Consider the following 60948-nt stretch of genomic DNA (forward strand, 5'->3'; position numbering starts at 1 on the left):
CGAGGTAGACCGAACCAAACCGAACCCACGCAAGGGAGTTTCGTGTGCTTTCCAATATTTAGACGAAGAGGTAGCAGTTTTAATAACCGATGTCGGTTTTCACAAAGCTGAAAAATTAATACACCACGTAATAGCGTCTGCATACTCTAAACAACTGTAGTCTGCAAGTTTGTTCGGGCACGGCCGGTCTAGAGCGGTGGGTAAGGCCCCTTGATGTTTCAAAGGCAGTGCATTGTTCGTCTATGCACGTGTAACGTGCAGCCCTTGGGAGCTAGATTTTCGACGTCATGAATTTCCCAGAAGTGGCGCGTGGCACGAGCCTCGAGCAGGGCTCTGCTGCAGCTCACAGCTGCAGCTGAGCCAGCTGAGCTGGCTGAGCAGCAGAGTAGCGCAATCCTTCGAACCCCGTGTTTTGCCGACAACATGGCCGACAGAGCGGCTCGGCGCGAGTCACGTGGTACTCAGGGTTCCAGGAGGCGGCCCGCCCTATGGGAGAATACATGGAGATCGATACAACACGGCTGATTAAAAAATTAACGGCGAGTTCACACTTTTCAAAACTAGTCTGTCGTGAAGTTAGTAAAGCACTAAACACTTTGTCAAAGTTTTAATAATATCGGATGTGTGTGCAAATTTTTAGAAGGCAATTTCCAAGGCAATGGCGTTTGAAGCAGACGATTTTTGCTCGCAGCGGAGATGGGCTTTTCGGGTTGGCCGGAGCGGGTCACGTGAATGGTGTGACGTCGCCGTGTCGTCTGCTGCATGATGCCACTCAGGCAATTTAAAAAAAAAAAAGTTACGTCCTTGTATGGCACACAACTTATCGCATATTATTCTAAAATGTTTCACTATTATGTCGAAAATGATTTCCATTCCGCACATCCCCACAAAACTGCAAAAATGTTCCAAAAGCCGGGTGAATTCATGATTGAAAAGGTTTACTCCGACTTAACATAACAAATTAATAACAAAAATACTGAAGATGCCACCTGCATAGGTGGCGAAACGTCTGTACCTTTTGTTATTAATTTGTTATGTTAACCCACAAAACTGAAGAAACAACGATTTTCTCACGTTCTCCATGCATTTCTGACCGCAGTTGGAACCTCCGGGCGTTCGCCGCTAGTCGCCGAGAGACGGCGTTCTAGATTGCGCTACTCTGCTCCGAAGGCTCCGAAGTAGCAATCAATCGTTTTTGACATAATAATGGAATATTTTAGAATAATTTGCGCTAAGTTTTGTGCCCCGCAAGAACCTGACTTTTTTTAAAAAATTGCTTGAGCGGCATCATGCAGCAGACGACACGGCGACGTCACACCATTCACGTGACCCGCTCCGGCCAACCCGAAAAGCCCATCTCCGCTGCGAGCAAAAATCGTCTGCTTCAAACGCCATTGCCTTGGAAATTGCCTTCTAAAAATTTGCACACACATCCGATATTATTAAAACTTTGACAAAGTTTTTAGTGCTTTACTAACTTCACGACAGACTAGTTTTGAAAAGTGTGAACTCGCCGTTAATTTTTTAATCAGCCGTGTTGTATCGATCTCCATGTATTCTCCCATAGGGCGGGCCGCCTCCTGGAACCCTGAGTACCACGTGACTCGCGCCGAGCCGCTCTGTCGGCCATCTTGTCGACAAAACACGGGCAAAGGATTGCGCTACTCTGCTCTACTCCGAACATAGAGATCATACATACTAACTCTATGGTGCCTGGATCACGTCTTTGACTGGTGTGTTTACCGCGGCCAAAAAAGTGGTCCCTCGATTTCCGCCTGATGACGTCATAGAAGTGTCATGCTGTCGCCGGTCGCGACCCTGGTGGCGTCTCAACAGTTATGGTGTGTGTAGCAGATGCCTGTTCTGCTGCAGGTCGCTTTCCACTGTGACAGTTCACGGAAGCTAGTGCAACCGGAAGTTGGGACGCCTAACGGGACGCCGTGACGACAGCGACACTCGCGTTCGCTCGTGCTTTTTGCCAACATTTCTACGGCCAACCGCCAGGATCGCGACAGGCAACAGCATGACACTCGCGTCATTTGTTGCCACATCGGGACCACTTTTGATGTATGGGCGGGATAGGACGCTAAACACACCAGTCGAAGACGCGATCCAGGCACCATACTAACTCTAGAGGAAAAGGTCCGCCATTTTCCCATACATTCTGGCTGCCGCAAGCGGCGGATCATGCAAGCAGACCTTCGGGGTCCCAAACACGGTTACATCATCAGAGCAGTTTCGTGAACTTCAACAATCCACGAACTTACCGGTGGAAAGATATTCGCGTTCCTTTCGAAGCTTTCTTTTTGCATAGCGCGCAGATGTACGGCCTCGCGTTAACGCTAAACTAAACCATATACCCGGCTTCGCCGGTGAGGCGCGGCTGGGCACGGTTGAGGAATACGAAACTGCGCAATTATCAGATTTCCGAGATTTCGACAGAAGGGAAGTTAATGCAGCGCAATGACTTTATTGCTTTTTATAAGCGTTAGAATAGCTCAGAATTTAGTTTACAACGTTAAATTATCACTGTTTATATTGCTGAGAGTTTACACTTTTCGCGTTTACCATGGCAACGTTGCTTTCTTTCTCTCGTGTTCTGTACATAGGTACATAGAGTTATTACAATAAACGCTAGAGGCTCAGCTGGCGCTAGTGTCTATGGGACTTCCGGTTGCAAATTGAAGCAGACAGCATGCAGTCTAGATTTCCAGCCTCCCTGTGTATTCCTATGGGAAAACGCGCATGAATTTTGTCTCTTCGCCGAAAAATAACATGAACAACTTTTGTCATTTAGGTTCTACCGGATAGTATGTACCTTTATTGATATTGTGAAAGTGTAATTGCTTCAGTTACAGCATTTTTTCTTTACCACTGAACGATGTTGAACTTCGCTGTATTTCAGGCGCAAACCTCTATTCCATGGCAGGTATGTAGAAACGAGCGACAATTCTAAGCAAAATAACAATCGAAAGAAATCTAGAGTGTGTTCAAGGTTCGCCAGCATTCCGTTTGTGCTTATATATTGCTAGTATATGCCTGTCCTCTCACTATATGAAAATGACCCCGTCGTGCGCATCTTTACGAGTGGTTAAAAAAACGTTCGAAACGTAAAGAATAAAGTATGTGGGCTACGAAAGGTGCGTTTTCTCATTATTTCCTATGTTGGGCAGTTTTTATCGCGCGCCTGTTCTCTGGCTTCCCCCTATATGCAAATATTTGGAGCGTGCGGGTGATGATCGATTTGAACACAGAACAAGCATCTTCGCACATATTCGAGCAGGAAGCATAAAGCAGTACTTATTTATTATAAATCGGACTATATTACGTGACTTTCAATTTGTTGTGATCGTCTGCAAGCAGAGTTACTTATCCAGTGTTACTGCGTAGTTCTTGCCGTCGCTCTTCGTTTTCCACATGTCCTTCGTTCGTTTGGCACGTATATCCCCCATACTGGAAAGTGCTGACGCCGTGTTCGCGCTAACAGTTTCCGACAGTGCACATAAATACATGTACGAAGCGGTTTTAGCACCGTTTTTCATGCCACGATTTTTAAATAAAAACGCCGTAACTGACCAATTATTTTACCTGCGTGTCTGGGAAATGTTCCAATGTGCCTAGTAGGTACGATTTATTCGTGATATTTGCTCTTATAATCGAGCGCAGAGAGGAATGCACTCGCTTTTTTCCATAGAAATGCATTACCGGAAGTCAATTTCGGACTGCTTGCTGTCTGCTTCAATTTGCAACAGCACACTAGCGCCGGTTGAACCTCCAGCGTACATTATAATAACTCTATGGTTCTGTAGCTCTCTTTCGCGATCGTTCACTCGGGACCCCGGGTACAGTGCCTAGAAATATACTGGCACTCTACCCCCGGGTGTCGGCGCACGGGATTTGCCACTCCTCCTCACCCACCTTTACCCCCCTGACTCCGAAGGACAAGCCGAGCTACCGTAGCCGCAGCCTAGAGGTGTTGCGAACCTTTGTCGAACCAAATTTTTTGGTTGAACTTTCGGGGTTCGACTGGGTCGAACCGGTGCGACGAACCTCCGAACTTTTCACCAGTTTCACCAGATTCATTCGACCGGTTCGACTTTGTGGACAGTGTTGCTAGGCATTAATACAAGCATGTCTAGGTTTGGAGATTTTTTTTTATGCAAAGGGTTATTTTATTTTGTGAGCAGCTGCAATTAAAAGAAACTAATTCTAATCACTGAAAAAGTTAATAACTTAATCTTAGTACTGCACTAACTGAAACAGCCAATCAGCGCTACACTTAATTCATCTCTTAGCCATTACCATCCAACCCGAAGCCAACTGGCCAGCCTGTCGCGCATGCGCACAAGAGTCGAACCTCAATACAAGGTTCGTCGACCTTTTCACTAAAGGTTCGAAAACGTCGACCCTGGTCGAACTCGAACCGCGGCCGGTTCGCGACACCCCTAGCCGCAGCTGTGGCAGCGAATCAAGGTTGTGTGGTTCGTATCTCGACGTAAGGAAAAAATGCATGCTGAGCGACGGACTTCAGCGTGCGCGCGCAGTAAAACAGCAGCAGGCAGCGGATCGCTGGAACTGGACCCAAGATAATGTTGTTGAAAAAACCGATGATGATGATAGTGGCTCACGTGACTGCCACTGTCCAACTATGTGCTCTCTAGAGCATCGGAGCAGAGTACCGTAAAGCCCCTTGATAAAAGCGTTTTTTACGAGTACCGCCAACCATTGTTGTGGAAGCGCGCGAGACACGTGCCATGAGCGGGTGCTCCGCCGTCATTCGCTTCCAAGGCCCGCTCATTTCAGTGCTGCGCCGCCATTTGCTTCCAAGGGCCGCTCGAGACATGGGCCTCGTGCACTCGCGCATTTGACGCTACGCTACTTGCAACAAGCGCAAACACATCGAGGGGCTTTAGTAGAGTGCCTCAATGTTGCTTGCCGGCTGCCAACAACATTGAGGCACTCTAGGCTTTAGAGTACCGCAACGCCGTCTCTCGGCGACTAGCGGCGAACGCCCGTGGGTTCCAACTCCGGCAAGGAGGTTAGAAGTACTAGGAGGGGGCACGTTGCAATATTGGTGAAGCCTAGTCATAAAAAGTTTAAACGATTTTGTGCCCAGCGTGACCGCAGATCTCTCTGGCGATTGGTGCGTGTGACATGTCACGTGTGAGATGGATGGTTGATGGTAGCAGGACTCCTTGCAGGCTTGCGCGCGCTCCGTCCGGTAGGTTTTATCAGATCGAAGGCTACACTGTGGTGTATTCTAGTACCCCATAGCAAGACGAAGGCTAGGTACGGTAACGTGATGTGGTCACGTTGGCATGGTAAGTGAGGAGAGTAAGGAGGAAAATGAGAAAGAGGCGAGGCGTCAAGGGAGCATGGCTTGTGGAGGCTACGCGGCCGACGTCATGCCCTCTCCTACCCTTCTATTCTCCATGAACTCCGGCCACAAATGCATGGGGAACGTGAGAAAATCGCCGCTTCCTGACTGTTTTGGGGATCTACGGAACGACAATAGTTTTGGACATAATAAGGGAATAGTTTACTATAATTTGCGCTAAGTTGTGCGCCATGAAATAACTTAATTTTTTTTTAATTGCCTGAAAAGCATCATGCAGCAGACGACGCGGCGACGTCACACCGTTCACGTGACCCGCTCCGGCCAATCCATAAAGCCCATCTCCGCTGCGTACAAGGAGGTTAGAAGTACTAGGAGGGGGCACGTTGCAATATTGGTGAAGCCTAGTCATAAAAAGTTTAAATGATTTTGTGCCCAGCGTGACCGCAGATCTCTCTGGCGATTGGTGCGCGTGACATGTCACGTGTGAGATGGATGGTTGATTGTAGAAGGACTCCTTGCAGGCTTGCGCGCGCTCCGTCCGGTAGGTTTTATCAGATCGAAGTTTAGACTGTGGTGTATTCTAGTACCCCATAGCAAGACGAAGGCGAGCTACGGTCACGTGATGTGGTCACGTTGGCATGGTAAGTGAGGAGAGTAAGGAGGAAAATGAGAAAGAGGCGAGGCGTCAGAGGAGCATGGCTTGTGGAGGCTACGCGGCCGACGTCATGCCCTCTCCTACCCTTCTATTCTCCATGGCTGCGTAAAACAATCGTCTGCTTCAAACGCCATTGCTTTTAAAATTGCCTTCGCAAAATTTTCACAGGCATCCAATATTATTAAAACTTTGATAAAGTGGTTAGTGCTTTACCAACTTCACAACAGACTAGTTTCAAAAAGTGTGAACTTGGCATTTATTTTTTAATCAGCCGTGTTGAGTCGATCTCCATGTATTCTCCCATAGGACAGGCCGCCTCCTGGAACCCTGAGTACCACGTGACTCGCGCCGAGCCGCTCTGTCGGCCATGTTGTCGGCGAAACACGCGGATCAAAGGATTGCGCTACTCTGCTCCGTGGTGCTCTCCACTGATCAGTGGTGCTGCTGTCTAGGGGTGTCGCGAACCGGCCGAGGTTCGAGTTCGACCAGGTTCAACTTTTTCGACCTTTTAGTGGAAAGTTCGTCGACCTTGTATTGAGGTTCGACTCGTGTGCGCATGCGCGGCAGGCTAACCAGTTGGCTTCGGATTGGATGTTGGTGGCTAAGAAATGAATTAAGGGCAGCACTGATTGGTTATTTCAGTTAATGCAGTACAAAAAATTAAGTTATCAATTTATTTAGTGATTAGAATTAGTTGTATTTAATTGCCACTGTTCATAAAATTGAAATAACCTTTTGCATAAAAACAAAACTCCAAACCTAGGCATGCTTGTATTGAGGTCTGGCCACACTGTCCACAAGAAAGTCGAACCGGTCGAAAAAAGTTCGAAAGTTCGTCGAACCGGTCCGACACAGTCGAACCACGAAAGTTCGACCTAAAAATCTGGTTCGACAAAAGTGCGCGACACCCCTAGTGCTGTCTAGGGGTGTCGCGAACTTTTGTCAAACCGGATTTTCAGGTCGAACTTTCGGGGTTCGACTGAGTCGAACCGGTTCGACGAACCTTCGACCTTTTCATCAAATTCGACCGTTCCACTAGACCTGTGCGCCGCCGCGCCGCGGCCGCCTGTTTTGCTCTCGCCGCCCTGCGCCGCCGCCGGGTTCCCCAGATCCAGCACGCCGCCGCCGCCGCCGCACAATAAATCCGGCGCGCCGCCGGCGCCGCCATCATTTTTTTTTTTTTTTTAGGGAAGGGGGGGGGGGGGGGGGGGGGGGAGGGGCAATTGGTTTTTTTTTTTTTTTTTTTTGCTGCTTCTATATGAGTTTTACCTACTATATTATGCATAAAAAATGAATAGATTGTTTTGCCTTTCATTTTTACTCCTGTAAATATATCAATAGCTGTAGAAGACTTTGACGAGCGTGTTGGGACAGATGTAACAGTAAGAAAGCACAAAACAAACAGAGGGACAAAAACAGACATGTACAAGCTTGTACATGTCTGTTTTTGTCCCTCTGTTTGTTTTGTGCTTTCTTACTGTTACAGCTGTAGAAGTTTCATAAAAAACGGAGACACCGAACAAAAAAAAAACGGACAAAACAACAAGTCTCAAACACCGTCTGTAGTTTATTTGAACAACGAACGTTGTTACATTATACCTCAAAACCCTCACCACCAAAAAAGAGACACCTCCCCTTCACTAGGTCACCGAGAGCCGGACACTCAGACAGAACCCATATGATTCATGATTCAGACATATCTAAATATTTACACCACCCTGATGACCTGGACGACGACGTGGTACAGAAGGACGCTCGATTTCCTGGCTCCGCTAATCAAGCCTTTTATATAAGTGCCGGTTCTTCTACATTCTTCTGAAAACGATATATTGTGAGGTAAGGCCCTCCACGACAGCACTTGAAGGCGAATCATTCGCCCTGTCCCTTCGGGGACTCGTCTTTCATGGACGACCCGACCGCCATGCCGATCTGCAGCACTGGAAGCACTTCAAGGGCATCCAGCATCTGCGACGACTCATCTGAGAGCTCTATGAGAGACATCGAGGACGACACTGGATTCACTGAGGTAACATCCAAGAAAACAAAGAAACGGCGACTTGGTTCGCAAGCATCAGGGTCAAGTAGCGGCACCATAATCACTACGTCAGCCCAACAGCCTACTCACGGGCTTACTGTCATAATCAAACCGGCCGATGCTGGAAAAATTATAACCAAGGTGAATCCTCTTACTCTAACAGAGTCTCTTGACAGCATCGCGCCGGCTGGCGTGGTGAATATTAGACCTAACCACCGACTGAACGTACTCGGTCTCGACACAAGGAACGTCGAATCAACAAAAGCCCTGCTGAAAGTTACATCACTGTGCGGGATAAAGGTCACCATCTATGAGCCCCACCCAACAACCTCAACCGTTGGAGTAATCCGAGGTGTCTCCCAGGAGATCACTGATGTTCAGCTCCACACCGAGACAAGAGTACTAGCCCAGTCGCCGGTATCAATCACCCAGGTCAGAAGAATGGGGCAGTCAGAAGTAATCAAGCTTGTCTTCGCATCAGAAACTATACCCGAGTACGCCACTGTAGGACACATGAGATTCAAGATATTTCCTTACGTTGAAAAACCTCGACAATGCCTGAAATGTCGCCGCTTTGGGCACATAGCCAGCACGTGCTCAAAGCCACTCAGCTGTAGTCGCTGCGGCGGCGATCAAGATCTCCTCACATGCGAAGCAGACGCACCAACATGTGTAAACTGCAAAGGACAGCATGACTCAACATCCCGGCACTGCCCAGTATATAGAAAAGAAAAGGTTATATCGAACTACCGCAGCGCAAATAAGGTTGACTACCTGTCAGCGAAAGAAGCTGTGAAGTCGCCCAACAAGCGTTATGAAACTGAGCAGCGTCAGTCAGCCAACAAGACCACCATAGCTCAAGAGGCAACTGAGAAAAACGTCCCATCTATTACAAGCAATGCCGATTTTCCACCACTACCCAAGTGGCCCTCTAAAACGAGGGATGCACAAACTAACAAAAACGAGAGTACAGTGGTTCCACGACCATACCGCAAAGGCCACACTGAGGAGCATGAAACATCCCCCACCACAAGCCATATTAACAGGAAGGTACTTACAGCATCGCACTCCTCACCACCGAGAACTCAAAACCTAGGGAGCGCTGTCTACACAATCGCCACCCTGGTACGCAACCTCCTTGTTTCCATCGAGTCTCCATTGTGCCAAGCAGTCATAGCCATCATCGATATAGCGTTGCCTCTTGTCACCTCTTGGTGCAAGTAGGTAATCCTTTTACAAAACATTAATTCAATTTAACAACAGAAGAAGTACGCGCCAAAGCCACTATCTTCCAATGGAACGCTGCGGGCCTCCGCAGCCGCCTTTCAGATTTCCGCCAGTTTGCCTATAAGTATAGATTTCCAGTTATGGCCATTTCCGAGTCTCGAGTTCCAAACACATTGCGTCTTTCAGGGTACGAAATATTTCATTCCCCTCGAGGAATAGACCCAAGCAGAGTTATGCTAGCCATACGTAAAGATTTGACGTACATTAATCACAGTGTTCCGCCTAATCGAACCAATGAATATGTTGCTGCAACAGTCCGTTGCAACAAAACCACAATCACAGTCATTGCTTCCTACATAGAACCAAGGGCGCCTCTCGACAAAAACTTGCTTGCCACACTCATCAGCAGTACTCCTTCACCCCACATACTGACTGGAGACTTCAATGCACACCACCCTTTGTGGGGTAGCAAGAAAGCTAACTGTCGCGGAACAGATATTGTAGACATTGCTCAGCAACACAATCTAGTAGTTCTTAATGATGGAAGCCCTACCTTTTTTAGAGGAAATTCTGTAAGCAGTTGCTTAGACATAACATTGTCCTCATCATCATTAGCCCGAACTCCTGTCTGGTTTGCTGACATCGAGACACATGGGAGCGACCACATTCCCACATACACACTAATATACGGGTTTCACTCGGCGCTTCCACGAAATACAGTCAAAAGAACTAACTGGAAAACATTAAGCAACATAATGGAGACAGCATCTCAGTCTGCGACTACGAACGAAGAGTTCATAGCTGCCTTGAATCACGCTAATGATATGTCCACGAAAGAGTACACACTACCATATCAAAAAGTATCCATCGACGGAGATTATGAGAGGCTACGCGCTCTTCGTCGCCAGTCTGAACGACGCGCCAGAAAAACAAAAAGCGTTGATGATACGCGACAGGCACGACGCCTTCAAAAAAAGATCCAGCGCTATTTTGGAAAACTTTCGTGGAAACGATGGAAATCGTTTTGTGAAAGCCTTGACCCTCGGAAGCGCCTTACAAAGATTTGGTCAATTGCTCGTGGTCGGAAAACAGCTCCTCAGCAACTCTATCCTTTCCGGGCGCTAGCACTTAGTCTCCGTCAGCCAGAGCTCGCAATAGCGGAAGAGTACTGTCAGAAACTGACATATAACTCCACAGGCACTAGTTACAATGCCCAGGTTTTAGTCTACTCAAAGAACCGCACTCTTTTTGATGAATTATTTAGCTTAAGTGAGTTAAATGAAGCACTCAATTTATCCAATCGACCATCATCGCCCGGTCCAGATAATATACGGTATGCAGCTTTGGCTCATCTTGGTGAACAAGGAAAGTCTAGACTACTCAACTTGTATAACCAATCATGGGAATCTGGAATAGTACCTGAGAGCTGGAAGACTTCGAGAATTATACCTGTTTTGAAGCCGGGAAAGTCTCCACTTGACATAACATCTTTCCGCCCGATAGCGCTATCTTCGTGCATATGTAAAGTAATGGAAAGGATGATACTAGGACGCTTGGAATGGTTCTTAGAGGAACGGAACATTTATCCTGAAAGCATGTCTGGCTTCCGACGTGGAAGGAATTCCGTTGATGGTGTAATAGATCTTGTTTCATCCGTCGAGCAAGCCAAAAAAGAAAAACGAATTACATCAGCTGTCTTCTTTGACGTCAAAGGTGCACTTGACAATGTTATGCACGAGGCAATACACGCTGCTGTACGTGATATTGGTATAAAAGGACGACTTCTCGCGTGGATATTAAGTTACTTGAATGGCCGCCTTATCTATATGTCAACTACAGAAGGAAATACTACAATGCACAGTGTCACTCGCGGAGTCCCACAGGGTGGTGTCTTAAGTCCCGTCCTATTCAACATATGTCTTATCAAACTAGCACAAAAGATTCCAAAGTCTACAAAAACATCGTTCTACGCAGATGATATATGTATTTGGACATCCTCCATCTCACAACACTTTAATCGTATCCGTCTGCAGAAAGCAATTATCATCATATCTTCTTACCTAAAAGAACGAGGACTTACAGTTTCACCAGAAAAAACAGCGGCAATGGCCTTTACGAGGCGCGACACGGACAAGTACCGGCTATATATTGATGGCCTTGCTATCCCTTACGTCCGAAAACATACCTTCTTAGGAATAGTAACTGATCGATCCCTAAGTTGGTCTCCTCATGTGAAACGTCTGAAAGCAAAATTAGTCACCATAGTACACATACTCAAATTTATTAGTGGCACCAGGTGGGGTTCCTCCGTCCCCTCCCTTAAAAGACTTTACAACGCTTTATTCGTGGGACTCTTGCGTTATAGTCTGCCAGTGTTGTACAACATCTCACGTTCTAGCATGAAGCAGCTTGAATCTGTGCAAGCTCAGGCCCTTCGCGCATGCCTCGGACTTCCTTCATGCACATCTAACACAGGAAGCGTTGCAGAAGCCAGAGCGTTCTCCATCGCTATTCTTAGGACACAGGAAATATTATGTACACACCTGCGACAAAGCACGCGCCATAAGGCACATCATCTCGCCACTCTTGGTAGCACTAGAAAGGCTTCAAGCTTCGCGCAGGTTTTGAACATTCTCAGTAGTGAGCTTCCTGATGGATTCGAACCTTTAGAGACATTTTCATTCCCTCCGTGGTTACGCTCGGACCTTGAAATTTATATTGATGTTCCAGGAATTACCTCAAGAAAAGAATGCGCACTAACAACTCTTAAGCAGCATGCTCTTACCATAATCCAGGAACGCCATTCTAAACGACGACATATCTTTACTGACGGATCCACTGCGTCAGACAGCACAGGCATAGGAATATCTGTTCCGTCGATGAACTTCACACTTGAGGCACAGCTTAGTCATGCAACGTCCTCCACAGCTGCAGAGCTAGTTGCGATTCGCGAAGCCTTGAGGCTAATAATTGAACAAGTTCCAGCCAGCTGGACGATATTCACTGATTCTAGAGCGGCGCTGCAAAGCATGATAAACCCAAACGTAAAAAGCGCGAACATCCAAATAGTACGGAAAATACAGCACCTTCACAATGAGACAATCATGACTGGACACACAGTACTCTTCCAATGGATACCAAGCCATTGTGGAGTCGCCGGAAATGAATCAGCAGACATTGCTGCCAAAAACGGAAGAAAATCAGATTCCATCATACGTATTCCATACTCAAAGGCAGACGCTAGGCGATTGGCAAATCGTATCGGAAGCGCCATCCGTTCTTCCCTCTGGTCTTGCCCAAACTATCACTACAAGCGGCTCCATGAAATTGACCCTCAACTTCAGTTTCGTGTACCGCGAGGACTTGGACGGCGTGAGCAGTCCACACTTCACCGAATACGCCTGCGTGTTGCTTTCACCAAGAAGTATCTTCACATGATCGGCAGAGCATCATCCCCACTCTGCCAACCGTGCTCATCACTTGAGGACGAACATCATCTCCTGTGCGAATGCAGATTGTACGAGAAGGAACGTGCTACCATGGCTCAGGCATTGCATCTATCCGGACAACCATTATCCCTGCAGCGACTCCTTGGCCCTTGGCAAACTTATGGAGAAGCTGAGGTTGCAACAAATGCGCTGACCAAGTATCTAAAAGAAACCCGGCTGGACAGGACACTTTAGAGACAAAGAGGAAAGAACCGACCACGCCAATAATTTTTTTTTTTTTTTTTTTTTTTTTACACCTTCTGTTCCTTTTGTACTTGCGATTGACGCATACGCTCCTCCACTTTTGCGTTTAAGGTCAATTTTTTTTTTTTTTTTTTTTTTTTTTTATGTTTAGTTAATTTATGTGTGCGTGAATGTTTTCACGAGTACTCTTTCTTTCTGTTCTTCTTTTCTTCCTCTCGATTCTTTATTTCCCCTTCCCTTTCCCCAGTACGAAGTAGCAAACCGGCATCATACAGCTAGGTTAACATCTTCGTCTTTCAATAAACCATTTCTCTCTCTCTCCACCCTGATGACCTCGCTTGAGGGCTGACCAGCCACATGCGATAACAGCAACTCCAGCTCCAGCACAGCCCTTACAGTTCTGAGAAAACAGACACAAAAAAACGCTTCATATCACTGTCCAATGCCAAGGACGGTGTGCTTGCTCAATTACCAGAGGTCAAAATACGCATGGTCTCCCTCAGAACTCTCCTACCATTTCTGATTGTTGGGCGAGTGTGTATTGTGCGTGAGAAAACATGATTGCGCTTTAAGACATAGACAGAGGAAGAACACCACAGAGCGCTTACTTTTAACTGATTTAATCCAAGCGCCTCAGCGTAGATACACACTGCGTCACCACACCACATCGCAACCAATCCGTGGCCCCGCCGCGGACTGCAAATAAGCTATCTCTTTTTCTGCAAAGTCAATTGAAACCACGCATGACTGCAGGTGCAAACCATTATTTGTTTCCTCCACTGTTCTCGCTAGGCACACAGATAAGACTGTTAGAGAGATAATTGAGGCGGACGCCATCAATAGTTCCGGCACGTGTTGTGCACGTGTTTTATTCTGGCACCCCTGAGGACTACCCCGAAAAGGAGGTTAACCTTTCTAATTTTTGCTGAGCTTTAAAAACTAAATTTACACCGAACCTCTCTGCCATTGATATAAAGTTATGAGAGATTCCAAGGTAGTAAGGCACACACACAACATTCCTTACAACCGGTTTTTTCCACAGGAGCCGGATTAAACGTACGTTCTTTACACCTTGAGCACAACTGTAACAATCCCATCCTGGTGTAATTGTTCAAATGGTTGTGAACGAAAATTGAGTTTGGCAGAAGGTGTTGTCGGTTTTTATCTAGAAATGCCTGACAGGAGTGGAGCAACAGCCCATTGTCACTCAAAAACTCTGAGCAATTGATTGAAATATTGAATCCGCATCATGGGAGAAGGTGCGATGTGACAACTGCATAGACATCAAGGACTTACGTTACTCTATGGATAAGTCGGAGCTGTTAATAAGGGTCAGGAGGTGGTGTGACGATAATCTAGTGAAGCTGCAGTCTGCCAATGGGATTGATGTAGATAGTTTTATCAGCATTCTGGAGCTTCATTTAGAGTCCACTGCCGTAGACTTTGATGCTTCTCTTTTTATTCAAAAACAGGGTGTGTGTATCGGGTCGTGAATTGCTCCAGTGTTGTCCGAGATTTTTTTTAAACGAGACTTATGTACACGTTGACACGGTTGCGCGGTCCTTGTCGATTGGACCACAAAACCCTGCCATCGCAACAGTCAAATTAAGTACTTATAGACCTACTGTTGCACACGGAAAAGGGCCTGTACTGGATGTACGGCAAGGAATCAGCCAAGCCTCTGTTGGCAGCTGAGAGTTGCCACTTGAAAATAGTTAAGAGTGGTGTAATTGCGTCTGCGATGGATAACGCTTGTAAAGAATCCCGTATGTTTTGGGTTGGTGAGGTAGTTGAGTTGCAAAAGATGCGTCGTTTGGAAGCGGGCCATCACAATGATGTAATTGTCAGAGTTGTGCTCAAGGTGCTGAAGGTTTAATCCGGCTCCCGTGGAAAAACCGGCTGTGAAGAATGTCGTGTGTGTGATTTACTACCATGGAATCTCTCATAACTTTATATCAGTGGCGATCGGTGTAAATTTAGTTTTCAAAGCTCAGCACAAATTAGAAAGGTCAACCCCCTTTCTGGTGGTCTTCAGGGGCTCCAGAAAAAAACATAAGAACCCAGATGTAACTTTTCAGGCAGGAGTGGTGTAGGGACCCTCTCATTTCGTCGAAACTCGTTTCGTGGAATTAATTATCGCAGACAACATTTCATGGGCACACGTTTCACGGACACACGTTTTGGCGAATTGCACGCTGTAGGGACATCTCGTCACACGTGTATCATATATTAGTAAGGGTTCTGATGGAGTTGCCTGTTATCGCATATATGGCTGGTCAGCCATCAAGCGGGGTCGTCTGGGTGGCAGGTTAGTGTGACCATGAATCTTTTGGATCTGCCTGAATGTCCGGCTTTCAGTGACCTACACTCTAAAAAAAGGGTGTATTCTTACACCTTTTGTCCCATATAAGACACCCCAAAACTTCAGACGTCGATCTGACGGTACTAACTTTCACGAGAGGCTTGATAGCCGTGTGGCACAACTTATTAAAATAGCTAATGTACGTTTTACTGACTACAAAAAAAAAAAAAAAAAAAAAAAATAATATTAATCGGGGCTGCGAAACATCAGTGTTTTCTTTCTGTGGTCTTTGATACGTGCTTTGGCTATTTAATCAGTTATATCGCTCCGTTATCAAGCCCCTTGTAAAACGTGTCGCCGTCTGTGCGCTGTGCGTCAAACTAAAATTTTGGGGTGCGTTATAGGGGACAAAAGGGTGTATGGTGATACCCTTTTTTTTAAAGAGTTCTTTTTTGGTTGTGAGGGCCTTGACGTATATATAAGAGCGTTAATTCCTTATTCAAATAAACTGTTTATTTTTTTATTTATTTATCAAAGTACCCCCAGGGCCCGAAGGCATTACAGAGGGGGAGAGCACATACATGAAACAAAGATGTTCGTATACGCGACGCGAAGTCTTACGAGACTTGGTTGTCGGAGAAAAAAGCGATGATTTTGGCACTGGAACGTGTACGTCTTGATAACATATATATAGTAGAATCCAGCTACATATATCTTAACTCTCCACATAAAGGTGGAAATTAGTAATGGTTCGCAAGGAGTCGGACTCTTTTTACTAGAGTTCTTGATGTGAAAACGGGTATAAAACCTGTGTTTGAGACTTGTTGTCTTGTGCGTTATTTTTATCGTTTCGTGTCTCCCGTTACTATGGAAGTTCTTCACCAGCTCGCCTGTGTCTTTAAAGTGTTATAACGGAATGAACGGTTTTGTAGACCGCAAAACGATTTAAATGAAATTTTGTGAAACAATTTGATACAAAAGGGCTATATTCGCGTCCGTTTTTCAGGCTTCTTTAAAACGTATTTTATTTTGATCCACACGCCTGGCTTGTTCCTGTCACATCGTGTTTCTGGGGGTCCTTCTTTCTCGTTTCCACGCCGGGATCCAGCATCGGGGGTCGAAGTCGAGCCCCCATCCGGTCGAGTCGGGGAGGCCATGGGGGAGGCTCTCCTTACCGGTCTTTGCCGCCAAAGTATTTGCTTACACTCCCGAGCTCAAAATCCTTGCACCCTCGCACATTTTGTAGATGTTGTCATGATCCTTTGTTATGCGTCTAGCCATCGTGGAGGGCAGCGTCGGCGTGATGCGCTTGTAATCGGAAGATCTGCTGCGGAGCAAGGCGAGTTGGTTGAAATCGACGTCAATCGCTGCAGGTTGTTCGTGAAACAAAAAAAGAAAAAAAAAAAAGAAAAGAAAAGAAAAGAGCTATCGTGCGGCAGCTTGGCGGCAATCCGGTGTGCCTTGCGTGGTAAACCCGGAAATGGTGTAGGTTTGATTGTTCACGTTGGTGATGAATTAAGTGTCCATGGAAAAGCAGGCCAAGTTTCGAGGAAGGAACGCCGTTCGTGTACCATACCCTGTCCCTGACCCTGTATGGAGCAGTGTTGCGGAGTCGCCACTCCGGAGTTGGAATGATTCCGGAATCATTCCGCATTTTCACGACCCCGGAATGGAATGGGAATGGAATGGGCGGGAACGTTGAGGGGAATGGAATGGGAATGGAATTAGGTGCATTTTGCCCGGAATGGAATGGGAATGGAATAAGGTACGGTTCTTCTTCTTTTTTTTTTTTTTTTTTTTTTGTGTTTACGGTCAGCTAAACCGAGCCTGTCAGTGAGTCAGTTGCTCAGAAATAAAATGAGCGGGAAACTGCTAGCCCGCGAGAAGCCCGAACAGACCTATCGCCAAAAAAAAAAAAAAAAAATGCAATACAAAAAGCAAGCGACAAAGCAAAGAGCAAAGGAAGAAAGGGAAGGGGGGGGGGGGGGGGGGAAGTGGCGCCCTTCACGGACGCGCAGGTGTCGGGCTTCGATGGCGTTGCACGAGAGCGAAACAAAAAACCAAGCACCAAGAAAAAAAAAAAAAAAAAAAAAAGGGAGCGGCAAAGAAAGAAACTGCCATGCACAACTCCTCATCGTCCTTCTTGCCATGCTTTTTTTGTTGTTGTTGCGACGGTTTGTAGAATGCACACGCGCGCACAGACTGAGATCTGGGAGCGGAAGCAACTCATAACTCGCAGAGCTCTGATAACTCGTTGACTCAGGCGCCGTCGAAAGGTGATCAGGTATTGTTTTCTTATAGTTCGAGGCGCGTTGTTTAGCAGGCAGCCAACCCTGCTGCCTTCCACGTTCATTCGTGCGCACTCCTTTGAAGTGCGAAATGTGGGTTTGCTTCGGCATTAAAACAAAGCGAGATTCAGTTCCCTCCTCTCCTCTTGCGCTTTGCTCCGAGGCTTGTTTTTTTGTACTGCATTTGTAGTGTAAGTCCGCCTTTTACTTGGTCTTTGTTCCGATGCTTGTTTTCTGCGTTATATGTTTTAGTGGGTTGGGGCACGGCCGGACTGGAAGCGCGCGCTCTCTTTCTCTTCTTACGGCCTTTGCAATTGGGGCAATCGCCACCTCCCGCCGCAATTCGCGGGGGGCGCTGTCACCTCACCCCTGGTAAAGCCCCTCGATATGTTTGCGTTTGTCGTGCAAGTAGCGTCAAATGTGCGAGTGCACGAGACCCACGTCTCGAGCGGCCCTTGGAAGCAAATGGCGGCGCAGCACTGAAATGAGCGGCCCTAGGAAGCGAACGGCGGCGGAGCACCCGCTCGGGGCACGTGTCTCGCGCGGTAAAAAACGCTTGTAAAAAACGCCTTTATCAAGGGGCTTTAACCCCTGGGCTGTCCTGGGCTACCCTTCGCCGTTTGCACAAAGCGCGTCTAACAGTGTATCTCAGCGCTGTCGCAACTTGCGGCCGAGATGTTTATAGCCTTTGACACCTGATCCTTACGTTTAGATCCTCAGCCACTATCTAATGCGTTTCTGATGAGCCCAAAACGATGAATATTTGACGCACATCTCCGAGAGATTCGGGAATAAAAAGTAGTAAGTAGAGACAGCGAATGCAATTGCGGAAAAACTATACTCATTTTTACCTCCAGGACTTCTGTTGCAACTCAGGAATAGGAGGAGACGCACCCCTTTTACGTGGAGGAACTTTAAATGATAAATAATTCGTACACTCTCGTGAAATGCAAGCAGGCCCAATCTATTTAGTGCCGTGGTCTGCATCATCATTTCATAGGCCGCACATGAAGTCGGTCAGCTGCTCTAGACGACGGTGTAGTAGTCTGCACAATTTTCGCACACTGCATATTACAGCCTAAATTTGCTTCCTCGAGGGCTTGTGCACATATCCAGCTGATTTTTCGTTTCTGTATGTGACCGTCTTCGCATGGTTAATCAGAAGTATTCTGAGGAACCGTTGCCAAAACAACAACCCACGATACTCGAACACCAGCGCAAAGCAGCTCGAAGGGACTCTCCGAGGGCGGTGAAGTGGGGTGAGGTGGTTGCGCCCCTGGCGGCAAGCAAGTGAACTACATACGGAGAAAAAATGCCACTGACTTTCGGGCGATTGCAAAGGCCGTAAGAAGAGAAAGAGAGCGCGCGCTTCCAGTCCGGCCGTGGTTGCGGTTACAAGCAAGCTAGCGGATTCCCGCTCATTTCCTTTGACTTTAGTCTCTGCATACTTCCTTTCACCTTGCGATAGACCGCTGCGGATGCTACGAGTCACCCTAGGCAATCCAGCACCGTGAGCGGGACTGCAGGGTCACGCGACACTCAGAAAGCACTGGATTGGTTTCGATGGCTTTCGTGCTGTCTGTTGAGGTCCATCGTAAGCTGAAGTAGACTATCGTCACCGCTCTTGGTGTGACCGAACTGACTAGACCTGCAGAAAGATCGTCCCACGCCAGACGAGGCGCGACCGTAGCTGTGTGGGCAACTGAGAAGGAGAGCTGGGTGCTAGCTGCCACTGAGGTTTTGGCTTCCGCGCGTCTCGACTGTCCGTTTTGCATTCGTGCTCCTTGTCCCGGACCCTAATTGAGGCGGTGAGACGTCAGTTGGACGGTGTTGTTGAGGAAACATGGGGAATGTCAATTTGAACGGTGTGGTATTACTCCGTTAATTGTATCTTGATGTGAAGAGCTTTGTCAACGCTGACTTCCCGACCCGTCGCCACAACGGGAACAACCGACACCAAGGTAGCAGAATGAATCGGTTGGTACCATCTGCTGCCTGAACCCGCCACTCGATCAGCGCGAAGAGGAAGATCACAATTCGGACAAGAAGACAAGATAAATACAGATCGAGTCATGGCATCGTAGAAGACATTTTTCTACATTAGTCGCGAAGAAAATAAGCGAGCTGCACGCTGAAAATTGTGCAACGAAACTATAGGGAGTATTCACTGGCGGCCATATCCGTGTGCGCTGCTGCTGAGCGCGTGCTGACGGCGAGCTTCCGCAGTCCCTTCGGAGCGTACATTTAGCACCATCAAGGTTGCCAGTCTTAGCAGGCTATTAATGTGAGCTCGTTCTGAGCATGCGCTCTAAACATCGTCCCTCAAATATGGCGTCCAGTGAATACACGGTGCAGTCGGCATATATCATCGAACTTTATTCGCCATCTGAAGAGGAAACACGAGAATGAGTGTCCGAAGGGTGGAAAAGGGCAGGTGAACCAGCCGAAAAATGAGTTGACTATGATAAGAAATATCGAGATTCGTAAACAAGCGTGAATTTATGCGTTTTAAAACAGGTTTCGTGACATTGTCTATTCGCGTCTCCAGCTCGACGCTCGCCCTCCCGCGGCGGAAACGGGAAGCGGTCTATAGTCGGTTACAAGTCAAGAAGGTAGGAGAAGCTCCTCCCACAAGTGTGATGCGCCTGTTTTCAAATCTCTCCGCAGTCGAAAGAAGAGTTCACTGGAAACGCTCCTTGTTCCGCTTCAATGGATTCCCAATTGTCTCCAATCCCACTTTTTAAGAAAGCGACCTTTGTATTCATCGGAGAGGGAACCGAGCCCCTGAAAGCAGCCTTTGTATCCATCGGGGGGGAAGCTAATCCCCGAAAGTCGTATTTGTTTCCGTCGGTGGGGGAGAACTCTAATCTCCCTCTCGTGGCTTCCACAATGCTAAGTCAAAGTCGAAAAATAAAGCAAATATGTACAGAAAGGCAAGACCCTCCTCGCGCGTTGGCCGCGACGTCAAGGAAACGGTGGGACGCTATTGGATGCGGAGGTGGCGGAGGGATATGTGATTCCCTTTGAGGGGCATTTGCCGCTACCTTCTTAACCTGTAACTGACTTTAGTGAGGGTCCCCCGATTCTCCCGCTCAGCGGGCACGGCGGAACTGCTCGCTACCATGGCTCGCGAAATGTCATTTCCGAATGCAAACAACACTCTTCACTGTCCCAACGTAGTGCTGCTGACGGTGTGGGATTATACCTTACTGGAGAGTTTTAGTATTCCGCATAAAATGCGCATAGAAGCCAACTCAACTGGTTTGCGTTAGAGTTGCGTGCCCCACGTTGTCCGTGCGCCTCATCGTCATGCGTCATCCAAGACCGCAATTTTGGGCTCCGCGCACGCGCAGTGTGGAACCAGCAAAGCTGACGCGAACACGTAGCGCTTGCGCTCGCTCGTACACGCAATACTAAAACTCACTACTGTTTCACCGCCTTCCAACGCCAACGAAACGTGCTGCAGTGAGCAGACGTGCAAGCAGGTAGGCGTTCCTTTGAACTGGAAAGGCTGAGATTGGCAAAACGACGGAGCGTAAAAATGAAAGAAACTAAATGTTATGAAAAAGTTAAAAATATAATTTTTTTTTTTCTTTCAGGCATGGAGTCTGGAAGGATATTGCGGCGACTTTGGAGGTTTTGCCGATTGTCAAAGGTTGCGACTTTGCTAGCAAAATATACTTTACCCACAATTAATGTAATTTTACGTGGATTTCTCACATTAGCTAGAATGTTTTCATTGATTTTAGACTATTTTTTATTACTTGGTAAGTAAAAATGCTGCAATTGGCAGCAGTGGTGAGAATTAGTACACTTTTGATTGTCATATTTGTTCGCGCATTTGAAATTAGATCATAAGCAACAAATTATATTAAAGCTTAAAAATTGCATAATAAAATATCTGAATTTTAATATTATTAATATTTATACAAATCGCGGCAATGTATGCCCCCAATTAACACCAAGATCACGAAAATACGCCATTTAACCATAATAGTCTTTCCAGAAAGGCATCATTTTTTTTTTGGCATTTGAAAAACTCTTGACATCGTTATCAAGATAGGAAAACAGTCAAACACTGGATGTAATATAAAGTCTTTTGCTTCACGCGTTGCTATAGTAACACAAACACTTCAGCTGTCTGACTCGGATTCTTGCAGTGAGAACAGCGTTTATTAATTTATACGTTTTGTGGACATATCGTAAAAATTGGATTTATTCTCTTATTTTTTTGGTGGGAATGTTAAACAAATTAATCATCTAAATACCCCAAAGCCCATTAAAAGGCCCGCAGTTCATTATTTTTCATGACAATTACCTGAGCAAGAAAAGGTAGCGAGAACGCACAAATATCAGCACTGATTTTTGAACAACTACAAATATCAGCCTGGATCGAACATCTATGTCACAAAATAAAGTTTCCGCGAACAACTTCTCTAACTAAATAATTACGATGTGAGACACATTTTGAGTTATAAAAGAATCCGAAATTAAGACCTCTACCGAGAAATTAATTCCAAAATAGTGGTAATTAGTGGTGATGGCCTGGAGCTGAGTCAGTTGGTTAGACATGCTTACTTGTATACCAGCTGAACGTTAGGAAAAGCGTTCAGCTGGTATTCAAGTAACCAAAATAGTGGTTGGTTTCGGTGTCGCTCCAAGATTAAAACGCGCATCCTTGCGTAAATATTACGCTAAACACCGTTCTTGTTTTCAGGGTAAAGAGGTGACTTGCACTCATAACACCCTAGCTGCCTCGTATTACCAGAAATAATTTGTGTCGCTCAGTGGAGCCAGCACACTAGACGGGCTCAGCAGCGGTACGCATCTCCGACCCTCACTATAACCGCCATTTTGGAAAATGAGTGGCGCCACCTATAGTTAGTTGGAGTCGCGAATACGGTCCCTCGTGCAGCGCCGCAGAGGTTGAATTTTGTCAGAGGATGTGTTCTTGCCGCTGTGCATGGAGTCGCTTCCAGCAGTGTACTAGCCGTGTTGCTGTATTTGAAGAATGCAGTAATATAGCTTATTCCTGCGCACGCACGAACTGGATATTTTTATTTTCTTATCAAACAAACACGCTGGCCGCGTATGTCTTGAAAGTCAAATGCAGAAAAGTTAAAAAAAGAAAAGAAAATGAGTGGATTTAAGTTTTGCTGTTCGTTGCGAGTCACGTGGTCGCGAGACCGATGTCTTAAAGAAGCATCGACATTTCAAGGAGCTTTCTCGATGTTTGCAGTCCATTGTAAATAAACACTTTCTGCCACCAGCGGTCCGCTTAGTAAAAATCAGTGCTTTTTTGAGGAATTTAGCATTCTTTTTTTTTTTTTTGCAATTGTCTCTGCATTTGATAATGGCAGGTTTTTGCTGCTTATGCCGGCAACAAAATGTAGCTGTCAAATGCCCATTTTTACGTTTAGGAATCAAAGGAATGGAATGGAACGATTCAGCCATTCCAGGAGTGGGAATGGGCTTAGTATCTCCATTCCTAGGAATTGGAAGGAATTGAATTATCGAAAACTCTAATTCCCGGAATGGAATTGGAATGGAATGGAGGTGCCCATTCCGCAACACTGGTATGGAGCATGGTTGATATTTTGCATCGTAGGAACGCTTCATGCTGTGAAGGTAAGCGAGGTTCGCGTTTGCTGCGTCGCAGTTCGCGCGGGACGTCGCCGACCTCGTCGGGAAGCGGGGAAAATTCCATTGCTCGACGTGGGACAAAGTTGAACAGGAGTTCGAACGGTGATGTCTGGAGTCCGGCGTACGGCTGCTGGTTCACTTGAAAGCTGGTTGCCTGGAGATAATCGCTCCAATGGTCGATGTCGCCGTTGACGTTCTTTCGCGCAGACATAGAAGGATTTTTCTGTTGACGCGTTCGACAAAGCCGTTAGCTTCGGGGACGTAAAGTACTATTAGGGATGCTCTGAATGTGCCTGTTGGCGAAGTACCGCGAAGCCGAACGAGAGGTTAGGACCCTGTCGTTGTCGGTGATGAAGGCTTGCGGCGTATCAAATGAGAGTACGAGTTCTATAAATCGAAGGACGTGCTCGGTCGACTTGTTAGGCACGGGGCGTGCGACAAGCGCGTGGTGGGGTGGAACGCGGTGATAAAATACCTGTTGTCGTCAGCCAGCCAGTGACATATTCTCTTACAAACGAGAATAAACAAAACGCCGAAGTACCTGATTCTTCTAACGGACGCACTCTTCAAAAAAAAAAAAGAAAAAAAAAAGCGTGTTCCTTTTTATGGTTATTTTCATCTTGTTTTCCAAATTCAAACGACTCCTTTCTCTCTCCTCCTCACCCTCTAATTTACACCCCCTCCTCCTCTCCCTCTTCCGCGCCACGCCGCCGCCGGTCCGTTGATCCCCGCGCCGTCAACACGCCGCCGCCGGAGGTACAAACACCGGCGCGCCGCCGCCGGCGATTTCTGACCGGCGCACAGGTCTAGGTTCGACTTTGCGGACAGTGTGGCCAGACCTTGATACACGCATGTCTAGGTTTGGAGAATTCATTTTTATGCAAAGGGTTATTTTATTTTATAAACAGTTGCAATTAAAAGAAACCAATTCTAATCACTGAAGACGTTAATAACCTAATTTTTTTTTGTACTGTATTAACTGAAATAACCAATCAGCGGTGCCCTTAATTCATCCCTTAGCCATTACCATCCAATCCGAAGCCAACTGGCCAGCCTGTCGCGCATGCGCACTCGAGTCGAACCTCAATACAAGGTTCGTCGAAATTTCCACAAAAAGGTCGAAAAAGTCGAACCTGGTCGAACTCGAACCTCGGCCGGTTCGCGACACCCCTAGTGCTGTCCAATACATAGAGTTATTATAATGTACGCTAGAGGTTCAACTGGCGCTAGTGTCTATGCGACTTCCGTGACTCAAATTGAAGCAGACAGCAACCAGTCTACTTTTCCAGTCTTCCTGTGTATTCCTATGGGAAAGCGCGCGTGCATTTTGTCTCTTCGCCGGAAAATAACACGGAACACTTTGGTTATTTGGGTCGTACCGAATAGTATGTACCTTCATTTACACTGTAAAAGTGTAATTGCTTTAGTTAGCGCATTTTTCTTCATCAGTGACCGATGTTTAACTTCGCTACATTTCAGTCCCAGACGGGTGTTCCGCAGCAGGTGTGTAAAAACAAGCGACGATTCGAAGCAAAATTACAATAGAAAGGAATGTAGAGTGTTTTCAAGGCTCGCCAGCAATCCGGTGACGCTTATATATTGATAATATGCCAGGCCTGTCACTATATAAAAATGACCCCGTCGTGCATGAGCGGATAAAAACATTCAAAACGTAGAGAATAATGTCCGTGGGCTATAAAAGTTGTCTCTTCGTATTGTTTTCTCTGCCGGGCAGCTTTTATCGGGCACCTGTTCTCAAAGATTTCGAGCGTGCGAGTGATATTTTGAACGTAGAACAAGCAGCTTCGCTCAGAGCAGAAAGAATAAAACTGTACTTACTTATTTAAAATAGGAATAGATTACGTGGCCTTCGATTAATTTTGATCGTATATATGCACGTGTAGTTACTGATCCGGTGTTACTGCGTAGTTCTTGCCGTCATTCTTAATTTCCAGATGTTCTTCGTTCGTTTGGCACGTATATCCCCCACGCTGAAAAGCGCCGACGTCGTGTTCGCGCTAACAGTGTCCGACAGTGCACAAAAATACACGTACGAAGCTGTTTTAGCACCGTTTTTAATGCGATGAATTTGAAAGAAAAACACCGTAACTGACCAATTATTTCGTCGGCCTGACTGAGAAATGTTCCAAGCTACCTAGTAAGTACGAATTATTCGTGATATTTGCTCTTATGATCGAGCGCAGAGAGAAAATGCACTCACTTTTTCCCATAGAAATGCATTACCGGAAGTCAATTTTCGACTGGTTGCTGTCTGCTTCAATTTGCGTCAGCACACTAGCGCCACTTGAACCTCTAGCGTACATTATAATAGCTCTATGGTCCAATAATGCCGCAGCGAACCAGAATATTGTTGAATAGAGCGACTGCATTGTCGGCCACTGAGTGACTCTAACTTTTCCCAGGATAGAGGGGCTTTATGTTTGGGTGTCATGTCGCGTCACTAATGAAATCTAGAAATATCTCATGTCTTCAATTTTTTAGTTAATTGTAGGTACCTCGTTGATATCTACAGACCTTGCTCTCTAAGCGTAGCAGTAATGTAGCGCCACCTGTACCTGCTTTGTTGCTTGCTTGATGTCAGTGGTGAGGACAAAGCGGTGTGGCGAGGGTGTTGTATGTTTTTCTTGGAGTTCCGTTGGTTCGTGCGATCGTGGTGTTTTGTGCACAGCAAAATCGCGTCACCGTTCGTCTCCTCGCAGTTTTCTGCGTGTTGGCTGTTTCGTGTCTACAAACTGGGTCGTCGAATGTCGCCAGAACTTCTAGACACGAGCTACTTTTTCAGCGGGAAGGAGTGATACACGTGTGTGCTGCGTAGAAGGAGGGTACCACAATGGTTAACTTTTCCCAACAGTGATCATCCATCTCTGGGCACCGGTGTTTGTTAGCACGGATAAACTCTCCCTCGAATTATTCACTCCGCGAATCTGTTGCGACCGAGACAAAAGCGGCCGAGGATTTCACCATGATATCGATTCTGCCGTTTACGCCTCCGGTCGTGAAGCGGCTGTTGGGCTGGAAGAAAGGCGAGGGCGAGGACAAATGGAGCGAGAAAGCCGTCAAAAGTCTGGTGAAAAAACTCAAGAAGTCCGGTGGAATAGACGAACTGGAAAAATCCATTTCGACGCAGGACGTCCACACCAAGTGCATCACTATCCCCAGGTTTGTAGTACCTTGAATGCGCCACCGACAAAATCGCTGGCTTTGGGCGTTTCGGGGTGCGTGCGTGCACATAGTCTTTATTTTTTGGCTCTGGAGAGCCACATAGCGCGTATTCTTTTTCTAGGCTGACAAGGGCAGCTTCCTTGACGTCGGGGGATTTAGTCCGATTACTGCTAATCCCGAGAAAGTGTTCGTCGTCTTGGGAGAGATCTCCGGAGGCGCGAGTTTTGCATAAACAAAAGTTTCGCTTATTGCTGGCGTGGACGTGAAAAAGCAACAGGCGCCGCTAGGAAGCCCTACACCATTCGGAGATAGCGCTGCTTATCTTCCGAGAGCCGCTGATAAGGCAGAGTTATGGGTAAACGAACATAGGGGGACCTCGTTTGCGCTCGTCGGACGTTCGCCACTCGACGCCACTTGCCTCGACAATAACTCTCCTTATCTATGCGCAGAGGCAGAAGATACGCTGGCTAGTCAAACATCCGATTTTAATTCCATTTGTTTCATTGATATTTATTATTTTTCTAAAACGACGAACGCGTTCCCTCCATATTTACAGAGGCGTCGTCAGGCTTGCGGCGTTGTTGGCTTCATCGTGAGCAGGAAACGAGTCATTGACACGTTTGGAAAAGAAAAAGAAACAGAGCAATATAGTTTTCAGAGTGCCGTTGACCTGATTATCGGTCATCGGTAATGAGGAATTCAGGCAGGACGTTAGCGGTGTGTGTTGTTGCCCCCCCTGCCCCCTCTCCGAAACAGCTCTCCGCGTACGGTGGCGGGCTGCTGCGGCGACGCTAGAAAGCAGGAGCAGCACATGCCCCGGGCTTTGTGTTGCAGTCAAGCCTAACTCCGCGAGCTCCCCTCGCCTGGCGTGTGTGTGTCCGTCTCGGAAGGAAGTCCGGGCGCGTTCGAACGTCGGTGTAGCGTGTTGGATCGTCGGAAACTCGTGATACTGGGCCGACACTGGCCTCGTCGGCGGTTGACACGCGGCGCGAACGCGTTTCTCGAACGATTCGGCTGGCGGTGCCGACGGCGGCAGCGGTAAGCCTTTGCGGTAAGCCTTTGCTCTCTCCTTTCGGGTTTTCGTTCTGCGGCGAGCAGAGCGGGGTAGAGCGTAGTGGAGCAGCCACCCCGTGTGCTTGCATCTCTCGAGTTTGCGCGAAATTTCGTCGTGGCCTTTCGGAGAGGACGTCGCCGGCCTTGGCTTCGCCCCCGGAAACATACAAAAAGGCGAGTGAATGATCGCGGGGGATCCGAAATCAACAAGTGATTGCGCGAAAAGTGGAGGGGGGGGGGGGGGGGGGGTAGCAGCCCTGCGTTGATTCCTTGTTTTACACTCGGCGTTCTGTTTGAGAGGCGAAGGAGGGTTTGAGACAACACTGGACAGGCAAAAAAAGACAATGTATAGAGTTGACCGCGCGCAGATTTGTCGGGCGTAGGGCGCGAACGGACGATCGACGCGTACGCCGGGCGCCCGCACGGCCGTCCGACGTTCACCCGGACGTCGCGCCGCTGGAGACACGAACCGGTGTCGGTCGGTCGCGGTTCCTCGGGGTTCCTCGCGGAGGTGGTGTTGGCACCGCGTCGTTTGGTTAGGCCTAAAGCGATCCGGCCGACAGCAGCAGCCGCCGGGGAAGGGAGCAATGCTCCCTCCCCCGCCGTCTGCTTAGCGTCTCGCAGGGCCGTTGGGTGTCTACCGACACCGCGGGCTTCCCCAGGACCCGTCTCCGCCACCCAATTTTCCTGTCAAAAGTTTGCATTCCTCGCTGCGAGCTTTCTCGTGCAGCGCCTTTCGATTTGACGGCCCCCGGGAAGTTCTCCCCGCCCCCACTCTTGCTTGGTCTTTCTACTGCTCCGTGCTCGATCAACGAACGGGTCGCTGCTGCCGCGGGGTTGGGCGTCGCATGCTACATTTGTAGCGGCGTGCCGGCGTCGCGTGTTTGCGCGCTGAGCAGCGATCGCTTGACGTGAGCCTACCTTGACAGGATAATTGACGCCCCCTTGTTGACCGGTGCTTTTCTCTCTCTCTCTTTTTCTTGTTTTTCTTTCCTTTTTTGTCGAAGTGGGCGTCGGAGTGGCTGTCGTCGTGCATTGGAGGTCTGTTTGCCGAGATTGCGCCGCGGGAATCTTGTTTCTGCGGTTTGCATTACTGCCAACGCGGATAAAAGCGACCCCCTTGAGCCGTGCCGATCTCCGGAGAAATGTTACATTTCGCCCTCTCTGTGACTAGTGAAGAGCTTGTCGCAAAGGGATTCGTAGTTTCATGCGAGGGAAGGCTGTGCAAGCGTAGTTAAAGCGTTTTTTTTTTTTTTAACAAACATGTTTTGCGCGTATTGTAGGGCTGGGCGTTGATTAAAAACATTAACCGGATCAAATTCTCTCTATTTCTCTCCCTCTCTATATATACTTTTTTTTTTTTATCTTTGATAAATATGTAACAAGTGGCGCAATATGAAATTTTGATTTCTAATAAACCGTGATGTGCAGTTGAGAACGGTTTAAAGGCACCCACTCACTCTTTTACTTTATTACTTCAACTGCATGAGGCAAAGATGTTTGTTTTTCTTCTTCGGCAAGAACGAGCTCCCTTGGTATTTTACAATAGTCTCTGCTGCGCTAAACGGACACTTCAACGGCATTGAAGTGGCTGGAACACGTTTAACCTTCTGTAATTGTCTTGAGTTACAAACATCGTCCTTACAGTTTACTTTAGGGTAAAATTTCCCTTAAAGTTTGCCCTTCATGACGTGTACTCGTCCGCGTCTGCGTGGTGGAAGTGTTGGATTTTTACTTCCTTTTATTCGTCAAAATTTTACCGGTTAAAAATATTAATTGTGATTAACGCATTAATTGATACATTTAATCAATCAACTGCCCAGCCCTAGAAATTTGCTGTATTGAAGCGATCTTGTTTTACAGCGGAGCTGTTAAGGGCTAGGTTCCCCAGGATCGTGTCCGCGTGTGTCGACAGAAACCCACCTGGACAGCTACCGCCATCTATAAGCAACGGCGGCAAGCACACAACCAGTATAATTTCCGCCGTCGCTCGTAGATGGTGGCAACCTTTTCAGCTGTAATAGTAGAATGAATAGTTGGGCGCGTTGGTGGGAATTCATCGTAGGAAACAGCGCAAAAAACGGACGACAACGAAGAAGCACACAGTGTATCGAGTACAGCTCCGCTGGTCTTCCTTCTTCACGGAAGTGTTTTTTTTTATTAGTTTTAATGCACTCTCTGGGTGCTTTAACAAGTTTATTTTGTTGCTCCAGCTTTAGGTTTTCTGCAACAAAAGATGCTTGCCCTAACACACAATTACAAGAGAACGAGCTAGAAGAAAAAAATGTGTTGGTGTCGTGTATTTTTGTGTGGTCTGTTCGCTGCTTTTCCATTCTGTCTGCTATAAGGCGGTGTCTGAAGGAATGCATGTTTCATTCTTTCGCCCCCCCCCCCCCAAACGGGCTGGTAAATGACAGTAACTTGTAATATGTCTGGAATGCCATTGATTACTTTGGGAGCCCTTAAGCAAATTATGCAGAAGGGAAATTCTAGACACTCATCCTATACACTTGCTTATCTGGAGCAGAGCCGTATATTGGGAGAGTTTGGCCAGTGGGTGTGGCGACGAAGGTGCCAAAGAGGAGAAAAGTATATGAAAGGGATGAGAGCGCCGAGGGAGCGAGAGAGAAACAAGGGAGCAGAGAGGAGACGACTGTTATTTTTTAGCAACGCTGTCGGAGACTGGTCGGAGAAGAGCACTGCTGAGGCTACGCGTCGCCTGCTATGGGCCGACTTCTTTTTCGCCTGAATAAAAGTTTGTGGCCATACGCCGAAAAATATTCATTTATTAGCTTTTTAACCCACGGAGGAATAACAAAATGTCATTTTCTTGCCAAAGCAGCGATATAAAAGGCAATAATCGAGATTTAGATGCCGATCCCACGCATTCCGCCGGGAGAATTCGAAGATGGCGGCCCTCCTCACTCAGCTGGGACCAGCGGGGAGTTCACGCGCATGCGCTCATGCCTCTCGCTCTGCGCCGCGTGCTGATTGGCTCACTCGGGAGGAGAGCCTTTCGGCGGCGAGATCATAGACTGACCAAACTCTCCCCATATACGGCTCTGATCTGGAGTACCTGGAGCCTGGAAGCAACTTCTTGTGACTGATAGACATGCACATCTCCCTCCTGTCCAGTGGGCAAGCATTTGCTTCACTGAATTACCCCTATGATATTGCCAGCTGCTACAATAGCATGCAACAGCTTTCCATGCAATTTTACATATTCCCCCCTCACCTGATATTCTTTAAATAAACTTGTTTCATGTATTATGAAGACAGTGTTATACTAATGGCAGTCAAAATGGTTGTTCTGAGGGCTTTCTCTCAGTCGCAAATGTTTTGCTCAGGCACATTTGTTAGAAAATTCATAAAGTTGTGTTTTTTATTATTTGTTTTTATTGAGAGGGCATTTGTTGATGACAGTTGGCATGTTTTGAGAAGGGGTTGTAGCCAAAGACGTTTGGGATTTCGCAATTATGTTTCCAACAATTTTACTGCCAGTCAAGGGCTGCTTAAACATCAGCATAACTTCGATAAGTTTGAGCTATACCCGTTTTCACATCAAGAACCATAGCAAAACGAGTCTGGCTCCTCGCGGGGCATTACTGATTCCCCTCTTTATGAAGATAATTAAGATTATGCAGGGGAATTTTTAGATTAGGTGTGTTATCAACACTTGCACGTTCCAAATGCCAAAAGCATTGCTTTTTTCTACGATAACCAAATCTCGTATCTACTTCGCGCCACGTATGAACATTGCAGAAAACATTTTTTTTTTTTAGGTGAAAACGGGGTATAGTATTGGCTCGCCTCTCTTTGCCTGCGTTTCATCATGACACATACACGTAAAGGGGGCATCTTTGTTTCCAGGCACAACCCAATTAACAGAGAACAGAGAAAGCCTTCAAATGTCAGGAAGTTTGAGTGAGCCCAGTTAAACCAGGGAGGTTTTGGAAGCTTAACAAGCATTCCTAAGCACCTATAAAAACCTCAGAAGTCACAATATTCCATCTGTTTATGTTCCTTTGGGAATGAACCCTTCATATGTCTCTGGATACTTTTCATTCCTGTACGTCTTTACTGCAATAGCTAATGTTCTTGTTGCTCTGTGGCTTTGGCAGTGTTTGTGGCATTGCAGTCAATCAATCCACTCGGATTTAATGTGCCGCACAAACAGGAGTCTGATTGCCAATTTTGGGCAAGGAAGGTTAGATGCGAGTGTTGAGACAGCTGTCAGCTTTTGTTGCCAGTGCGGCACAACTGCTAGCCTGTGTCTTTAACGTTTATGATGCAGTAGGGACACACAACCACACGCTGGTACGGGACTTCTCCAGGTCAAATTAAACGTGTTGCACAGAACCTCATGGTCAGAGTTGAATCAAACCTTCGTCCTAAGTCGCCTTCAACAATCTTCGGAGTTGTATCATATCTCGTTTCTTTCATGCAACAAACATGCATGAATCGGCATGCACATTGGCCTAGTTTAGAATTTATGTAAAACATTCCTTTTGTTTAAAGAAAGTCTGGTCCATTATTCTGATCTTTAAATGACCAGCGTCTGGATTTGGGTACCGATTATGTTGGGGGGGAAAAAAGGCTTGCCCACCAGGGTAGGTCATGCTGAAGAGATGGTTGCCAAAAGGTGCTGCCACAGTGGCACTTGCGCTGCTTCCTCTGCAAGGAGTGGCCTCGCTGGTGTGTGCCGCAAGTGTCTCCCTTTGTCTGGTGGTCTGTTGCCGGTGCATGCCCGTGTATGCTGCTGTGGCGTGCTGTGGCGTGTGCGGGGGGCAAGAGGCAGGGGCATTGATGCTAAGTGGGGTCAGCGGGTGCGGCGGCAGGTCCCTGGACGGACGCCTTCAGGTGTCTCACCGCAAGGGGTTGCCCCACGTCATCTACTGCCGGCTGTGGCGCTGGCCGGACCTGCAGAGCCACCACGAGCTGAGGGCCACCGACAACTGCCAGTATGCATTCAACCTCAAGAAGGACGAAGTCTGCATCAACCCCTACCACTACCAGCGGGTAGAGACTCCCGGTGAGTGCCCGCCCTCGTTTCTTGGCCCCAATCTTGACCGGTTGTGCTCGCACCGTCAACAATCGCACAAGCGAAATGTTGGCAAAAACCGCTCCGCTTCGTGTGGCATGCTCTTGTCCGGTAAAATTTCTTCACCCGAAACCATGATTAAGTGATTGATGTAAGTCTTCCCTTACGTGCTTGCTTGACAGCGCTGTATACCAAGCTTTCTCAACTGGTAACGTTCCCTCGCCATAAACAATGATTCAGCGATAGTTGCAAGTCTTTCCTTCCATTCCCACTGAAGTCACAGGTAACTGTGCAGCTCTGGTGATACCGAGAAGAATGAAGGGCTCTTGTACATTGAAGGAACTAACCTGTTGTGCGGAAATGAAATCGCCTTGTCAGTTGTGTCATGGTGTTTCAAATGGTGCTGTTGCTATAATTGTACGAGTAATGGCACCCACTTTGCATCAAAGGTTAGTTCTCTGTTTGCTCAAAACACAAACTTGTTGCTCAAGCTCGGCTTGACTGTTGCAGTAGCTTTCTGCAAATTCTTAACATCTGGTGCCATTTTCTTCACAAACAGCTTGCACATTTGTTTGTGAACAAAAAGTGCTCAAAGTAAGATGCTTTTAGCTTATTTGGTTTGACTTCAATGGCACCATGACAGAACAGCACACGGCTAAAGAGCATGCAACAAAACAGCACGGCGTCGAAACAGCACGGCGTCAAAACAGCACAGCGACAGAAGAGCAATTGCCAGAACAGCACAGCATCAATACAGCACGGGAGTAAGTGCCTGCTGATTTTTGGTGTTGTTATATTGTATATATTGTTACCTATAATGTAAAACCTTCCCACTTCATGCCAATGGAGTTTAATCCCTTGTCGCTTCCTTGCGATTCATTGTTAATTCGTTGACTTTAGTTTATAACTAGGGTTCCTTGTTTCCGGTAGTTTTTTTTTTTCACTTTGGGGGGTGTTTTTTCTTTATCGTTATTTTTGTACAAATTCGGTGTTTTTCGGTGTCTCTTTGTGATACCACAAATAGACGCCAACCCACAATTAGGGATTTTTACCGTAAGAGCCCCGATAAACCCACGAATCGGGGTTTATTGGGGCTCATATGGTAAAAGCAAAGGTATATTGGCGCACTCTAGAAAACACATTATACACATTATTTATTACTAAATAAAGCACATAGAGACAATTTCCAAAGAAACTCGCAGCATCTCGGACAGTTCATTGCGGTCGGTGCTTGGGTTGGACACAAAGAAAGTAATTTATAACATATAACAGTTCCCTGCTGTGAAACTGCGGTTTTTCTTCTTCAAAGCAAGCTTCAATTCACTGCCTCACATGCTTGTTTGGCCATACAAATGCTGATTTAGGAGATACAGTGATTTAAAAAAGTACTAAAGTCATGATGTTCTGGTCCAGAGAGGTAACCTCGCATTATATCTCACCCAGCGATTGCTGTTCTGGCAGTATCCCTAAAAGTGGCAGATTTCATCTTCATTGTTTGCAACACAGAAGCTGCTACACATTTTTCCATGTTCGGTAAACAGCTGATGTGGCCCTCCGTTGCCTAATGTAAAATTATGAAACAACGTAATAATGTAGTACATTTGTTATGCACGGGACACTGCAACTCTTTTATTATCAAAATGTTCAATAAGTTTCCATTTAAGCCACATCACAGACGTTGTGAATATAATAAACCCAGGTAATTTGCCCATTTTGTTTCAGTTTCAATACATGCTAGAATTTGCTGCTTGAATAGACATCTCACTATTTACGAGTTACATTAAATAAAATGTCGGTCCAAAGCTAAATTTAGCGGGGAAACTGAATTGGTGTTGAGGTCACGTGACATAAATTTAGGGGGGATTGAATGGCGTTAAAGTCACGTGACGTCATTTTCCCACGGCGTTTAGCGGGAAATTGAATTGGTGCTGAGGTCACGTGACTACAATTTTTCCTCTAAATTTAGCGCGGTTACGCCGATGCCGCGAAATTCGGAAACGGGTGCCTAAGAGTTGCGCTCTAAAAAGAGATTGTTGGCGGGAGAGCTTTGAAGTTCTGTGTTTGGTGTAAATTGGTGTAAAAAAAAAGAATGGTGTACTCAAGTTTCGTCCTCCTTATCTCGGCAAATGCTTTTCCGACAGCTTATTGAAACTAGGGATGCCGCGAACTTTTTTCGAATCGAAGTTTCGATGATCGAATCAAGCGGTTCGAAAGGTTCGAAAGATTTCGATTTTTCGAATTGTCTATATCGTAAAATTCGACGGAGGTCGAATTTTCGAACTTGTTAAGCTAAGAAGTTCGACGCTTTTCGAACCGTCGAACTTATTACGCTAAAAAATTCTATCTTTTTCGAACTTTCGAACTTATTGCGCTGCAAGGTTCGATGCTTGTCGAACTTTCGAACTTGACTGACCAAAAAATTCGATGAATTTCGAACTTTCGAATTTATTTATCAAGAAAATTCGAAAAGTTTCAAACTTTCGAATTCTGAAAAGTCAGAAGTTCGACGAACTTCGAACTTTTAGGGTAAAAGTTCGACGTTCGTCGAACTTCGAAAGACCGGCGGCCGGTTTCATTTGATTTCAAGGAGTGGGGTACATTCGTAATTTTTTTTTCTCGAACTTTTACACGCGGTGCTGCGTTCCTTACGAAAGACAATGTCATTTATTTCAATGTTCTGGCATGCTTAGGTTTAAAGAAAGAAATCCCCGAAGGGGCGAGGACGGACGACGGGTTTTTGACGATTATCGTTTGTGCCAGATTTGAAGCACGCTGCAGCCGGAGCTATTTATGGTAGATATGTTATACTCTTTTAAGAATGATCTATGTATAGCTACAGGTAAGTGCCGTCTTAAGATGTGATTATTGTTATTCAACGTGAGTTTCGAAGAAATGTCCAAACATGTATCTGCATGCAATTATGACCTAAACTTGATATTTATTTTCGTCTAAGTTGTTTGAGGTATCGCATTTAAATTAGCACCACAGACAGTACATATCATTGCCATCTGCAGAATACAAAATAATATATTTATTGTTTTTTCACGTTAAGGAATAAATTAACTCATTGCAGAAGATTTCTAGTAGTGTTCAAGTTCAGCACGTCATTGAAAGAAAACTTTTTTTTTTTTTCGCTTCACGTTCCTGGGACGTGTTTCTTTTAGCCTGTACACATTTTGGTAAAAGAAACTTGTTTCGAAGTTCTGAACCTCTGAATATGCACGAATAGAACACTTCCGACGAATTCTTGATAGTTTTTTTTTTCTCCTGCTTTTTATTCCCGCATTTATTCTTTTTTTTTTTTCTTTTGTTACTATCGGCACAGGTGTTTAGGTCGAAAAGACAGCTTTGAACTTCCGAACCACTAAGCATGTGACGAGCAGTGCCTTCTGACAACGAGTTTCTAACAGTGACCATCTACGCAACCTTTTATGTAGTGAAGAGCGACAGATATGCATAAATAATTTCAGATTAAAATAAGCTCGACCACGCCCTCTTTCCCCGTATTGTTTTCTTTAACAGTCCGAAATACCTGCAAAGGAAAAAAGGAGGCTAAAGCCGCCCCCCCCCCCCCCCCCCCGCTACCCTCTTTCCCCCCGTTTTTCCTCTTCCGACGCCACTTGTATGGTAGAACGCTCCTCGACCTCGAGTTGTGTCGGCTTTTGTGCTTTTTGCGAGGCGATTCCTCCGTCCCAGAAAATAAACCTCCAGGACAATTATAAACTTCACCGGATCGGATTACTACCAGCGTGCAAGGGGTGGCGAGCTAGTTTGCCAGGTCGCTTCAAGGTTTTTCTGAGCCTCAACCTCCTGCTCGCCCCTGGCCGTTTCGAACTGGATGAGTCTCGTAAAACAGTGTTTTCTTGCAATCACTACTGCGTGATAAAGACCCCCCCCGGGGGGGCTGGCGGTCACAATTCTGCACTGGCAAATATTCTAGCACGTCCGGGACACTCGTCGTCTCATTTAATTGCCTTACCAACTTCGCAGAATCTAGGTATCACACCCTAACTTTTCTAAACTTGATTTTGTGAAAACAAGCGAGTCGCGAAAACGTTATTCGAAACTGAAACTGTAGAAAAACTTAAAAATCGGACTTCAAACTTTGAAAACTTGGATTAAAAAAAAATTCAAAATCTTCGAAGTTTTTTTTCTTTTTTTTGAATGTAGCGTTAAAGAAGAATCGAAACTTTCGAACTTTTCGAACTTTAAGCCAAAAGAAATTCGAAATATTCGAATCGTTCGAACTTCATGTCTATAAAAATTCGAAGCGTTCGAAGTTTTCGAATTTTTTTTACAAAGAATTTCGAAATCTTCGAATTTATCGAACCTGAAGTAAAAAAATATTCGAAATATTCGAATTAGAAATTTTAGAAACCGTGAAAGCTTCGAAATTTTCGAATTCGAAACTCCGCTGTGGACAAAAGTTGCGAATTTTTCGAAATCGAACCTCGGTCGGTACGAAAATATCGAAAATTTTCGAAATCGAACCTTAGCTCGCTTCGCAAATATCGAAACCTTTCGAAATGGAACCTAGGGTGGTTCGCGACATCCCTAATTGAAACAATGGCATATTCCCCATCAAGCCTGAAAACCACGGAGGACAAAAAAATAAAAGAACGTAGGCATCTGGTTCTCTGAAAACCACGGAGTACTGAAAAAAGAAATGGAAATGTAGTCAAGTATCTCGGGTAGATACGACGAGGGATGATTCACAACAAAGGTGGCAGCCGTAGGGACAATGCCGTCTCTCTCTAAAGGAATAAGTTCTTCGCTGAAATAAGGAGGTCCGAAAACCGTGATCACTGACCACACATCTTTTTTCTTTTTTTTCTTGAGGGGTTGGAGGGGGAATTAAATCCACACATCTTTTTCTGTTGTTCTCTGTGGTTTTTGAATTTGATGGGGAGACACCATTGTTCCAGTGAAATGTTGGAAAAACGCTTGTAACCCCTTCTCTTTTGGAATGAATCCTTTTCTGAGATAAGGAGGTCCAACACTGCATACAGCATTATTTTTTTTACACCAATCAAAACACTTCATAACACTCCCCTCGCCCTCTCCTGTTCGTGGAACCAAAGTTTTTACCGCACCGTGGTCTTGCATCTTAATCCGGGTAGGGTTCAGCCTGGCGACTATGAAAGTGCACCAGACGCGTGTGTCCTAGTTCTGTGCTTCGCCGCCGGTCGTCTTTAAAAAGGGATCGGAGATGGTATATAGTAGGGATATTCGTTCCATGTTGCACGAAGAATTCACAATCGCGTACGCATACTTTTGAGGTGTTGCGTCTCCAGGTGTCAAGGATCAGCAGCAACTCGTGGAAGTGGGGGCAGCTTGATGGTGGAAAGGGTACGGTTTTATTGTTATTATATTTCATATTTATATTTCACATACGCAAGCATTTTTATTGAGTCGTAGCTTTCATGAAAAAAAAAAAAGAGTACGCTTGCTTTGAATAAAGACTTTATATTTTTAGTCGCAAAATAGTATGATACCAATCTCTATTAAAGGAGAGAATTTTAACATACGTTGAATACCTCCCAGTGAAACAAAATATTCAGTTGAACAAGGCTTATTATATTCACAATATCTGTAATGTGGCTTGTAAGAAAACTATTAAAGGAGTCATGAAACGCTTTTCCAACTTTTTCCTGTTTAACTTTCCTCCTCAACTCATAAATCGTGCATTCTACCAAATAGTTCAAGAAGACGGAAAGGGAGAGTCCCCTCTTGCTCGGACTCTCGTTTGTGTAATCCGGACACATCCATTCTCCCCTAGAAGATTAGCCTATCGCTCAAAATTCAGACAAAAGTTGCTTTCCCCACCCCGTTCACCCCGAAGCTAACAGTGCTGTGGAAGGTACGTGCTCCTTGGGCCAGCCACACTTTTGCCACGTGATCTCGCTCTCTCGCGCATACCCACGCGCAAAGAATGACGTCAGGTGATGAAAGGCGGGCGGCTGATTGGTCCAGCAAGCGCGTAGCTTCCACCACAATGTCAGCTTAGGGGTGAAGGGAATGAGAGAGGTCCGGCTTCGTGTGACGTGCGTTTGGAGCCGGTGACGCACTGCGGGGTTCGCGAATGTATCCCAGTGAAAAGGCAGAGAGCTTATGCAGGGAAGGAGGTACGAAATAGTCCGCAGTGTTTGTAAATTTTCGTACCGAAAGTCAGGCTTTTAACTTTCTACCTTTTTACTTTTGGGCCACTGAACGATGTGCTATTAGTGAAATCCCAATATAAATTGATTTATTCCAGCCCAAAATTCGTTTCATGGGCCCTTTAAACATAGTATGAAAGAGTTGCAGTGTCCCGTGCATAAAAAAAAGTACAGTCGAGCCCGGTTATATCACACTCGAGTATTTTGAATTATTGTTTATATCAAACAGTCCAAACATCCCCTTGAAAATCACATGTAATACTATAGGAGTGCCACCGGCACCCCGCGATAAGATTGCGCCGGTGGGGAGCACTTCGCTTGCGTTGCGGGGCTGGCAGACCGCCATGCCAGCATACACGCGGTAAGATATGCAAGAAACGAGCAGTTGTGAAAAAAAGAAAAAAGAGTGAATGATGGCAAATGCAAGGAAGGAGAAAGGCACTCGTGCCATCGTGCAGGGAGTGCCCGCTGTTGGAACGGTAGCCTGCACCCTTTCCCCGAACACTGCTGATGCTGGGTGACTTTCTAATCTCAAAATAAAATAAGCAAAAAAAAAGAGAAAAGTCTTCCGGCAAGTTGAGTGTGCTGACAACAACGGTTGTGCAATCACACTTTGAACGCTTTTTCTTTGTTTCCCTTTTTCTTTGGCCTTTATTGCTTTGCCTGTTTCTTTTTGAATGCGGCAGCTTTAACTGTCCCATGGAGCGAGCCAACGTCATCAGTACGAAGTGCAAAAACGGCACCTAGTTTCCCTGATCCCAATAATAATAATAATTGGGGTTGTGGGGATATTTATACAGCGTGTAGTTGGTCAGCCATTAAAGTTGCGACGAGTCACACGCTGTAGATGAGCAATTTAGCCAGTGCAGTACAACCGCTAGCCTGGGGTCTTTAACGTGCACCACGCAGTAGTGATACACTATTGCACGCCGGTACAATGCTCATCCAGATCGAAACGGGGCAGGGGTGGGGCTCGAACCCAGGATCCCTGGGTTCTGCAGGGCGTGCTTTCGCTCCACGCACGTCGAGCTGGGTGTGCGCTTCAGCCCACTTGGCCACCGATCCCCCCTCTCTGATCCCAAAAATCCCATTGTCTGGCGTGCGGCGACAAGGCTACCATTGGCCGCTGAGCGTGCAGTTTCAACGACCGCTGCCAGATGGCGCTGTGTGCCCATGCCGCCTGAGCGCCGATAAAACTAACCGTCGCAATCCCATGCCGCTACGGGCCCCGCACTGGTTAAAACGGGCACGCTGGTGCGCGCTCTGAGGCTTCTGCTCGTCTCGCCGCCGACGAACATGGCGCCGCCTCTAGCATCCACATCGTCGGACATTCATGCTTTCGCGTTCAGAACTTATAAGAAGTGCTTAGGTGTCTTCCGACTTTTTTTCTTTTTTTGCTGCCTGAATTCACTGAGCTTTCTTTTTTGTTGCTTGCTTAACTTTTTTCTATGGATCAAGAGTTTTTTAATGCGAAAGCATTAACTGGTCCCATAGAGCGAGCAGACGTCATCAGCTTTGAAGCTGCGCCAAACGGCACCTAACTCCTTTCTTCAAGCTTTGAAACCATGCAAAAAGCCTAGCCAAACAGCGTCTAGTTTTCCCGATCCCAAAGGAAAGGAGTGAAGCTGATGGATTTTTAGCTTCGGTCCCATTGGCTGGCGTATGTTATAGTTTCAAGGAAGAGAAGGCTTTGATTGGCTGCTGCGCGTCAGTTTCAATGACTGCCACCCATTGGCGATGCGTGTCTGCGCCGTCAGCGCGCAGGTAATACGGAAGCGCCCAAGGTCAGAGCGGCAAGGAGAGGGCGTGCTCTGGGGGGGGGGGGGGGGGGGGGGGGGTTGTCAACGCAAATACGCCATAGACGAAATAAGGGAGCGGAAGAATGACATGCATGCTTTCGCATTCACAACAGTGCTTAGATGTACCTCAAGCCTTTTTTTTTTTTTTTTTTTCGTGCCTATTATTGCGTTTTTTTTTTTTTGTATTATTATTTTTTGTGTTTTATTGTTCATGCTGTGTAAAGGTCCCGGCCAGGTGCGCGTGTAAGCGTGGTGGTGTTTGCAATCTCCGCCAACTGTATTTAGAGGCTCTTAAATGCTCTATTTGGTAAGCTCCCGTTTTACGATCCCCTTTAAATTTTATATATCCGGGTTTGACATTCGTAGGAACATTGAACACCAAGAGGAAGCAATAGCTTGACGAGACAACTCGTGGAAGAGTCTTTTCGATCAATTCATCGTGGACCCTCGGCAGCCTTTAGTAGATGTATATATGTAAATAAAATGAGGGGTAAAGGCTTCTCCCTTACATCTTCTATTCTTTTGCATTAGGCAATGGAGGTCAGCATCAGCAATCTGTCAAACATGAAAAAATATGTAGCAGCCTCTGGGATGCCAACAAGAAAGATGAAATCTGCCACTTCCATCTTCAACAAACTAAGAATCAATCGCAAGAAAGTGGCAACGGATTCAACTTCATTGGCAGAGGGTGGGGAGGTTTTATATTATAGGTGGCAAAATATAATGACGCCGAAAACCAGCAGGCACTTAACGCATATGTTTTTTTGACGCTGTGCTTTTTTAGTGCATGCTCTTCTGTCGGTGTGCTGTTTTGACGCCGTGCTGTTTTGACACCGTGCTGTTTTGACGCTTGCTGTTTTGTCGCTGTGCTGTTTTGATGCGTGCTGTTTTGATTGTGCTGCTTTGTCTCATGCTGTTTTGTTATGTGCTGTTCTGTCGCGTTCCCCACTTCAACTACTTTTTTTGCTCAAGCATTGAAGTACCTTGCATTTTGTTCATCAGATGGTGCAGCAGGAGTATAAGTTTTGCGGCAGAAAGCATTATGATGCTATTCTAAACCCCTCAATGACGAAGTTAGATTGCAGGTCGTGAACTTTTTGTACTAAAGAGGCCAAGGCGCAACACTAAAACTCTATTGTCAAAAACACTTCAGTCGTATTGTGGTGAAAAAAAGGAAAACGCACAAATGTATATGTCAAAAGTTTGCGTCCTCCCCCCCACTGGGCTCATAGCTTCATTTTTGCAGTGTAGGTGGTGAAAGCATTTTTCAGAAATTTAGAGGTTCTTGAAAGTCGCATGTTTAACAGTTATTAATGATAGTCATCGGGTGTATTGCGCCACTTTGTTCATTTCAAAATAGAGAAAAAATATTTGAGCTCAGAACTGTTAGTGACAAAGCATCAACTGTCTTTTGGTTTTTTTTTTTTTTTTTTTTTTTCACTTCGTAGCACTTTAGGATTTGGCAGTACTGGGGCGGCAGTTCACGCGTCTATGCGACGTCCCTATGCGAAAAATGCGAAACATGAGGGCGTCTATGCGACGCCCTCATGTTGCCCACCAAAGTCTGCAGCATGCCGTTCATCACTTATACTTTTTAAAAATCGTTTTAGACAGACTAAGCGGAACACTGCTCAAACAAGAAGCATAAACCGAAAAGCAACACGTCTGCATGCGAAGAAAGTAGACGTGGCATGCACCGAGCAAAAGTGGCACGCGGTTCGTAGGTGCGCATGACCGTACGAGAAGAAAAGGAAAAAACTTAGACGAGACTACCAGTCATAAGTCCTCCAAACACACATTATTTTTGTCCTCCAAACTAACACATTATTTTTGTGGGTTAGTTGTCTTCTTAGTGACTAATCTCATAAAGCAGCAGAGTCGCTACACCACCCTAAACCCTCTACTTCTTAAAGAAAAGCTCAAGTGCTTTTAGAAAAAAATGAGTTAATGGTTGATTCTGATGCATTTGTGCCTGCTGGGTCCAAATATTGCAACCGTTTCACCCAAAATAATCACTAAATGCGAAAAAAAAGCGAACAAGACAGAAGTAATCGCCGCAGCAGTACACCTTTACGTCGTAAGGCGACCATCTCGATTCTCACTTGCTGTCGCTTGCGGGAGCAGCTGGGCGCTGAGGCTTCTGCTCTTGGAAATCGAGTACAGCGTCTGATTTCTCTATATCTTTCGATGGATTCAGAGGACCCTCGACATGACAAAGTACGCATTTTGGCCGTTGGCAAAGCAGAAAAATGACCCAGAGCACTAATAAGGGCAGACACGAGTAACCGCTTGCGCCGACGCGGCATGACCGGCTTCATACGTACGTAGTGACTGATACTTAGTGTAACGTAAAACGTCGACATTGAAAGGAGTGCTATTGAGGGGATGCGTCAGGCCAGATTAGCTTGACCCGGTCATCAGAGAACAAGAATTCGGCACACATTGGCCTTCATGCTTGGCAGTTGTTGGACACGTGAGCGTGCCTACTGCATTGTTCACCAATGCTGAAGTGGTTTGAAGGGATAGTATAATCGGATTCGGGTGACGGGCAAGCTTCTCCTGAGATGAGACAGGCGATGAGACAGGGTCGCCGTTCTGTCACCGCCATATCCTTGCGTACTATGCGAATAACTGTGCAGAAGGTTCATCCTTGTGATCGTGGTACCCTCTGCTGCGTTTAGTTTGTTTGCCACCAGATATTACGCCATTACAGCTTTCGAAAAACAGAGATGTGTGCCTGACAGCCATCAATTTGATGTTGAATTTGTGAAAGCTTCTGAGGCCTCTACATTCACATACTTCTCCCAAAATTTGTTGACTGCATAAGACCACCACCAAACATTATCACTGTCTGATCTCATTTCTGCGGCACGAGGAACCATTGCATGACACAAACTTCATATGGAAAACACTGCGTGACTTGTAAGAAAAGAACTCAATCCACAACAAAATGTTACATGCTTTGTATCTCCAAATTGCACTCGTGAAGAGAACATGTACCTATGAAAGGAAAATTTAACAAAATTTATTTTTTCGTTTAAAAAATATTTACCTCAAATAATATCAACAACTGTAAAAAAAAAATCCATGCCAAAACAAGTTGCATTGTAAAAGACATGCGGTGAATTGCATGACCACTTATTACAACAAGCCCTCCTCTCCTAAGTGACTGGGTAGTGGAGTAGATTAAAAAAAAAAAAATCTTTGGTAGCGGAGTCAGTCCGGGGATTATGGTCACCTCTATGATATAAGAAACCAAAACTAAAACATTAACATAAGGCAGTTAACAGAAAAGAGCCAGTGGAAGCCCACTATTTAACTACATGATTGCAGCTCTTCCAGTACACTGTGCACAACTAATAAGGAAATAGCTTTTTTTTTCTGGAACAGTCAACCTGAAATTCCTACCTAGTTTCGTCTACTCTTTGCAAGTACCTTTTAATGCGCTGAATTGCCTTCTTACCTTCAAAGATGGTCAGCAGAGCGTCGGGTTCAGGCGAGCCTTCTTCAGGCCCAAACCCTTGCGTACATTGTTTTCATATGCGCCGTCCGGAAGACGTTTTGAACAAAAAACAGTGTACTTGCTCAAACTCGTCTGTTTGCATTGTGGGAACCCATCCCTTTAAAATCTCTGTTGGAGTGAAAAGAACGGTAAGTGAGAAGAACTGCGACGAGCGCTGTTCGTGCAAGCCAACTGCTATACATGAGTATGGCATCGTGCAACAGCACGAGGCAGTTGCTTCGGTGCCACAAGAGTTCTGACAAACTGAACAAACAAGAGAACAATCAACATGTCAGGCGAATAGGTCGATAGTACGACCGGTCAACGGTTAAAAGCAAGCGCTATGCAGCGGCTGAACGACGATGGTTCGAAAGGTCAGCAGGACGGCCTACCTCTCCTCTTTCCCTCTGCTTCGGAGGGGTGTGGCTTGAGCGCTACTTTGAAGGTGCTCTTCAGGTTGATTTGCGCACAAAACGACCGAACGAATACGATGTTGGTGATAGCTGAGGTCTAATTAACTAGGCTCGGGTGTTTTTTCTTATATTTAAAACCGCTTCAACTTCCCTTTAAGTCCAGCTCAACCATAGTTCAAAATATGGTGGTTTTGCCTCGATGATTGCACAATGTGCCCTGGTTGCTCCACACAAAGTGAGATTGACCCTTGTTCTCTTGTGCAGCTCTGCCACCGATCTTGGTGCCACGCCAGTCGGGTGACCTGCCTACAGAGCTTCCCATCTTGGACGATTATGCCAACTCCGTTCCCGAGAACACAAACTTCCCATCGAGCTTAGACGTACAGACTTTTCCTCTCACAGGTACCTGGGTGCAGGCAACAACTTGCACAGCTTGTATCGAACTGAGTTGGTCGTTGATCGAATGTCTCATGCAGAAGACAAGTTGTGAAGGACCCGTTTCCCTTGCAGAGACACCTCCGCCTGGTTACATGAGCGAGGACGGAGAGAACACTGATCAAAATGGTGCAGACAGCATGGGTAAGTTTCTGGGTTTTTTAGAATTGCTCTTTTCATAGCTAGCTTTAGTCACCTTCGCTTCTAAGAAATATCGAGGCTGTTCCTTTGATCACCGCAGCTGGCTGCGGGAATCAAAGAAACAATCTTTTTGTCCCTCCTGAAACAACATGATTGCGATATCTGGTGAAGCTCTGATGCCTCAGTGCTTTCTGCGGATTTTTGTCTTATTCCTTATTCGGCTACTTCTGACACGTTTATTTGCAGTTATTAAACGTCAATCAAAGCTGGAAGAAATGACCTCATACTTGTTTGAATGATAGCCAGTTCATAAAAGGAGATGGATGTTCCTAGCATGTCTATTATACAGGTGGCTTAGTGAGAGGTATAGATCGTAGAATTTTTCCAGACTCTAAGCTTTCTGGGTATCGGTTGGCCACTGAGATTCAATTTCAGTCGGCCAATTTTCATGCATTATGTTGGAACCGAATACACTGCTTGTGTTTCCAATTACTCTAGAATTCCGTAAGAACGCCCATCCATTTTGAAGAGATAAATGATGCATTGCGTTGTTGAAAGGGACGGCAAGATAAATGATAGATTGCGGAAGCTGAAATCTCTCCAGCCTAGTCCAAGGTCATGTTGGCCTAGGCAAGAACAAGAAGCACAGTTCAGAAAGGTGAAAAAGGAGGAGGAGGAAAGGTGAAAAAGGAAGGAGTCATGGCATTGGCCAAGTTGCGCGGCAGTGTCTTGCACCAAAGAGAGAGAAAAATGAATGCGACAAATTAGAATTTTTATTCACGTATTCCTACGCAAGTTTGACAAGACTGATGGTCACTGTCCGAGCACATATCGGTGAGGTTCTACCGTATCACCTTCTAGCTTTTCAACGGGCCCATAGGTTCTTTCTCCCATAGTCTGCCATTGGAAGTGGTGGAATGTATCTATTGTAAAAAGATGCTTTTGTCATTGGGAGCTGCCAACACATAATGAACTTGCTGGCTCTATCTGTTTCGTCTGTCTGTCGTAAGTGGCCTCTTTTTGTTGTCCCGTTTTTTTGTGCGTTTTTTATTTCATCAAGTACTTCTACCAACTAGCCCAGCTTTCAACCCCGTTGCTTTCTACAGTCGCGGAGAGAATAAGAACGACAGGACGTGTCTTTTGAACGCCGAGCCTCCAGCATGCGCTCCAAGCCTTCTGCCTTGTTTTGTCCGCACTCGGGGTGCACAAGACATTGAAGTGTTGTCAAAGGTAGGAAGCTCACACTGGAGGCAGGATAGCTGAATCTCCCCCCTGCTGTTCTCACCTTGTCTGTGGTTATTGCAAAACCAACGTAAATGTGCGAGCTCGGCACTTGGACGTGGCGGTCGTTACAACGCGTGCCGTCTCCCTCGAGCCAAGCGGCGTCGAAGTGCCGAAGTCCAGATCTGCCAGGCTCCAGGGATTGCCGACAAAGGCGCTTGGACGCCGCGCACGACTTTGGGCTGGTGCTGAAGTGTCGAGACATAGCCATTAAAACCCGGTTCACTTCGGAGCAAAAAAAAAAAAATTAGTACATATCAGTGCCTCGCGTGGCACACAGTTTCAGTTGCAGTCTCGCAGCGATCGCTTATTCTATACTTAAGCCTAAACTGATACCGCACTTTTTTGCATCATGGCCAGTTGATTTCCGGCGGGTAGTGCATACAAGCAGAAATTTATGAAAGTTACCTATTGTGTGGTTTCGTTTTGGCTTTCTTTTTGGAACAAGTACAGCTGAACTTTCATCTTTGTTATTTCTGTATGGTTCACTACCAGGGTGTCTAGCGATCAAGAAAACCGGGAATTTTTAGGGAAATTTTATGTACCGGGAAAAATCGGGAAATTGTCAGGGAAAATGAGCCGGTAATGCCATCGAGTGCCTTGAGCAAAGACTTGAGGACTTGGGGCCAGAAAAATAGGCAACAAACTCTGCTTAGAGCAGTGTGCGGACTCTGCTCACCCGATGTAGTGTGCGCTACCCGTTGCAGTGCAAAGGGAATAGTCGACAAGTCCAGCCAAGGCTTGGATCGGATTGGATTGAGGGTGCGACACTAGGCCAGATCCAGTTACAGCTACTAGATTTAGTAACAAATGGGAAAGCCGCAGACCCCAGTCCAATCCAAGCCTTAAGCCAAAAGTATCCAAAAGTGTTCATCTGGCGGCCATGCTGCCATTCGGTTATTGGTGTGTGACTGAGTGTCGTCTTCTGATTGTCTTTCCGGAAGTGTCCTCTTCACTGACGATGTCGGCGGCAAAAAAAGTGCTCATTTAATCTGGACTGGACGAACCGGAATATTTAGGAATAGGAAAGTTGGATTGAGGCCCGTGCAAAATTATGCTCACAGTGCTTAATGCTCAATGCCTTGTGTTATAATTCTTATATATTTAACTGCCTCTACAGTGGTGGGGGATTTCACCTTAAATTGTCAGGGAAAACCTGGAAAAGTCAGGGAATTTCAAAATAATAATTTGCTAGAAACCCTGACTATGCGACACTGTTGATGGAAACATGACTCTGGCGCTTTTTTTGCATTTTACTTTGAACTGGTACTCGTGGGCATCAAATATTCCACTTGGGTTTGTCCCCCGGCTGAGCAGTTTCTCCACCACTCTATAGTTTTGGTGACTATCCTTCAATGCTGAGAGAAAAAACTGGAGAAAACCGGAGATAAGCTTGTTTTGCACTAACAGTGCTGCAAAAAAAACATAATGCCATGCGAACAAAAATCAGTGTTGTGGAAAAATATATTGCAATGTGGCATGTCCCGATGTAACATATCACAATAAAAAACATCACAATGCAGCATCACTACTGCATTGTGATATGTTTTTGTACTGTATGCTTAAAAGTCATAAAAACTGGAGCTGCATTGCAGAATTAGATATTGAATATGCTACTAGTCTGGGTCCTTGTAACTGGTTGATTTGAATCGACAAACAAAACACTGTGGAGGTGACCAACCAAACAGTGCCAATTTAAATAAAGGGGAGACACTACCCAGAAAAAAAAGGTTTCTGCAAAAAAAAGTTCAATTTGAAAAATGCCATACTTACATAGCCATTATCCCTTGTTGGCAGATTTACATCTGCCAACATCTGGGAGTATTCCCAGAAACTTTCATTTGTTTACACCTCATAGCTAATATTTTAAAAATTATTTTGGTCCACCAATGCTATAGAAAAGGTAGGGGTTAAAACACTTTGAACATATTCTTCTCCATTCCACTTTTTAGGGGTGAAGCTCCTCAGGGTCTAGCCTTGTCCGGCATCCGTGCTCACATCGATTGCCATCCCATCTGTCTTCTTAAAAAAAGAAAAAATGTTTGTGCAGTCGACAGGATTAGAACCTGTGTGGGGAGACCCCAATGGATTTCTAGTCCATCGCCTTAACCACTCGGCCACGACTGCGGGACGAGTAGGGGGCTCTGAGATGTGGTAGTAACTCAAGAGCTGGGGATGTCATGGATGAAGCACTGCATATAGCCGCTCAGCGTCTATACAGGAGAGGGCGCTGTGGTCAAATGCGTATATAATTGCGTTAAACTTAGCACCATCAGCACCATCAAAATCGGCACCATCAGCAGTACCTATGAACAAGATCAGTATCATCAGCAACACCACAGCTTCGCCCCAATCAACATCATTCACCACGTGAAGATGCGGTCATTTTGGCATAAATTTCACTTGAGGAAAACTATCGTTTCTTAATGCGAGAAGAGGAAAGACTGACTACTTGTTTTTCCTAACTGGAATTTTATAAGCAATGCAACTGTGGAATTTTTTTTTTTTACTTCGTGGATGTCGCTTATAATGTATGTTAAGATTTTGTGGACGACAATAAAGGCAAAAATTACTTGATTTTTCGCTGCGATGTTAGCATAAAATGAATTACTTTTGGAAATTTTGTTTTTGCAGTTGCACTCTCCAGGCATTTCGCTGCAGATCTAGTGTAGAAAAATGTTGGGTATTACATTACTGTAAAATCCTGTAAGGACGCCCTTTCCCGAGAGATTGACCATCCCGTTTTTCTGGCTAAACATCCGTAACATAAAAATTCTGAAACATCGCCCACCCCTGATTCCCGTCGGACGTCAAGCTATGTCCGGCGGTCATTGTACGTGAACGGTGCGATCCGTGGCACTGGTACACGTCATGTCGGCTCCCGTAACATGCGTGTTGTTCACTCGTGTATATTGTATCGGAAAATGCGATTCTACTGTGTCCTCAATCTGTGGTTTTTGTTTCCGTGACATGCAAGTTTGTATAAGATTCCCGCTTTTTTTGTCCGCGATCTGCGTGCGCGATATTGGTTTCCGCGACAGGCGAGATTGTAGCGGGTCCCCGCATGTTTATTTTGCGATAAAACTTGAATCTGCTGCGTCCGCGATCTGCGATATCTATTCCCGGGAGATGCGAGCTCTCGGCGGGCCCTTCGCACCATGAGACGCGAATCTGCCGCGTCCGCAACCTGTGGTATCCTTTCCCCCGACACAGGTATTTGTAGCGAATTTCCGTGTGTTGATCGCATCGTGAAATGCGAATTTACCCTGTCTTTGGTATCAGTTCCGGCGTCATGTGGTTTATTGCGGGCGCACTGGTGCTTATTAATTTTCGGATAGTTTTGCCGTGGCATCTCCAAAGAGAGCCCACCCCATGTTTTTCACCATTTATCCCTTCATTTTGGGTGGGCGTTCTTACCGAATTTTACGGTAGATTCCTAACGATAGCTTTCCTAAACAAAGTCGGTGTGTTCCCGATACAAACGACTAATTTATTTTACGATTTATGTACAGAGATGAAACTCTGCACTGCATTCTGCATTGCAACTACCAGTATATACTGTAAATTTCATTCATATTAAGCCACAGGTTCAAAAGTTTACCCTCTTGGGTAGTGTCCCTTCTTAATTACTGATTACTTTTTATCAGAGTGGGGCTACCAAAATCTTCCTTTGTATGCAGGACAAGCAAATTTTCTTTGCATATCTGACTAGAATGATGCAAAGCAATAACTCTGACTTGTTTTTTTTTTTTATGTTTCAGACACAGTACTGCTCTCTTCTCCAAGCCCTTCTCCAGGTCTGTAGAATCGCTGTTTAGTTAATTCAAAGTTATTGTGGATTACTTGTGTTTCTAGATCAGTTGTGCTTTAGGCTGTCTAGTGCATGCAAACCTATAAACTTCAGGAGCTAGATCGGGGAAGAAAAACGTGTATGAAAACTGGTCAAAATATGAGTAGATTGTGTGTAGCAAGCAGTTTATTTGAGTGTGATGTGAAATCTGTCTTAGTGGCCCCATTTCTGGTTCTAACTGACTGCCCTTGATTTTGCTTTAGCATTGTGGAAGCTTTGAGTGTCATGCATTGCACCTGGAAGTTGGAATATATAAATGACCTCATGATTTTCAATTTGATATTCTGTTAGCTTGTATGACTTGAAAATACTTGGCAGTATCTTGGAAGCATGCAGAGGGAAACGGCATCTTTTAATGTAGAGACGGCCCACAAGAAAGGCTTTGAGCAGGGTGTACATTCCCGAAACCCTCTTCTCTCTGGTGCAAGCAGATGGCTGGTTATAGAGGGCCACGGACTGACGGGGACACCTAGCAACCGGGCTGCGCACTTGGATAGCCGGTGGGGCGCCGCGAAGTGCCATGTATGGGTGGCCCAAGGCTAGTTAATATTCTGTAATGAGCCATCTGCAGGGGTGGAGGTTAACTTGTTCCAGTGATGCACCCCCACCGTCTTTGACTGCGTGGTGCCGAAAGAGGGGCAAAGGGGGGCATTGCCGGCCATTTTCGGTTGCTAGGTGTTGTGTCATGGCGTCACTCCCTAAACCACAAGGGTTAAAGAGCGCAACGGACAGAAAGGAAGACACGGCACTGTGTCTGTGTCTTCCTTTCTGTCCGTTAAAGCTTTCTAACCATTATGAATCACAAACTCGCCCAACACTCCACCCTCGTCCCTATAACCAGCCAATCCAGTGCGGCTTCTGTTGCTATGCGTTCTCGCCAAGCCTCTTGAAAGATGCACCACGCCGCCATCTGTCAGCGCTTGCAGAAGGAGTTTTTTATCCAGTTTCCGCAGCCAGTGGGGCTGTGGCGCCATCTCGGGCGACGTTGCAAACTTTATATATGTGTGTTCCAGGCCAGTCCAAAGTCAGCGCATCCACCAGGGCACTAATGCTGATGCTGTAAAAGTAATTTTGTATCATCAAAAATGCAGTGACCATAAAATTAAAAAAAAAAAAAGTGGGAATAAAGTTGCTTTTAATAGCACCGAATTACACTCGACTAGGTTTTTGTCGTAAAAAAAGGAATCGGATATCATTAAATGCGCGGGTAAGTGCATCGTAAAGCGTAACAAAGAGGCGTCGAGGAGGCAAAATAACAGATCAGAATGAAAGCCAGTTGGGAGAGGACCCTCTCCAAAAGCTGTATCGAGAGGTCCAGTGCACGCTCACCAAGGGACGGGATGTCGGAGCAGAAAGGGTCCGCGGGGCGTGCCTGACGCTGTCCCCTCCCCGGCCTCAGACGTGCAGCCGGTGACGTACACGGAGCCGGCGTTCTGGTGCTCCATCTCGTACTACGAGCTGAACACGCGGGTCGGGGAGACCTTCCACGCCTCGCAGCCCTCGCTGACCGTGGATGGCTTCACGGACCCTTCGAGCTCCGAGCGCTTCTGCTTGGGGCTCTTGTCCAACGTCAACCGCAACTCGGTCGTCGAGCAGACACGCAAGCACATCGGTACGCTCCCTCACGGCCTCTTGGCTCCCGCTCCTCCGCGATGGTGCGGTGCCGGTAGGGGACGTGTTCCAGGCACCATGGCGACGGGTGCTGTTGCGGCGTCGTAAGAAACGTGGGGTCGGCAATCTTTCATGGCAGGGTTGCCTCGGGGGGGGGGGGGGGGGGGGGGGGGGAAGCGAGGGGGGGGGGGGAGGGGGGGAAGGGGAGGGAGAAGGGAAGGGGGGGAGGGGGGAAGGGGAGGGAGAAGGGGAGGGAGGGAGGGAGGGAGGGAGGGGAGGGGAGGGGAGGGGAGGGGAGGGGAGGGGAGGGGAGGGGAGGGGAGGGAGATGAGATGGTCGTTTCAGGGTGTCTATCGACGGGGAAAAGCAGGAAAACTAGGAATTGTCAGGGAATTTTAAGACTCCTGGAAAAGTCTGGGAAATTTCCAAAAAGATTGTAGAGTCGGGGAGTTTATCCCATGCTTGCCCGCTCATGCTAGAAGCGGCAGGCACTGGCAGGCGTAGCCACGAGCGCAGTCAAGTGCGGCGGCGCAGCATTTGCGTGTAGTTTGCGGTTTGTTTGAGTGGACTAGAAACATACGAGTGAAACGAGCCGCCGAGTCCGGTTAAAGTGCCGAATGTCGAAGGTTGGCGTGGTGGTGCTGCAATCGAGCTAGCTTGGGACGCGATGCAGCAACAAGGAGTGTGGCTGTCGCAAACGCTGACGAAGCGACACTAGACTCAGCTGCATGCGCCGTGATCCAGCCGCAGTGCGAACGCTGGAGGATGCTGTTAACGCCACGAACCAGGTGCGACTCATGAAGGCTCCCTAGGCGCGACGCGACCCGCCCAAGCTGACTGGCAAGTACGGCCGCAGCACCACCACGCCAACTTTCCACATGCTGCGCTTCACATGAGAGCACGTGCAAAGCCAACGGCTCGTCATTCTTCTAGTACACTCTAGAGCCACTAAATAAGCTACACTTTAGAGTAGCAACACTAAAGTACGGCGGATAAGGAGTTACTTGCGAAGCCGAGTAGCAGCAGCCATTTTGCTTAATTCGTGACTCTAGTCGGGTGGTGTTGCTCTGGCGTTATCGTGATGCAGGAGAAACAGTTACTGTAGCCAATACTAGGTGGCGCGAGTCACCAAGAGAACAGCCGTCATTCATCTACCCTCCGAGATGCACGCACCTAGAGATCCCTTAGTGTGTCGGATATGGTGTTTTCGCGCTTCCTTGTCAACGCAACTGGATGCCTGCACTGTACTAGCTCTGCCATGTGCGTTTGTGTCTTTGATTTGGGCTTTCTATTGTGTTATTTCCCAGACATATGCACGAATGCGAGTTGGATTCGGCCCGTTCCAAATGATCCAAATAATGCTCACTGCACAATGTGCTGCCAGAGGTTCTCCCTGAGCAACATGGGGAATAGGACGGTTACTAGTAATATTGAGGGTAAGAAACATCAAGGTGCTATGAAATCTCTGCAAAGTGTTTCCCAGACCCCAATCGTGTTACTTTTCAAGGCTGCGTCAAATGTGGACTTGCCTTCCTCTACAGCAACGGGCGTTCTGTCCGGAGATGGCGATAGTGCTTGTAGCGCCCTTGCAATTCGTCTAACCACTGCCACAGAAGCTCTTAGCCCCTCTGTGAAGACGTCGGTGGGAGGCCTTTTATTGAAGAATGAAGTCACAAAAGTCGAGATCATATGGTGCTTGAACACTATAATGACTCGTGGATTTTTTTGTTCAGCTGCTGCGTCTGTCTTGCTGTTTCCGTTGATGTCCCTCAAGTGTGAGACCGCCAGAAAAATGTAGCTTGGAAAAGACAAAGTGGGATACACCATGTGTCATGGTATTGGTCCAAAGTTGCTAGCAAGCCTTCTCTACTGTGCCATATCTGGTGGTTGCTTTTGATGAGTCACTGAGCAAAGTAACCCACAGAGAATGAATGGATGTACTGATCAGGTGCTGGGACCAAATTGACGCCACTGTAAAACGCGCTACCTATCTTTGTGTTTCCTGGGGCACACCTGCGCAGCAGACCTCGCATCTGCTTTCAGGAAAGGCACAGAAGTCATTAAGCAGACAAAGATACTACAAGTGTCAATGGATAAACCCATTGCAAATTTGAAGTTTCTGAGGTCCCTCAAAAAAGAATTTAGAGCCTCCGACACCAATCACCACATCCTGGACATTGAAAGCTGTGGACTATACGTCGTCAGTGGTGGATTCCAGACAGGTCATGCTGCGACGCACTGGGATCTGGTAGTGTTTCTTCATGGGAGCTATAACTTGTTTGACTGTGTGTCAGCACGTCACCCAGACTATGTACACTTCATGGGAAGTGCTCTTTTTCGGTTGAAGTTTTGCTCAGTAAGGTGGCTGGAGAATGGCAAGGTGATCTCAAGAGCGCTTGATGTTATTCCAAACTTGGTTAAGATTGTAAAATGCTAAAAAAAAAAGCAAAAAAAAAAAAAAAAAAGCTAGCATGTACTAGTTGCAGCACTGTTGAAAAGGCAGTAGATGACCAGATGCTGCCAGTGAAATTGACCTTTTTGCTCTCGATTTCTGAAGAACTCTAGCCATTTCTGGCTGAATTTCAGACAGACAAGCCCATGCTTTCCTTCCTTGCCCCTGCATTGGATCTCCTCTTACGGTCACTGCTGGCTAGAGTCGTCAAGAAAGATATCCTACAGCTGCCAACACATCTTCCAAGGTGCTTAGGATTGACTTGGAGAAGCCTGACAACGTCGTTGCAGCTGCTGCACTTGACATTGGGTTTGCTGCTAAGAATGAGCTTCGCGAGATCCAGAAACCATTGCAACGGACTGTGCTCAACTTAAAAAAAGACTAGTTCCTTCGTAAAGAGGTGTTCACAAAAAGGGATGGAAAGGTCACCTTTGAAATACAAGTTGACAAGAGGTGCAAGCTGCTTGGATCGGGCTAGTGCGTTGTCTCCGGAGGTTGGTGAGAAACAACTGTGGCATTGCACTGGGGGTGCTGTCGGAGCTACAGTGGATGACTGGCTTAGAAGCAGAGCGAACCCACCATCCCTACCGTAGAATACCGTGCATCCGCCCATTCCTCATTAAGCGCCCATTGCCAAATTTTTGAGATCTGAGAAAATACACACAGTACATTTATATGTAAAATTGATGACTGGACAAGCGCCCATCCCCCCTTTTTTGCGATTATTTCCAAAGTTGGAGTGGGTGCTTGCCCGGTATTTTACGGTATGTAGATGAATGCTTACTCAGCTCTTCACTGGCGGCGTTGAAAGACTTTGACAGGAAAGAGCAGAGGCTGGACACCCTCTGGTTTGAGTTGTGTTTATGGGACCACAAAGAGCTATTTTCGTTTGTCAAGCTAATTCTCTGCTTATCTCGTGGCAATGCAGCTGTGAAACGGGGATTCTCTGTAAACAAAAAGCGCCTTGTCGAAAACCTCAAGGAAGAGTCACTGACAGCTCAAAGTGTGGTGTATGATGGAGTCTTAGCAATGGGAGGGGTGACCAAAGTTGATCTTACTAACAGGATGGTGCAAATGGTTTGTGGTGCCAATGCCCAATGGAAGGAGGAGCTGCAGAAAAAGAGGCAAGAGAGATTGGATGCACCAGAAGCCAAAAGAAAGAACACAGTGGCCACTGTAGTCGAGGAGCTTCAACGAAAGAAGCAAAGGGTCATAAATGAAGCACAGTTGCTGGCTTCTTGTTATAATGAAGAAATTAACTCCCTGAAAGAGTAAGCCCTGGTCAATGATGTATTAACCGCAGGTTTTTTCATAAACAGTGCGGCTATTACTCGAGTAAATACGGTACATTGTATTTTGGTGTCAGTAGTTGTTTCTGGGTGTGGGTCAGGGAATTTAACTAAAATAGTCAGGGAAAACCTGGAAAAGTCGGGGAATTTGAAAAAAACATGTTGGTAGACACCCTGGGTTTTGAGAAATAATGAGGAGATTGCGGTATTAAGCAATCACGATGAGCAGCTTGGACGCCTCGCAAACCTAATGAGGGTCCATCTCATAGTTTTCATGATTATCTCTAAAAGTTCGGGCGGCGCTTGCTCAGTATATTAGGGTAGTAGTAATTTCGTTATTGCGAGAAGTAATCGAATGACTCGCATAATTACTACGAAAGTAAACTAATCTAACAAATGTGCAGTTAGATGTAAAATATAATTGAGTAGAAGTAATTCGATCACCTGTTGTCTGTGCCATATAAGTTAATAGAAATACCAGTACCTCTCACTTGCCCCTGACCCGTTTGGGTAACGCCTTTGCTGCCGTGGGCCGACACGTTTTTCGGCCCAGGTCTCTTTTTCTAGGTTGCCCTTTTTGGCTTCCAGGGATGGCTATTGATTACTTTGTGTATGCTCTCTTTTTTCCCAGGGCGCGGTGTGCGGCTGTACTACATTGGAGGCGAGGTGTTTGCAGAATGCCTCAGCGACAGCAGTATCTTTGTGCAGAGCCCCAACTGTAACCAGAGGTACGGTTGGCATCCAGCAACAGTCTGCAAAATACCACCAGGTGAGTCCGTTGCCTGCTGGCATCACTGGCACTTGTGGTTTCCTTTGCGCTTCACTGCCCTGCGTTCCCAGCGAGGCCGAGCAATTCCAAGTTATATTTTGAAAACCACTGCTGAAAAGTTAGTTCCCATGTCGTGGCTTCCCAAACTGGGTTTCCCGATACCTCAGTTGCCTAAATTCTTTCAGTTCTTGCTACTTTCAAGTAAAGAGTTTTTCAATTTAGCAGAACTCAAACACAGCAGAGCTATGCTATGCATTGATGCATGACAAGGAGGCAAGTAGTTGCCTTTCTACCTTGCATATGCCTTATTAGTGAACTTGGGAAACTCGAATTTTAACGCTTGCCTTAAAATCCCGTAAGAACGCCCACCCAGAATGAAGAGATAATTGGTGAAATTTACGGGAGAGACGAGATAAATGAAACATATTTCAAAATGCGGGAGCATAATTTTATGAAAAATTATTGATAAACATTGGAACACTTGCTCAAACTATGCGAAATGGGAGCTGATACCGCATATCGCGGTCACGGCGAATTCGCATACCACTGTGCGATAAAGCTACCAACTCCCATGTCATGGGTATGGATACCACAGATCGTGGATGTAGCAGGCTCGTGCTTCACAGTGCGATAAACAAGCGGGAAACTGCTACAAACTCATATCACAGGAACAGATATCCTGGGTGCAGAACGCTCGGGAAAACCACGGGGACTTGTTACGAGCTTGCATGTCACGTGAACAGGTACTGCAGATCATGCGCACAGCCAATTTTCATCTCTCGGTGCGATAAATGCAGGAGCCCTCTACAAACTCGCTTGTCCCACGTAGCAGTAACGCAGACCATGCGGTTGATGTGATTATCGTCAAACATAGTGTGATATCCGACGGAAAACGGGGGCTTGGTGTTTAATGTTTTAAAACTTTCACATTAATAATATTAAGGGAAAAAAAAAATTAGATGTGCAATCTCTCGGGGGAGGGAGTTCATGCGGGATATTACGGTGAGCGTGCTTCGGTAAATCTCAATCTTTGGGGTGAAGGTTGCCACTGGGTGAAGGTTGCCACTGTAGAGTTGAAATTTCCAACACTTAATAAGCCAATCTCACTGAGCGTTCCACACATGCATGACATTGCCATAATTGCAGCTCACACGGGACAGACGCCTGTGCACGGGATGACTCGTGCCATCTCGTGCTCGTGCTCAGCTCGCACAGAACACCGGCGGGGTTGTTGCGCATGCAGAAAGACTACAGTTTGTACGATTCATGCCAGCAGCAGCAGTATAACAAAACTAACTGGTGAGATCAGTCTATTGTAGCAATATTTTCTTCCCCGAGTCTATATGCTCCCTCTGATTAACGATTACGGGGCTTGCCTTTCGTGGACTTCTTTGACAGGTTTTGCCCTGACCGTCGCCATATTTAGTTATGTGTGGGCTAGGGAATTGACTTACTTTAGTTATCCCATCGGACGGCAATTAAGTTTCAGAGTGCCACTGCACTTGATTTGGCCCTCGTGTGCTGCGAGGTATTACTTTTTCCATGTTTTCACGTAAAGGCTGCTTGTTCCGTTATTGTTGCCCACACGGTGGTCCAGCTTCAGCAAGATTTTTTTGTGTGTATGGTGCTGTCATCTTTGTCATTTGGGAAGCGGCCCTACAATTGTTTTAGTAGTCGTTGAGACTGTTCACAAATTGTTCACCACATATGTAGGTCTTTTTTTCTTTTTAGTTTTTTACATGCTAAGATAATGTGATAATCATAAAAGCGAATCGCAAAATTGCACATAAATGGATGTACACCTTAGCTATCTGTCATTAAATATATGTTACTCCCAAAATTCATAGTCTCTGTAGTTTCTTTTACCTTGTGTACAAGCAAAGTCAAAATTTTAAGCGCAGTGTCCCAGTTGATGCTTGCACTGCCCGAGAGCGCGTGCTCGGGCAGTAGAAGCATCGGCTCGCTCTTATAGCTTATGCTACACTCAGACATCTGAGCAAGACAGAGTGCATTGGGTGGCTCAGTGAAACGGGCGGCAAAATCGGTCTACGGAGCGAATCCTCATCTTTGGCTACATAAGAGAAATGTTTTTTTAATTTGACTTTTATCACCCCAACTGGATTCTGCGCTTAAAGCGAACACACCGGTCCGATAGCCCAATGCGTCCGAGCCACCCCCGTCTTTCCGACATTCTCCAGGCTGCAACCTGAAAATCTTCAACAACCAGGAGTTTGCTGCCTTGCTGACGACGTCTGTGTCGCGCGGCTTCGAGGCAGTGTACCAGCTGACGCGCATGTGCACCATCCGGATGAGCTTCGTCAAGGGCTGGGGTGCCGAGTACCGGCGCCAGACAGTGACCTCCACCCCGTGCTGGGTGGAGCTGCACCTCAACGGGCCCCTGCAGTGGCTGGACCGCGTGCTCACCCAGATGGGCTCGCCCCGCGTGCCCTGCAGCTCCATGTCGTGAGCCGGGCCGCTCCACCCCGGTGCCTGCCTCACGCTCCCTCGCTCCGACCCTCCGCCGCTCCACGGGTGCTCTCTGGCGGGTCGTCCGCCCCGGCCTCCTCGAGAGGGGAGGCGCGTGTGCCGCTAGAACCGTTGCCATTCGCGGGGTAACGGTGACGGGTTTTCTTCTGCGCGTCTGCACGACGGCAGCCTTTACGACTTTGTGGGGAATGGAGACCGTTGCCAATTTGCACGGGTCTTTTGGAACGAATTCTATTTGGAACGGGAGGGGGGGTCACTTGTTCGAAGTTGAGTGTTCTTCGGTGGACGACATCGCGGGGGGAAGTGCGACCGAGGATACGTGTTGGAGGTGATCTGTCCCGTCGTTGGGCTATGGAACAATTTGAAGCGGCCTTTTGTGGCTCCGTGTTGGCAGCGAATTTGCCGAATGCTTGGGTTTTTTCGCTTTAATGGGCTTGTTTATCTAAAGCAAGTTTTTGAGCTTTCGAAATGTTTTGTTACCAAATATTCGCTTCTATTCCAGAAGGTACGTAGGGCTCGACTCGTCCTGTGGGCGATTGCCCGGAATGTTCTCGTTCGGTGCTTGCGGCTGTCGCAAAGTCTCTGTCCGCAACGAAACAGGGTCTAGGGTCGGTGCCCTCTCGAGCGACCTCCGGTTGTTTCCTTCCTTGTGGCACACGAGGGGGAACGCTTCCTCTCATTGGGAATTAGGTTAATGTTAATTAGGTGGTACTGTATACATCTTAATGGGTATCCCATAATTCTTTGGGCTTCTAGGGAAATCTAAAGTACTATAATGAAACTAAATTGACCAACTAACTTTTGCTGTTTTGAACTTCTTTTTTTTTTTTGTTTGAGAATTTAGAATATTCGGTGCGATAAACAAATCTAAAAAAAGATGTGCTTCGTAGTTACGGAGTGTGAATGTGGCAGGTGCAGGCGAAATGGCGTTGCATATGCAACCTGTTGGATGGTGGTTCTCGGACGAGCAAGGGGGTTGGAGTCAGGATCAACGGAGGGGGTGGGGGTGTAGCAGTTTGAGGGTGGATGGTTTCACAGGGTGCTGAGCGAAGGAAGAAAGGTTTTTGTGTGTGTCTGAACATGGCATCTTGTTTTATGTGTGTGTTTGTGCTGTCCACTCTGTCCCACCATTCATCCATAAGCGTGAGGTTTTTTTTCGTTGAAGTTGTTCCGCACACTGCGCCCCCGAGTTCCGAGCATGCGGTAACGGAAATGTGGGATTGCCCGACGGCTGTTAAGGAGTTTGCGGGGGCCTGTTGCTAACTCTGGTGTCAAAGGTGGCTGGGAATTTGCAGCCAGAAGAGGTGTCCTTGGCCAAACACTGGCAGTGGAGCTGGGCCTTCACTTTTTTTTTCTCATGTTTTCTCCTTGAGCATTATTTTCTCTGAAAGTTGGTGTCATCGGTGGCTCTTTGGACAGGCTGTGGCTATACTGTAAGGCTGGCTTACGCTCTCTTGTCACTGTTCCGTAACATGTCGTGTGTTGTGCATTAACGCCGATTGGGTTTGGCCCCATCGCTGAAGATGTCTGAATTGTGCTGTGTCAGTGGTCGTCTGTCCTCTCATTTTAACGAAACATTTTAGATAACTTATCGGAGAACAAACCGAAAAAAGATCCTTGCTGTAATTTTGTATTAACATTTCACAGTGCCGCATCTTGAAAATTTGTTCGCAAAATGTATGATACAAGCGGCTTTTATTCCGATATTATTTTGTCACCCAGCAATGCTGAGTCAGTTAGTTTTAGCGGTTTCTTTGTTTTTTTCATTAACATGCTGTAATTGCGTACTGAGTTCTTGGAGATAAGTGTGACTGATTGGTGTCGGAGCACACCTGCCTAATTGGGAGGTTGTGCACTATGGAAATTTACATCAGTGTCTGTCTTGCACCCAAAATAGTCTCCCAGCTATTTGTATCGGGAGGCATTTCGGTAAATGCCACCTTGATACCATTTGAGGAATGTTTTAGGTTAAGGTTTAAGTAATCTGGCTGGCCTTGAAATTGATTGCTATTATGATAGCTTTGTATCACTAAATTTACGTGGCTGGTTTATACGACTATACTCCGTTTCACCTTCCGTCCGAGCACAGCGGACGCTAGGAGCCATCCCAGCCAATGCGGCGTTGAGGGAGTGTCATGCGACCTTGAGCTCCCGGTGTCGCTCCGCCCCACCGGCAGGTCGCGTGACCTGCCGGTGCCGCCCCACCGGCAGGTCACGCGTCTTTCTCCCGGCGCTGGATCGGCTGGGATGGCTCGTGGCGTCCACTGCGCTCGGACTGAAGGTGGAACGGAGTATAGCATGGCT

At 46.5% G+C, this 60948-nt stretch overlaps 2 protein-coding genes across 4 annotated transcripts in view; one reads left to right on the forward strand and one right to left on the reverse strand.

Moving 5' to 3' along the window:
* The window catches only part of LOC8026215, a 5231-nt gene extending 4806 nt beyond the window's left edge, over positions 1-425 (reverse strand). Inside the window, exon 1 of the mRNA XM_002402458.5 lies at positions 1-425. This exon is cut by the window's left edge and continues 533 nt beyond it. The gene's annotated coding sequence lies outside the window, so the exon portion shown is untranslated.
* A 25355-nt stretch (positions 426-25780) lies between these two features.
* Positions 25781-60742, forward strand: LOC8026216 (mothers against decapentaplegic homolog 3). 3 transcript variants are annotated; one of them, XM_029979413.4, is made up of 8 exons: positions 25781-26360; positions 32255-32448; positions 44594-44731; positions 44840-44908; positions 49948-49983; positions 51436-51648; positions 56020-56157; positions 58356-60742. In XM_029979413.4, exons 1-8 carry the CDS (start codon positions 26164-26166, stop codon positions 58622-58624), a joined length of 1254 nt encoding a protein of 417 aa, XP_029835273.1. In that variant the 5' UTR covers positions 25781-26163; the 3' UTR covers positions 58625-60742. The 3 variants fall into 3 exon arrangements, with proteins under 3 accessions (XP_029835273.1, XP_029835267.1, XP_029835259.3); XM_029979407.4 differs by having other exon boundaries at positions 25787-26360; positions 32240-32448; XM_029979399.4 differs by lacking the exon at positions 25781-26360 and having other exon boundaries at positions 31190-32448.
* Positions 60743-60948: the final 206 nt, after the last annotated feature.

This window comes from Ixodes scapularis, unplaced genomic scaffold (assembly GCF_016920785.2).
Source record: "Ixodes scapularis isolate PalLabHiFi unplaced genomic scaffold, ASM1692078v2 PGA_scaffold0__279_contigs__length_252992795, whole genome shotgun sequence".
Classification (NCBI taxonomy): domain Eukaryota; kingdom Metazoa; phylum Arthropoda; class Arachnida; order Ixodida; family Ixodidae; genus Ixodes; species Ixodes scapularis.

Coding starts and splice junctions, on each gene's coding strand:
- LOC8026216 (XM_029979399.4), top strand. CDS start 32,034: ATGCTGAAGAGATGGTTGCCAAAAGGTGCTGCCACAGTGGCACTTGCG. Junction 51,649..56,019: donor GCAGACACGCAAGCACATCG/GTACGCTCCCTC, acceptor CTTTTTTCCCAG/GGCGCGGTGTGCGGCTGTAC. Junction 56,158..58,355: donor AGTCTGCAAAATACCACCAG/GTGAGTCCGTTG, acceptor GACATTCTCCAG/GCTGCAACCTGAAAATCTTC.